Below are 72,089 nucleotides of genomic sequence, written 5' to 3' on the forward strand. Positions count from 1 at the left end.
ACTCTGCGAGGGAGGGACCTTATGGAAGCAAACCCAGAGGGCATCATGCGAGGTTAGAATTGCACTGTCGCAAACCTGGGAACCTCAGGATCTAAGTGGGAAACCTAGAAATGCTTCCCAGTTTCAAAGGGGCCACAGTATTGCTGATACTTTAAAATCTTTCAGCCATCAGACATTTGAGACAGGTGTATGTATATGCACCACATACGTGCCTGGTACCCATGGAAATGAGAAAGGGATTCAGATCCCCTGAAATTGGAGTTACAGATGTTTGGGAGCCATTGTGTGGGTGGGGGAAATCAAACCAGTGTTGTTTTTAAACTAAATCACAATCTTACGACTTCACAATAAGACTGGGAGTCAAATGGAGAGGCTGAGAAGCAACCAGATGTCCTTTCTTCTTAGCCAGTGTCTCAGAAAGAGATCATCTTTCCAACATCCCAAACCCAAAGAGCCCTTCTTACTATGTCCTGTGCGTTTCTCTATCTGTTCTGCTGACTCCCCCTTACTCTCTATGGCTACTTCCTGTCAACCAGTTGCTGGCTCTGCCTCCTGACCTAAGGTTGACTTTATTTAATTAACCCAATTTTGGGGTTCACAGTGTGGTCAAATATCCTGTAACAAACCAGGGTTCTCTGCAAGAGCGACAAGTACTCCTAACCACTAACCCATCTCTCCAGGCCCAGTAACACATTTCTTTATGGCATCCAGCTTATGATACTTTGTTACAGTGACCCTACAAAACTAATACTTTTATTTATTCGTGTACAAAATATTACTTATTCTATCCAATAAACTTGCCGTTCTTTATATTATTAAGGCAAAGTACATTATAGGATGCACACATTTAACATTCTAAATCTAAACTTGGGGTGAATGATGCTAAGGGAACAAGACAATTACCCCAGCCTTGCTGCAGCTGGGTCCCAGCTCCCACTGTGAACGTGTCCCTGAAGGTACTCACAAGTGTGTGGGTTCCATGCCCTTCTACCCTGTCTCTGCAGCAGAGGATTCATACAATGGTTTTGACATTGCTTAGCTTTTCCTTAGCATAGTCGGTTCTCCTCTATTCTCAGTAATTCTTACACACAGCAGCCAGTGTGGGCCCTGATTCATAACCTATTTCTTGCTTATAAGGAGAGGATCCAAATGAACTAGAATAAATCTATGATGGTTGTTTTCAGATAATTATTAATTAAAATGAAACACACACACACATTCTCTAGGGAAATTCAGATCACCAAGAACACAGGAAAACCCTCCCAAGAATTCTCACGCTTTCCCGGAGAACTAGGCTCCTTCCTTTCTGACGAACCCATGGAACAGAGCTGTGCTCCAGTTGTCCCCATTCTGCTTTGCTTTTCTGGGATACGGTCCATTCCTCTAGCCCCATTTCCCTTCTCAGAGAAGCTGCAAGATGCTGGGATTGCTTTCTCCACGCCAGCTTAGTGCTTCTGGGACACTAAAAATATGACCCATGGAAAAGATTTTAATCCAGTGTTCTCATGATCTAGTGCAAAGTCGTTAAAAAAACAACTCCCGTTAACGAAGCGTGTGAGCTGAGAACAGGCTAGTAAGAGGCCAACAGGAAAGGCTGATTTGCATAAATCGTTACTGGGGGAAAAAATCCGGAAATGTAAATCTAGATGTCTGTGGTCTTACTTCCCAAAATGCTGGAGTAGGAACTGGAAAACCAGCAAACCACTTCTCATGATCTGTAATTTGGGGGAGGGAGAACAGACACACAGTGTTTGGACACCTTTCCTCAATTATGCTACAAGCACATTGTGTTTTCAGATTTCTGGGAAAACTAGCATTTCTCCAAAATAAATTCAAGATGGATTTATGCCCAAAGGTGACTGGATAATAACAAAGAACCTTTATCTAAAGTTTATCATATAAACAAATATCACAGTTGATGAAGCATAATAAATTTATTCCACCAGAGCTTGGGACAAGTAGACTTGGTACACAGTGACCTACCCCTTACTCTACCCCTTTGTATAGCATCACATTTCAGGACAGGATGACAGAGGCAATATCTCCACACTTAGCTGCTTCTCCCAGGCAACTTTAAACAGTTTGTTTGCTTGTTCTGATTTTTTTTGAGACAAAGTCTTAGTAGCCTAGTCTGGCCTATGTTGCTGAGCATGATCTTGGATTCCAAGTTCTCCTGCCTTTACTTTGAAAGTGTTGGGAGATGCTAGCTAGCACATCTGGCCTATCCCAAAGCAGCCTTTAGAATGTTATAGGAAAGTATTGTCTCCCGGTTCTAATGGCAGTGAGCATATGTGTGTGCCGGATTATATCCATGCTATGTTTGTGTACTTTGTGAATTCAAGTGTCTATGGAGCCAGAAGAGAGGGTTGGATCCTCTGGAACAGGAGCCTCCAGATGTGGGCTCTCAGAACCAAACTTAGGTCCTCTGCAAGAGCAGCCATCTCCCTAGGCCCCCAAAGTAACCTCTGAACTCCAGATAATCCACTGACTCTCACAGTCTGGTCTCTCTCCTGCACAGACTAAAGAGTTTGTGGTATTGGGGAAGAAAAGAACATTTGAACCTTGGAAGGCCTACGAGAAACAAGCTATTATATTTTCTTCACTCTATTGTTTTATGTGAGAAACTTGAAAAACTGTTTTGGTTTCTTGGATACCTAAAACTATTTGAAATTGACAATATTGATCATATTTGATATACTTACAAATGGTAGTCTTGTACAACTGATCTAGCATGTACATCACAAAGTACAGGAAGCAGCAGAAAGGCACACAACAGCTTCTCTCTGTGTTAAAGGAAGCCCACGGGGCTCTTGGTGTACACAGTTCCTCAGTGGAATTCCCGAGGAAAGTGCACTAGGATAGAGAGGAAAGGCAGAGCCATACCTTGGGCCTGGTCCAGGATGTATTAGGACGGGTACTCGTGGCCTTGGGCCTGTTCCAGGGTGTATTTAGAATGGCTACTCGTGGCCTTGGGCCTGGTTCAGGGGTTATTTAGGACAGGGTACTCATGATAGTTTTAGTGTGCAGATGCTTTGCTAACGCTAATTCTGCAGAACAAAACTGTGAAAAAATGGAAAGCAATAGGCCCGACTGCCTGAAACAAATTAGAGATATATTTGGGTGTCCTTGACTCTTCTGTTTTCACTCAGCCCTGAGGTGTTGTCTACTGTTGATGCACATCGTCGCAGGATGTGGGGACTCTCTTGTTTGCTATCATGATGGAATACGCTAGCCCAAGACAGCAAGACTGCGGCTGTTTTTCAGACTTGTAATGAGCAGCATCTATCAATATGTTGCTCCCACATTCAGCCTCCTGTAAACGATCTGTCACTGATTAAGGACTCTCTCTAAGTGTGGCTTTTCAAATTGGTGACTTTCCTATCTAGGAGCTGGCTGGATCCCTGTGGCTTTGTCTAGAGAGAAGACCGAGCCGATCTTTGACAGTAATTGGGTCACGATGCTGCAACTTCAGTTCAGGAGTGGTTTATTTACGACTCCAGAGCTGGACTAGAATAGAAACAGATAGGTTTAGTAGTTGCTCTGGGTTGTTATTCTGTGGGCTTACAAATCCAACAGGCCAGGCCCTGCAGTAGTTTGGAGAACCAGGGTAGCTCTTCCAGAGCCCCAGAGTTCAGTTCCCATCACCCACAACAAACGCTCACAATCACCCAAAACCCCAGCCTCCAAGGAACCTGGACTCACGTGCACAGGCAATTAAAAATAAATTTAAAAAAAAAATCAAATCATCTGAGTGTGGTTTCTCATCCCTGTCACTCAGCCCTCAGGAGGCTGGGGAAGGAAGATCAAGGTGAGCTACAGGCCAGCTTGGGTTCAAGGGAGAAAAACACCATCCCGGACACAGCTCAGCTCAACAACAGCAACACGGAAGCCTCGGCCTCAGTGGCTGGCGTGAGACATGGGTTCCGGGGACGAGGGCTCAAGACTGGCTTGTAGCTCTGTATTTTGTGCAGGAGTTTTTCTGCAGAGAATGGAGTTTAGGGAAACTTTTTCAAAGTTTAACAAATAAGCAAATCTCACCAGACTTTCTACCAAGCAAGTGTAGACCCACTGAATTGCTCAATGTTTGTGTGGTAAAAGTACATCCTGGGGCAGATGTCAAAAAGGAAAAGCCACAAAGTGGAGGGCATTTCATCCAGTAGTAACGGCACTATTTCCAGTCGGTAGCCTCACAGTGGCTTCCGGGAACATAAAGAAAAATGTTATTTGAAACTACTTTTCTAATGTGACTCAATACTGGCATTCTTAGGTCTTTCAATGGGATTTTGAGAGAGTATGGAGGGGGAAATGCTTGTATCAGTGGGACAGGGCCCTCACAATTTAAAATTTTCCAAGACCCTACAGTGGTGGTGGGAAGAGGTTGAAGTAGGCTTAGCCCTAAAACCAAAGGAGGGGATTGCTGAAAAGGCTGCGGTCTTCTCTAGTCACTCCTTCCCTCACCCCAGTCAACCCGTAGATATATCCTCAGCCCACGGTCAACCCATAGATATATCCTCCTCTCCCTCACCCTATGGTTAACCCATAGATATATCCTCCCCCTCCCTCAGTGAACCCCCAGATCCCAGTGAGACCCTGCCTCAGTGAACCCCCAGATCCCAGTGAGACACTCTTCCTCAGTGAAACCCCAGATCCCAGGGAGAGACCCTGCCTCAGCAAAACAACAAAAGCCAAGGTTGACTTCTAGCCTCCCTAGCACACAACCATCACACAAAAATAAAAGGAACAGGAAAAGTCATTTCGCCGTTATCTATAGATTAGTGTTTGAATTTCTTTTGTCATTGTGGAAAACCCAGGGATGAGTCATACACTCAAAATCATTTCATATTTTCCTTAAAGGTGTGAAGCATCCTCCTCCCTGCCCAAGGACACAGTTCCCAAGCTTATCATGTCTTTTATTTTTTTATTGTCTGAAGTTGAAGCCAGAGAAAATGATTCACATTCCTACATGATACTTTGTACCTTAGAAACTTACCAATTCATAAAGAATGTAAATAGTTTTTAAAAATATCTACATATTCTAAAGCAAATTACCAAAATAGAGGATTAAAATGATTTTGGCAAGACGGCTCAGTTGGTGAAGGTGACTCCCACTAGACGCGATGTCCTGAGTTGACCCCTAGGACCCACAGGATGAGAGAATATGCTCTGGCAAGTTGTCCTCCTGAATTCTCTTTGCATGTGCCCCTTTCCTCACATAAATAAATAGAATTTTACAATCTTTAAAAGGGTGTTATTAAAATAAGATACTGAACTATATGATAATGAAGAAAATATAAAATAAATTATGAAAAACTAAAAATAAAATAATATTGGCAAATTCTTTTGGCAAGATCAAACCCAGGGATTTGCAAATATCAGCCACGAACTTAACCATTTATACATGTCTAGCTTTTAGAACATTTTTTGCCAACAGGGTGTTACTCTATAGCCCTGACTGGCCTAGAACTTGCCTTGTAGACTAGGCTGGATTTGAACTCACAGAGTTCTGCCTGTTCTTCCACCTGAGCACTGGGATTAAAGGTGTGTACCACTATGCTTGGCTAGATCATTTTAAAAGCCTCCATTAAAAAACAAATTGTTTTAGGAGCTTCAACCCTGAGAAAAACCAAATAGGTTTTTGGTGCAGAAGAAGTTAGTGTTCCTGCTATTCCTTTATGCTGTGATAATAAACCAACATGGGTGCAATAAGTTTCAATTAACCTACCCTAACTGAGGCTGTCCGCTTCTCCCTGTAGTTTGTGTTTAGGAGAGAATATTCTGTGTTCAAGCTTCATAAATTTTAGCTCATGAGTAGATGAAGATTTCCTATGCAACATTTCTAATTTTGTTTATAATACTGTCATGTTCCTAACCTATACTATTGTAAACTTCATACATTCCAAAATATATCTCTCTGAGTTATACAAGGTCTGTCATAGGTAATAATAATTACGTGTTGAATCCTTTCCTTTAATATTTTCATTTGCTATTTTACAATTTCTTATTTTTACAAAAAATATTTTAATCATATATATCCAGCATTCTTTCCCCCATCTCCTCCTAATGCCTCCACTGTATCACCCTTTCAACTTCACGTCGTGTGTTTTTTTAATTGTCATTAATAACTCCTGAATCCAGTTAGTGCTGTTGATGTGTGTGGATTTGGGATCATCCACTAGGCATGGACAACCCACCAGCAGTCATGTCTCCACAGGAGAGTGGCCCTCTCTCCCTCAGCAGCCATTAGTTGGCAATAGCTCCCCTGTTAAGGGTGGGCCTGGAGCCCCTCCTAACCATGCTGGAATTGTGACAGGTATGAACTTGCGCAGGCCTTCTGCATGTAACTGTACTGCCGTGAGTTGATGTGTTCAGTCTCCATGCCCTGCCCAGAAGCCAGTATTTCACAATATTCCACTGGTCTACCGGCTCCTACATTCTCTCTGGCTCCTCCTCCATCATGTTTCCTGAGCCTTGGATGTGGGGAGGTCAGTATAGGTGATTTGTCCAGGCTTAGGTCTCACACATTCTTTTTTAAAAATTGATTTTATTAAGCTCAACATTTTTCTCTGCTTCCCTCCCTGCCTCTCCCCTTTCCCTTAAATCCTCTCTCATGGTCCCTATGCTTCCAATTTACTCAGGAGATCTTGTCTTTTGCTACTTCCCAAGTAGCTTAGATCCATGTACGTCTCTCTTAGGGTTCTCGTTGTTGTCTAGGTTCTCTGGGATTGCTCTCACACATTCTTATGTTGACTGAATTTGCATTTTAATACTTGCCATTTCAGATCCCTTGTTATCTGTTATAACGATGTCACTCTTTTTGCTTTCTAGATTATTTCTTAATTTGGTGGAGAGTTAGGATTAGAAGAGGTGCCTTGTGAAGCTCCACGATGCTCCCATGAGTGTTCCTCATCACTTAGGGGAACAGGGCACAGATTGAACATGGATGGGCTCAGCAGGCTGAGCCAGGGAGTTGTCTTTGGCTTTTGACTACTGATTTTTGAGAATGTCCCTTGACCTCATGCTTAAATTTGAGAAACTTTAATGTCTTTCTTGGCATTGTGACAGCCCCTGCCCCAAATCAACTGACTAGTTCCTCTAAGAAGAAAATGAGTAATACTGGAGCTGACTGGTTCAGAAGAGTTGATTTATTCTGGATGAGACAAAGTACCCTGGGGCCAATGAGACACGCTGATAGATGTCTGAGTTTTTAATCCATTATGCAATGCGCTGAAAGCTGAAGTCACAGGCGGTCAGGTGCAGGACTTTCATAACTGTGGAGAGCATCTGTGCTGGAGGAAGCTTGGTCAAAGGCCACTCCTGGCTTGACGTGTTTCATCAGTCCGGATACTTGTATGGAAAGGGATGGATATGCCTAATTATTTATGTTTGCCAACATTTGGAAATTTTGGAAAGAATTTTTGGTTTTGGAAAAAATTAACACATTTGCTAAATGATGTTTTTACAAGGCAAATGGCTCAGTTCCTACATATGGCTTTTATTATCTCATGTAGGGTTGAACTCATGATTGAAAGGGTCCTACTCTCAGGCTGAGTGGGATCACATTGGTAGAAACCAATAATAAAGCTCCTTTGCTCAAATTCTTCTGGGAGAATCCTTCCAAGACCTGTAACCCTCTGTGTTTTGTACATAGATTTATGAATATCTGGGAGGGACTTGCCCAGATTGTTGGCGGCTCTCATGAGGACAGTGGCTTGTCCTCCTCTCAATGAGGAAGAAATGATGCTCTCTTCTTAATTACCTGGCTTCCTCCCATCCTTCCTTTTCATCTTTTTAAGGTTTTGCTTCTCTTCGGCCTCTTTCTACCATTTGGTTTCTCAGAATAGAACTCTCAGGATGGGTCATTCTTCCTTCCTATCTTCCATCAGTATGCAAACCAGGAGCTCCCTGCTACCTAGTCAGTCTGAGGGACAAATCCTCAGAAAACGCAAGCTTACATTCCACTGTGAAGGTCAGTGAGCAGGAGATGGGCCTTTGCTTTTTACCCATAAATACTTACTTGGCACAAACGAACATGTTTTGTCTTTGAACAGAAAATAATGGAAGCAAAGCAGGGGCAAGGAATGACTCATTCATCAACATGTTGACTCTAAGAATGTGTGAAAAGGAAGTTTGCATTGCCTTCCTCCAGAGATGTGTTGGTGGGGACAGGGTTGGTTCCATGGGGAGTTAGACAGACGAGTGGGCAGTAGATGTGAACAATAGACACAGTACACAAGCATGACATTCTCAACGAATAAATACAAAATACATATTTAAAAATAAATTATGTATTTCAGCCCCCCCAACCTCCAATGAAAGTCTGGTAGATGCCACCACCCCCAAGTCAGCAATGAAAACAAAATGTATGTGCCAATGATCTTTCTGTTCTGGAACCTCATTATCTAATGGCTGCTACCTGTCTACTCATGAATGTACCGAGAATAAGAGTCAGTGACTAATGCAGAATTGTTTCTTGCCTCTTCATTGTCATAGTCCTATTTTAGCATATGTCCATTAAACTCTGAAACTTAAGACCTGATGAAATAGCCAAATGCGAGATCCATGCATGGTACCGCAGATTCTAATAATTTTTCAAGAAAACGAAATAGCTAAGTGACAACTGGATATACAAGGACAAAGTTGGCTGTCACATGTAATGTTTCAAGTATGTACAGCGTCACTGGCCACACTGGACAGCAGTCAAAGTGCCGGTCCAGAGGCAGCTTCATGTCTGTGGTTCTGGGGAAACTTCTCAGCATCTTTGTTTGCCAGTGTAGCATGCAGGGGTTTGGCTAGAAGATATCTGCAAGTGCGTTATCCAGAGCACATCCTGTATACATCCAACCAGGTTACCTTTGTTATGAGTGTTCTGACAGAGTAAATCTCCGAGTGGATCTATCTATCTGCTTATGCATGAACAATATATGTATATTATCTTTAAAATTAAAATCTACTAGTAAGTTAATGATTTATTTTTCTGCACAGTAATTTCTGTGAAAATCAATTTTATTTTGTGTGTATGAGTTTTTGCCTGAACACACACACACACACACACACACACACACACACACACACACATATATGTACATCACATGGCTGCTTCATCTGCAGAGGCCAGGAAAGAGCATTAGAAGCTCTATAATTGGAGTCAGAGTTTTATGAGCCATCCGAGGGTTGCTGGAAGCAGACCTGCTTTTTACTAGTGAGCCATCTCTCCAGCCTGGAGAACTGAATTTCAAAGATGGGCTAAAATCAGTTGTCTCTCCATGGAAAACAATTTCCTTGCAAATTTAACCATGCTCGGAAAGAGTGAGTACTGAGTTCACAGCGCTGGCACGAGTAGACTTTCCGGTGCCATCCAGAACAATCTCCACCAGCCTGCCCTTTGCTTAGCCACCCATTTAACACTTTCAGTGCTGTGCTTCATACGTGACAGGGATGTTCTAGTGCTAAGGAGAGAGATGAGAACCACTTTGCACTTACCCCAAAATATGTTCCAAAGATTTCCTGGCAGTGAGTGACATGCTTTAAAGCGATGGAAGCAGTTGCTTTATTTAGTGTACACGGAATTCATTTAACAAAGTGTGGCAGGAAAAATGCTTCAATGACTTTTGTGTTCATGTTTCATTTTTTATTAGGCAAATTAAATAGCTAATATATGAACTCAGTTGTTATTTTTAGTGATGAAATTTATAACGCTGTGTTTCAGAACTCTGCAATCTCTAGAAATGTTTTACTGTAAGATTTATTTATTTTTTGGTGTGTGAATGTATGAGTGTCTCTCTCTCTCTCTCTCTCTCTCTGTGTGTGTGTGTGTGTGTGTGTGTGTGTGTGTGGACACTGGTGTACCTTAGCACCTAGGACAAGGTCAGATGACAACTTGTGGAAGTTGGTTCTCTCCTACCATGTAGGTTCCTGAGTTCCAACTCAGGTTGTCAGGCTACATCTTACTAAGCCCAGGTCGAATCTTTGAGTTTCTTCTTGGTTAACATGAAGTATTGGGTAAACATTAATGTATTAGTTATTGTTAATTATATCTTGCTTTGAACTCGAGTGTAGATAAAGTGGTATTCTAAAATTTTATATTAAATTGAATTTACAATCTTATTTAAAATTATTAGTGCTTTATAATTGTTCTTAGTGTTTCCTTGATTAGAGTGTAGTTTATATATCTTTGCATTTATTATTTGTGTGTGTGTGTGTGTGTGTGTGTGTGTGTGCATAAACACTCGGTGCCACGGCATGTGAAGTCAGAGGACAGCTTGTGGATTTGGTGCTCTCCTTCTACTACATGGATTCCCATTGACTGAGTTTTCTGTCCTGCCTGGTTCCCACAGTCGTTAAGTCCCAAAGAAATCACACAGAGGTCTACATTAACTATAAACTGATTAGCCCATTAGTTCAGGCTTCTTATTTACTCATAACTTATATTAGCCCATTATTCTTGTTTATGTTAGCCATGTGGCTTGGTATCTTTTTCAGCAAGGCAGTTACAACTTCTTTGCTCTGTGGCCGGGTTAGGATTGCAGATCAAACTTTCCTCTTCCCAGAATTCTCCTGTTCTCATTGTCTCACCTCTACTTCCTGTCTGGTTGTCCCACCAATACTACCTGCCTGGCTACTGGCCAATCAGCGTTTTACTAAGATAGAATTGACAGGCTACAAACCATCGTCCCACAGCAGATTCCAGGGATTGAACTAACTTCCTCCTGCTTTGTAGCAACTACTTTTACCCACTGAGACATTTTTCTGGCTCAAGTTCAGATATATTTAAATTAAAAATACCTAGAAAATTACAAAAAGGAAGTATCTCCAAAAAACTCATAGGTTGTCATGGTATAGCTTAGATTTCTGATCCTCTGAGTAAATAACAAGAATAACCCAGATGATATATGTTGAAAATATAACAATAACTTCAATGCTGTGTTTGTTGGCTTACCAGAATGCCTCTGTGGTGGAGTGTGTGGGACAGAGCAGGGAACTGTGGCCAAATCTGCTGCCTAGCACAGACCCACGCTATGTTAGTCAGACTTGTGGCAAACCCTCGAGACAAACAGTTCAATGAGGAAATACTTGGGGCCTCATTTCAGGGCTCACAGTCTATGCTTAGCTGGTTTTGTTGTTTCTGAGCCCATGATGCAGTAGATCATGATGGCAGAAGGGGGAACTAGAACACAAGTGTTTGTGGGGACCAGGAAGTAGAGAGCAATACATGAAAGGGTAGATGCCCTTTGAAAAGCACACTCTTGATGATCTGTTTCCTCCTTCCAAGTTCAGGTCCCACCTCTCCAACAACAGCAGATCATGACTCTATCAATAGATTGATCCACTGCTGAAGTTAGAACTCTACAATGATCCAGTTATCATTCAGTGACTGGATCTACTATCTGGGGACCAAATCTTCAATATATGAGTCTTCAATTTATGAGAAGATATTTCACACCTGTTACAGTTAATCTTCATTGCCAATTTAACTAGATTAAAAGTTACACATTGGAAACACACACCTGGGTGTGTCTATTAGGGTGATTCTGGAAAAGTTTAATTGAGAAGGGAAAATCTGCTCTGAATGTGGATGGCACAATCCCATGGGCTAGGGTCTGAGACAAATAAAAAAGAAAGTGACCTGAGCACTGGAGTCATCACCCTGCTCCCTGGCTGTGGACACAGCATGGCCATCCACCTTGTGCTTCTGCTGCTCCTTCGCACTGTGAAAGACCAGAGTACACCACTGCTTCCTCTAGTTGCCTGTGCAAGGTAATTTGCCACAGCAATGAAAAAAGAAGTTAATATAGTATCCTCACCTCCCCTGCCAGAACACATTACCCAATTAGAAGTCCAGCTTTGGTGCAATGAGGCTCAAACAACTAGAGTTTTCCATCGTGAGTTTTGGAAACAGAAGCAACAATTAAGAAAAGATAGTTTGTTTTTTTGTTTTTTTTTAAGCAATGACTTTCCAACTTGTAATATTTCTACTTCATTGAATAGACTTGGTTATTGTCTGAAAACTTTCTGTTATTTTTTGAGCCATTTATTTATTATAATGGAACATGACATTTGATGGGTCCTTTAGATGCCTGCCTCATGCCAGTAGGTAAAGATCACTGTTCATTCTGATGTTTATAAAGTCTGGACAGATAAGTCTTCAGTTAAGATTCGTATAAACCATTAAACTGGAAAATGGTCAAAACTACAGAGAAAACAACTTGGTCCATTTTTCTTTACATAAGTCCTTAATGCATTGAACTTCCTACCTTCTGTTTCTAAACAGCAATTAAGGCAACAAAATAGAACCATCCAGTATGGTTTTGAGGTTTTGGAGGCTTACACTAATACCCACAGATTGTGTAGTGACACTATAAATAAGATTTGCCCTGACCCAATTCTTTCCCCATGTCTTTGTAAAAAGTGTGTCAGTTTACCAACTGATCATTAAGCCACAGTGAGTGCCCATATTTACAGTAGTTCAGAAAGAGAACATATGGCCATATATTCACATACATGGCTCATTTCATCTTATAGTCTTATTCTTTGTTGATACTTTGACCAAATATTACCCTAGAAGGCAAGCAGTGCCAATGTTAAATATCTATTTATAATCTATTTTTATTGGAAAAACATATCATTATGACTCTGTTCTGGCATAGAAAATCTACTTATCACAACATTTAAAAAATCTTGCTGTACAACTGGATAGTGGTGGCGTATGCCTTTAATCCCAGCACTCAGGAGGCAGAGGCAGGTGAATATCTGTGAGTTCAAGGCCAGCCTGGTCCACAAGAGCTAGTACCAGGACAGGCTCCAAAACTATAGAAAAACCAAACCTACCAAACAAAGAAAAAACAAACAAACAAACAAACAAACAAAAAACTTGCTGTACATTTTTCCCCCTAAGTTGGTAGCATGTGGAACCAGAAAGTGTGTGTGTGTGTGTGTGTGTGTGTGTGCATTGCATAGTGATACTTATGCTTGTCAAATGCTTTCTGCTAATGACTTTGCTAACTTAGTGATTATAGTTGGTCTATCTAGCATTCTTATGTAGTGAGAAGGGGGGCCTGGGCCTGCTTGTTTGGGTTTCTGTCCTGCCTGGTACTCCACAGCCAGCAAGCCCCAAAGAAATAACACAGAGATCTCTATAAGTTATAAAGCTGATTGGCCCATTAGCTCTAGCTTCTCACTGACTAACTTCACATCTTGATTAACCCATTTTTCTGATCTATGTTAGCCATGTGACTCAGGACCTTTTTTTCAGTGGGCCAGATCACATCCTGCTGCTTCGGTGGTCTGGGCAGGAGTGGAAGAAATCAACTTCCTCCTTCCCAGAATTCTCCTGCTCTCATTACATCATTTCCACTTCCTGTCTGGTTTTCCCTCCTATACTTTCTGCCTGGCCAATCAGCATTTTATTTAAAACATGATTGACAGATTACAGACAATTCTCCTGCACCAATGTAAAATTACTAAAGGCTTTGAAACAGCTTAAAGCCTTGGATGAGATCTTACCTTGGTGTCCATTACTGCTGGGGACTCAGCAGTGTTTTTTTCTTTTGAGGCAGAGTCCATATACCCTACTGTCTTCACTGACTGAATTCCAAGGTAACAGGACTTAACCCTGCTTTATTGAGTGCTGGAGATGGACTCTGGAGCTTCTTGCAAACTCTGTCAATTGCACTGCAGCCCCACCATCAGCAATTGTTTTCACAGGGACAAAAAAATAACACTGTCTTGGCTACTGAATATGAACCGGAAGACCAGCGTGCACCTAGTCTCTCCCCTCATTCCTCATCTACTTTTACATGTTATTTTCTTATAACCAGTTATCTTTCCCTGCTAGTGCATTAGTATCACAAAACCAAGATTAAGATGCGTTTGTTCATTATTGTACATCCCCTGTGCCTACAACAATTCCAGCTACATGGTTAGCTCCTGATACCTAGCCATTAGATCAATGAATAAGCAAGAAATTATTCAGGGGTTGGTTAAAATCCCAAGAAGTCTGATTTTTTTAAATTTCTGGGATCCATATGGTAGAATGAGAGAGCTGACTTCCAAAAGTTGTTCTCTGACCTTCATATGTGCTATGTGGCAGGCACATATCCCAAAAGAAGTGGGATTAAAAATCGCTCAGCCTGCTAAATTACAGAGCCTGAAATTGAACCTGGTCTTCATGCTCCTGCATGTTCATTCACTGAGTTAAAAATGGACACATTGATGCTAATTCAGACTTAGTGCTGTTTGCCTCCTAGACTGCAACAAGCTCTCAGGACTCCCCATGGTATAACTTTGGTCATTGCTTTGGGATGAGCTCTAGTTCCCAGATGATTCCTGAAACTACTAGTCTGTTTTTCTGGTATAACAATCATCCATCATGGCTTGACCTTCCCCACCGGACTGCCACCATTCATGAAGAACTCGGTTTGTAGCTTATCTTCAGTGTAGGACTTCATGTCAGAAGGATGAGGTGCAATTGTCTTCCCTCACACTGTGTCGTTTTATCTGGTCTCCATTTGCTATCTGCATGGAAGACCGTCAGCCCAATGTCCCCAGTACAGCCAAGGTACTTTCACTTGGATTTGGAATCCCATCATTCAATACTCCATTTGCTTGTTTCAGTTCTGGGAACAGATCCTTTTGGGTCTTGAAGACTTGTGGTCTTTTTGGTAATCACAAACATTTTCAGGAAGATCAAGGAAAGCTTTGGAATGCCCACAAATGGGCCTCTCTAGCAAGCTTAAAACAATTGAGGTTAAGAAAGGTTCTTAAGGTGAAGGCTATGGGGAGTGATTGGTAGATTACTAAAGCCTGGGAAGTAGGGTTGGAAGACAGCTGGGGGAATAACAAAGAAAGAATGCTGCTCCATGCTAAGGGCATTGGAGCAGAAATTTTGTCTGCTTTGTTACAGATACTCCTTCAAAAACAATGTCTGGAACCAAGAACAGAGGATACATCAATGATCATGATTTATCACCCTTGTAGCACTTAGTATAACTTAGTGAATAGCCTCATTATTAGTAACAACCATAGTCATAAAGGGAGTTTAGCTCTCTATATGTTTCTATTGTTAGAGCCTTTTTATTCTTCTAGTCCACAGAGAAGTTGTTAGGATGTTAAATAAGCTGCTGAAAAGTTAGAGAACTTATAGTATCTCCTCACAATGGGCAAGATCTGGAGGAGTGCCTCCATCCTAGGACCAGACTGAGGTAGATATCTTCTTTGTCAGCTCATGGTCACCACAAAATCTGGACTATAATTTTATGAAATTAACTAACTACAGCGTATTTATGGAAAAAGCAAATATTAAGCTTTTGAGCACAACATTGTTATGTTTTGTAAAGATTTTGAGTTTATTCTCAATTTTCAAGGCTTGAAAAGGAAAAATAAATTATGGATCCTGACAATGCAAATCGACTGAAGATATTGGCTGTGGGATAATGCTTTTGTACACTATAAAGACTTGTTGCTCGTTTTTGGTTTAATAAAAAGCTAATTGGCCAGTAGCTAGGCTGGGCAACCATCCTAAGAGAATTTTGGGAGAAGAAAGAGAGAGAAGCAGTCACCAGCCAGACACAGAGGAAGCAAGATGAGAATGCCTCACTGAGAAAAGGTACTAAGCCACATGGCTGAACATAGACAAGAATTATGGGTTAACTTAAGTTGTAGTAACTAGTTAATAATAAGCTAAACTAATAGGCCAAACAGTTTATAATTAATATGAGCCTTTGTGTGTTTATTTGGGGCTGAATGGCTGTGGGAAGAGGAGAGAAGAGGCAGGGAGGGAAAGGAAGGCAGGGAAGCAGATGGAAAGGGATGGGAGGGAAGGGAAGAGATGGGAAGGGAAGACAGATGAATGAACTACTTTAAAAGTTTCCAGGGTTGAGATGTTGCTCAGGGTAGAGAGCTTATGTAGCCTGCACAGTGCCTTGGTTTCGACCTCAACATGTAAGACACACAAACAGCAAGCAGGTGAAACAAAACAAAAACTTCAAGATTCACCAGAGATGAAATAATGAACATTAAACATTAAAAACTGTCGTTTATGATGTGTGTGTGTGTGTGTGTGTGTGTGTGTGTGTGTGTGTGAGAGAGAGAGAGAGAGAGAGAGAGAGAGAGAGAGAGAGAGAGAGAGAGAGAGAGAGAGAATGTGAGCACAAGTGCTATGGCACATGTATGGAGGTCAGAGGGCAAATCTGTGGAGATGATTCTCTTCTTTTTCCATGGGTTCCAAGGATTGAACTCAAGTTATTAGGTCTGCAGTGCGAGTGCTGCTGAGCCAGCTTGCTGCCTTGGCTAATCTTTTACATCAGAATTTGTTTAAAGTTAGACAACTCTACTCTAGTGAATTAAGGTTGTGTGGTGAGACAAGGTTATTATAAAAATATAATCTTACTTCATTGTTTAATACTAGGGGTTTTAAAAACTATTCTAAGATAACTTGTTGTTAAAACCATTGAGACACTTTTTTATTTTTCTAATTTCTTTTTTTAATTTCCACTATCCACTTCCAGAGGACCTAGATTTTACCTTTTCAATGAAACTGAGTGGGGTTGAGCAAGAGTGTCTGTCTGGTTCACCCTGCTTGCAGAGGACCTATGTAGAAGGAGCAGTGGGCTGTGTTCCTGTCACCCCATTCCTGGCCGCCTGGCTAGCTTATGCCCTGAAATAATTACACGGAAACTGTATTCATTTAAACACTGCTTGGCCCATTAGTTGTAGCCTCTTATTGGCTAATTCTCATATCTTGCTTAACCCATATTTAGTAATCTGTGTAGCACCACGAGGGGTGGCTTACCAAGAGAGATCTTAACCTGCGTTCGTCTTAGAGAGGAGAGGCATGGTGTCTGCTTACTCAGCTTTCATTCTCCCACAATTCTGTTCTGTCTACTCCACCTACCTAATTTTCTGTCCTGTTAATGGGCCGAGGCAGTTTCTTTATTAACCAATGACATTAACACATAGACAGAAGACCCACCTCCATCAGACCTAGATTTTACTTTTCAGTGAAACTGAGCAGGTTGAGCAAGAGCGTCTGTCCAGTTCACCCTGCATTTTCACTAAATTCTCTTTAGTGAGACACAGTAGAAATAAAAATGAGTTGTGAGGTGAGTCCAGGAAACCAAGTGTTTTCTTTAGATGTTTGTCTCAGTAGACGCTAAAAAAGAATTTCCTTTATTTAGTATTGATTCTCCTAATTTTTTTCTGTAAAGGAACTCACTGCAGCATCTGTGAGGAACACAGGCATCAGATGTTACTGAGAATGACCCCTAACCCTGGAAACTGCAGCATCTCAGATGAGTCCTTCTGTGTTTTCCTGCACATCCCATGGATAATCCCATGATTGACTTTGCCCAAGGAGGCTAGGTAGGGGTATTCTTACATCTCATTCTATGGCAAGAACACAGTTGTTTCAGTTCAAATTTAGTTCTGCTCTATTTAGAGCATGTCAAGAGAAGGGGTTTAGCTCAGTTTGTAGCGAGCTTGCCTAGCACACGGGAAGTCCTGAGTTCCATCCCACCACTGTGGCACAAGTTGCAATTCTAGCATTCAGGAGATGGAAGCAGGATAACCAGAAGGCCATCCTCAGATGAGACTAGTCTCAAAAACAAAAAGGCAATCAAACTAGTCAACTATCTGAACACCTGTTTTTATAATCCCACTTCGCGGGGTTATGTGAAAAGAAAATAAAGCAAGAGCAAAGAAATTCTCATTGAGTGTTCTCAAGGGCCAGGGGAAGTCAAGTCACGTGCTTGCTGTAGAACTGAAGCTCTTACTGACATTTTTTAAAAAGGCAGCACATAATTCTAAGTGAAAATCCAACCCTTCATATAAAGAATTCTTGGACTTTTATAATTTTAGTCTAACTCAAGTGACTCTTTGTCCTAATTGGGTTTCTCGCTCTTTGCTAAAGCTGTCTATCAGCTTGTTTTTCTCTGTTTTGGACCTAGGATCTGATGATGACATGTTTGAGAAAAGTCCCATATCGCCTCTGTCTGAATCAGCAGGTGGTACTTGTTCCTAATTTCGTACACTCAGTTTTGTTTTCTCATTCTAAGGGTTTTCAAATTTCCCAGTGATTTCAGCAGGCCTTGTCAGAACCATTTTGAATGCCAACTCAGCTCCCTGTTTTAAAGTGGGTGGTTTGATGAGCAAAGGCCGGGCTTTCAAGTGTGGAGTTAACAGTCTGAGATAAGGACCTGTGTTGACAAGAGTGTGCTAACACATCACGGTGATGACATATCCTGTCAGCTGTCTGCAAACACTTCTCCAGGACAGCATCCTGCCGACTGCTGGGTGGTCTCTTAAGGAATGGTTATTTTAAGCTTCTGATGAGTTTTTTTCTATTTCCATTTAAAATGACAGAACATTTAGTAATGTTTCTTGTGGTTATGTTTTGTGATCTTTATTCCCCTTGAATGAAAGAATAAATCACTAAAACGTGAAGCTATTTGAAAATAAGCATTGAAGTTGAGAAATAGTAGCTAGGCGGTGGTGGCATAGGCCTTTAATCCTAGTATTCAGGAGGCAAGAAGCAGGCAGATCTCTGTGAGTTCGAGGCCAGTTTGGGCCACAAGAGCTAGTTCCAGGACAGGCTCCAAAGCTACATAAAAACCCTATCTCAAAAAACAAAACAAACAAACAAAAAGTGACATTTATTTTTGGTTTTCATTGAAGGATTTCTTCTGGAGAGAGGTTATGTTATAATGATCCAACACAATTCTTCACACCTATAATCACAGTACTAAGGCAGGAGGATTGTCTACACAATCCACTGTAGATTAAACAAACCAGTCCAAAAGATATGTGGCACAGTGGGCTGGGGTAAGCTCAAGGGACTCCTCGCATACATGGTGAATTCTAAGCTTCCTAGGCTACTGTGTAAGACCATGCACATTCTCACAGTATCTACTTAAGTTATTATAGGGATTAAATGAGATAATGCCTTCTAAGTATGGTTGGGAATAATCCCTCACAGCACAATCCTAATTATGCTCATAATTCATAGTCCTAACCATTAGAGCAGCTGTGTTCCAACAGAGGTTAGATACAGATGCCTAGACATGTACAGAATTCACACAGGTCCCCAGAGCCGCGGAAAGGTTATGCCAGGATATTAAATCCCTGGCTTAGCAATGGTAACTGTCTACAGTGCCTCAGAGACTACAGCTTTGTTCTGGTGCATTTCTGATACCCAAGAATGCAGCAAAGATTCTCATTGTTATTGCTCAAGACAGAATGTAGTTGAGAACTCACTAGCCTATAAACGGTTTGCAAACGGGACTTTGTCTTTTTTTACGGGCATAAACTTATCATATGGCATTCTTAGTACCTGAAAAACTTAGAGTAGTTGTTTTTCCTACAAAAGGAAGAAGATACTTTTGCCCAGCAAAGTAAAAAATACTAACCTCTGCTCCTCCCCACCAGATCCACAAATATGCTGAGGCCGTTTATTTTGTCAGATGGGTTTTGGTATCCCCCACTGTCCTCCTTTTCCGTTGCCCTTGAATTCTGCCACAAACCACACTTAGGAAAAAAAAAAGACCATGTAAGCATGTTTACCTTAGACTGACTAGGAAGTTAACACACATCCCCAAGTGGTGACTCATGGTTTGGGTCTATAAAATAGAAGGTGCATGCTCTGGGAAGGCGAGACTCCAGGCACTGCTGGTCACCATGCATTCAGCTGTCCTGGCCACGCTCTTCTTGTTGAACTGGATTCACTGCTGGTCCCTGCCGCTTTTCAATGGCGATGATGATGATGACGTGTCTGAGGAAGACCTCGAGTTTGCAGAGGTACAGTATTCTGCCAATCCCAGCACTGTAGTGTTTCTTAAATCTCCTTTCTTTGAAAAACCATGTTGTTTTGGTCTCTTTTCAGCACTACCTGAAGTCATACTATCATACTGTTCCTCTTGCGGGAATCCTGAAAAAGTCTGCAGCGACCTCCACAGTTGACAGACTCCGAGAAATGCAATCTTTCTTTGGCCTAGAAGTGACTGGCAAACTTGATGATCCCACCTTAGACATCATGAGGAAACCAAGATGTGGAGTCCCTGATGTGGGTGAATACAGTGTGTTCCCTCGATCCCTCAAATGGTCCCACACGAACTTAACTTATAGGTAAGCAGAGGCTCCATCTCCCCCACGTGTGTTAGGCTTTTCTTCCAAGTGTCTGAAGCAGGCCTTCAGTATTTAATGGAAAGTTAAGTTCAGGATTAGCTTTACTACAAAGCTAAGAAGCATAGAAGTAAGCTATATTTAGTATTCAACCATGTTTTTCTACAAAATTAAAAGTTTGTATTACACTTAGTATTTATAAAAGAGGTCTACAAGTCAGTGTTAAACATGAAAACTGAACAAATTCGGTTTATAAACCCTATTGTCTTAACGCTAACCCCAACACTATTCTTCAGTGGATGTCTCTAAATATTTGTTTTAGAAATGAAACCACAATTCAGGAGAGGATTCTAGAAAGTTCAAAGTGTACGACATCAGCCACATTTACGATTTTCTTGAAGACAGTTGCTTCCCCTCCTCCGGTGAATTCAGCAGCACCATCTTGTTTAGCTCTAAATTTTAGCACATAAACAGAGTTATATTTGAATATTTTAAGTTTAAGATGCCAAGTACTCTGTTATTTGACCATGCTTAAATATTTGATTGGATTCTTGAATTTCATTCTTGTAAAGCATCCGTTATGCCCAGTAGAACTTTCAAAGCAGCGTTTCATTTCGAGTTGAAAAGGAATATTCAAAGAAAATATACTTTGAAAAACAGTTCTCATCTCTCAAAGTTTAACTGACACTTTCCATGTTGAATAGAATTGTGAACTATACCCCCGACATGCCCCACTCTGAAGTGGAGAAGGCCTTCAAAAAGGCCTTCAAAGTCTGGTCAGATGTGACACCTCTGAATTTCACCAGAATCCATGATGGCACTGCTGATATCATGATATCTTTTGGAACTAAAGGTAATGATGTGCAATCATTTAAAGCATGTTAACATATTAGTTCCTTCTTGGTCTTATTTTTTTTTAATTCCTTTCACCAGTCATCCATCCCTTTCAAAGCATTTGACAAAACTCTACCAAGCCCCTGAACAAGGCACTAGCTATATGTATACGTATTTGTATAATGTATATGTATAATGGAATTCTACTTCTTGCTTGTGTACATAGAACATGGTGACTTCTACCCATTTGATGGACCTTCTGGTCTTCTGGCACATGCGTTTCCTCCTGGACCAAATTATGGAGGGGATGCCCATTTTGATGATGATGAAACCTGGACAAGTAGTTCCAAAGGTAATTTTCCTTATAAAGACTTAGTTCACATGTTATTGGACATGGATGCACTGCCACACAGACAGAAAGCTTACAAGCAAATTGTATTTAGCTTGGATTACATTTTCTAAAATAAAAAACTATATTTTGCACTAATTAGTTCTCTCATAGATATTTTACAAATCATTAAATATGAAAAATTGAATAAAATCTATGACATCTGTTATTTTGGCTTCAGAGATACACTTTGTGAAGTAGGGTCAAATATTTTCTTAGTTAGGCATGGTTGGTTCTGCTTCTTACTCTGGATTACAGTTTGCCTGTTAAAGAATCTATGCACATATCCAACCTTACTTCCTTAATGTATCTATATATATTATATATGTATACATTTTATATATTATATACATATTTAATGTGTATATATTTTTGTACATACATACATACATGCGTGCATGCATGCACACTATTAGGACTGGATCTGAGGTCCACAACTATGCTGATGGTAACTGAAACAGTTTTTCTTGACTGAAGTATTATTGGCACAGGTTCAGTCACATTTCTTTCCTCATCCGGCACATTAGCTGTCTCAGGCTCTCCTGCAGCATTCACTTACAAATGCTGCTTCAGGAAAGCAAGAGAACATCTCAATCCAAATAGCTAGGGGGCAGAAGAGCTTGGATTAAACAAATTCACTCAAGTATTAAATCTGTACTGCGCTGACTAGGGTGGCTGCCACTCTTGGCCACTTCTTGCCTTTAAAAGCTCAAATTAATTTGGATGTTGATTTAGCAAAAAAGAGTCAGGTTATTCCAACTAGGGTTTAACTTCAGAGCAAAAGAGATGCCTAGTTAGGGCAATGAAAATCAATCTTCCCAGAAGTTGATTTTTATCTTCTACTTTAAAATGGAAGCCACGGTGATGTACACCTTTATTACCAGCACTCAGGAGACTGAAGTTAGATTGGGAATTCTAGCCCAGCCTGAGTTCTATAGGGAGACCCTGCCTCAAAAAATTGAGTAAATTTATAATGAATGAATGAATGAATGAATAAGATCCCTGCCCCTGTGAGAGTAAAACTGGCCCATTTGCAATGAACATGTCCTCTCCAGTGCTTTTACTTTGTCTCTAGAGGGGAAAGAGAGGATTTACACTCATGCTCTGAGTATCTGCTGGGGAGGGTGGCTTACTGAGAAGAGCACCTAGTGCTGTTCAGGAAAGGTCACAGGAAGTCTCAGATCCAGATGCATGTGGGTCACAGGATGGAAATGTTCAGCTGAAGGTCAAAAACAGGAACAAATACTAGTCACGGCAACAAGTGTTGGTCATTTTGACCATGTGACCTTTGATTGCCCTATGACAGGTGAGTAAGTTCAATTTCTTTATATATTGGCTCTGATAACAAAATATATTTAAGGAACAAACCAAAAACTGGCTCGCCCTCTCCTATAGTTCTTGATGTGTCCTTTCTTGTGGTGCTGGAGATTAAGCCCAAGGCCTGTCCCACTCCTCTATCACATACACACACACACACACACACACACACACACACACACACACACAATCTAAAATTACCTTCTAAAAGTCGGTGGAAATAATTATTAGAAGAAAGATGAAAATATACTTACATGTTCATTATTCCTCTGAAGGATGTTCTAAGCAAAGGCTAGAGCTATGCCAGACCTTGTGTGACCTTCATGTGGCTGATTCCAGGTCATTTCTGTCCATCCCCTTAACCTGGCCAGAGAAGACAGAGAGGAAAGTCAGGATTTCTGTGTCTTCATGACCACCTTTACTGACTACTGATCTGAGTGCAATCTATTGACATTGCTGTAGAATTGCTTCTTCATGTATGGACTGGATGAATTGTTCTTCATGCAGGGAGCTATAGTCCTTACACTTGCCAGGATTACTACTTTGAATCAACATGTTGAATCTTCCTTTAAGCTACCGAGAACTAATTTTAAAGACTGGGTAAGATGATGAAGTAGATAGATTAGATGGATAGATGGATAGATTAGGATTTCCTTCAACGCCTCCTCATTGGAGGGTTTTGTTTGCTCATTGTTTCTTGTTTTTCTTACAGGTTACAACTTGTTTATTGTTGCTGCCCATGAACTTGGCCACTCCTTAGGTTTGGACCACTCCAAGGACCCAGGAGCCCTGATGTTTCCCATCTATACCTACACGGGCAACAGTCACTTCATGCTTCCTGATGACGATGTTCAAGGAATCCAGTCTCTCTACGGTACCTCTTAGTTACTAGTCGCAAACCTGACTAATACAGCTACCTTAGCACAATAGATGTACATTTTGTTTTGGGAATAATAACCCATTTATCATGTTTTCAAACATGAGGAAAATAACTCATCTTTCTGAATCAAGCTACTTGCTTGGGTTTGAACTACAGTTCATTTCTAAATGATTTTCAGATCATACTTCCTTGTATTTGTACTCTTATTCTTCACATAACTTATGAAGCCACTGAATTCTGATGAGTTTACAATGTGTGCACACAGCAACAGAGGTGATTGATTATGAAGATGAGACATAAGACAGCTCCTAGAAACTCTGACATTCTTCAGCCACTGCAGTTTACTGCCATAGGAATCTCTCACAGGGCCTTTGGTGGTTTTCAATCAACATCCAGTGAGAAATTTCCTTTTATTTCCTTCCACTTTTCCAATAATATTTATGAAACTTATAAACTTCAGCCCAAACATTTATTTCTAGGTTCTGTGTCATAAAAAGAACCACAGCTCACAGTCATCAGCACAAATGCTCTTGGAGAATTAGTTCAGGAAACTTGTTCAAGCCACTCTAGCCCACAGCTAGGCCTCTGGATTTAAAGACTTTGGTAGTTTGTGTGGTTGAAGGCATAAACTTGAAGATGATGATAGGGGCTTTTCAAATTTATTTTGTGATTGTTGGTTCTACCATGTTGTGACCAAGGGATTGCTGACAGATCTATGTAGGAGGAAAAGAAGCGAGGCGTTACTGCTCGTGAGCTATCAAAAGTTCTGAACACTTCGCAGGTCACAGAAGAACTTCCTGAAGGTCAGTTTGTCACTGAGATGAGCTGAGGTGTGGCAAACTGGTGAAGCAAAATCAACTGACATCTGCAGTTGTTGAAATAGTTAAAATAAGAAGCCAAGATGAGGGATCCATGTGGGCAAGGCACCCGGAGAGCTGGGCAATAGAGCAGTGTGCTTCACTGCGTGGCACAAATGCTCTCGGGGTTTGGGTCACCTCGCATTTCCATCATTACTTTCAAGAAATGTAAATCAATGGATCAGAAGAATTTGTAAAGAAGCTCAGAGCAGGAAAAGCAGGCGTGACCCTGCCAGCCTGTGGTACCCCACAGGAAGAGCAGAGAAAGCAGGCGGGACCCTGCCAGCCTGTGGTACCCCACAGGAAGAGCAGAGAAAGCAGGCGGGACCCTGCCAGCCTGTGGTACCCACAGGAAGAGCAGGGAAAGTAGGCGGGACCTTCCTGGAAGGGGCCCTTTCCTACTCCTCTCAGAAATCAGCCCTCCCTCCTATGACTCAGGACACTTGGAAACCTCTCACATTTTCTTTGCCACGGCAGGTCCAGGAGATGAAGACCCCAATCCTAAACATCCCAAAACACCAGACAAGTGTGACCCAACCTTATCCCTTGATGCCATTACCAGTCTCCGAGGAGAAACCATGATCTTTAAAGACAGGTACTATTAAGATTCCCCAGTTAAGACCCTTAGCAATAGAGTAGAAGGTGCCTCAACTGGCCTTCCCCTGTAATCAGATTGATGACTACCTTAATTGTCATAAAACCTTCATCCAGCAACTGTTGGAGGCATATGCAGAGATCTCCAGCTAAGCACTGGGCCGAGCTCCTGGAGTCCAGTCGAAGAGAGGAAGGAGCGATAATATGAGCAAAGGGCTAAAGACCATGGATGGGGATACCCATAGAAATAGCTAACCTGAGCTAGTGGGAGCTCACTGACTCTGGACTGACATCGAAGGAACCTGCATAGGACCAAACTAGGCCCTCTGAATGTGGGTGGCAGATGTGTGGTTGGTGTTTTCTTTGTGGTCACTGGCAGTGGGACCAGGATTTATCCCTAGTGCTTAAACTGGCTTTTTGGAACCCATTCTTTTTAGAGGGATACCTTGCTCAGTCTAGATATAGGGGGCAGGGCCTTGGTCGTGCCTCAAAGTGATCAAAGTGTCAGACTTTGTTGACTTCCCATGGGAAGACTTACCCTCTCCGAGGAGAGGATGTGGGGGGAGGGAGGGTGGTGGTGGTGGTGAAGTGGGGGGATGGTGGAGGGAGCAGGGTGAGGGGAAGGAGTGGGATTGGAATAGGTATGTAAATGATAAAAGATGAGATTTCTTATCAAATTTGCATGTGATGAACTCTGGTAAAGTTAAGTCTGCAAATTGCCAAAGTATCCTGTCAGACTTCCTAAGGGCAACACAGAAACAGTAGATCAAGTGTGGTTTACTTACATGCTTTGGATCAAATAAGTGGTGGATAAATCTTAATAAGATAAAGGAAAAATAGAAACCCAAGTTATTTAAAAAACATGAAGAATATTGAAAGTAATTGCTACATTAGTAAATTTACTGATAGCCACACTGCTTTCCTGTAAGATGAAAAGAATGATTCCCAATGCCTATGTTGGGCTTTTCAAAGAGGGAGTGATTTACAAATAAAATCTATAGGTAACAAAAATATGAAATATTCACCTCTAATTTGTAGATGGTTGTATCTTGCTTATGTGCTAATCTCTTCATTGATTCACGTCGCCATGTGTGGTCAGGTAGCATGACCACAATCTCTGTTATGACTTTAATTACATGGTCTCTAAAGTGTTTCCTCTTGTATTGGTTTTCAAGGTCTTGAGATCATGGGAAATACATTCCTAGAGCCCAACAGTGCATGGTAAATGTGTTTGCCACTCTGAATATATGCAAAGTTGAATAAAGCATGCTGTCAACCCGTAGGGAACTTAGAGCCTTCGATAAGGCCCTGTGACACTCCAAATAAAAAGACCTCTGGCTAGAACTTGGAAGGGTCCAACTTATAGCTTAAAGGGAAATGGCATTTCTTTTCCAGTTATCGGTACCAGGCATGGTTATAGTACCCGAAAGGCATTGATATGGACAGTGGTCATTAGCAGGATGGAATTATTGCACTTAATGTGATAAACCATGTTTTCCTTTTTGCATTAGATTCTTCTGGCGTCTGCACCCTCAGCAGGTCGAGGCAGAACTGTTTTTGACAAAATCATTTTGGCCAGAACTTCCCAACCATGTGGATGCTGCATATGAACATCCATCCCATGACCTTATGTTCATCTTTAGAGGTAAGGCTGCCACTGGGGAGGCTTTCCAAATGGCCAGCATAGATGGGCGAAGAACTCGATATTGCCAGACACTCAGCAGCACGACCAAAGCAATACCTACGTTAAGAACACAGCACAGGAGAAGTTGAAAGCACCTGTGCCTGTTCCACCAAATGTCCTTAATTTGGTATGTAAAATAATGATGGAGTGCAAACATGGCTCAGTGCTTAGCACATCTGAGAGCCTGGGCTAGACCCCAGCCCTGCAAGGGGAAAGACATGCACGTTCATCACATCCATTCTTTGTTTTATCTGCTCACTTTAGGTTTTCCTTTTAGTTTCTCTTTAAAAAAAAAGAAATTACTCGCTAAAGCAACACAGTGTACATTTAAAATGTGAAAAAAAAATTAAGCAGGATTCTCCCTTCTACTAGTAGTTCATTTCCTGATCCATTTTTCTAGTCCTTCACTGTATTGATACCTACTTGAGGCAGAGTATGGGCATAATTGTATGTTCTGTTTCCTTTATCCCCCAGCTAGGATCCCCCTGGGAGCCCTTAGCATACTTCTGTTGCACCCCTACCCCAAGTGCTTGAGTACTAGGTACCTTGGCTTTTTACATGGGTGCTCTGAATCTGAGCCCAGGTCCTCATGTTCCCACAGCAAACACCCTACACACCAGCCGTCTCTCTGGCCCCTGCTTACCCGTAATATATAAGTGTGGGGTGGGGGTGGATGTAGAAGATGAAAATGCTATTGTCTTAATGACCGTAATTTATTTCCATAACAGTCTACTAATGTCATTTCTATTGTTTGACTCTTATACTTGATAAAGTTGCTTTCTAGAGAAAAAAGTGACTTTTTTTTTAGATGATAAATAAACTCAAATTTTGAGCCTAAATCACTGATCCTAGTTGCTCTTTATTTTGAAATTTTAGTAAATTTTTCATTTAGCTCCAAACTTAATGTTCAAAGGCAATGAATTGACAAATTGGTTGAGCTGTTTGGCTGGCTGTGTTAATAAACAGGAATTCCCAGCCTTGACTGCTGTCTCTTTTGGAAGGGTGCTTCTGTGTCTTTGATTCAGACACGTGGAGATGGCACACACTGACTTCACTGTGTCTTAGGTAGTTTTCCTTTCCAGTACATGCTCGCGTGCCTAAGCCCTGGCACACGCTCCTTGGTAATTAAAACTGTTCTTTCACTTCTAGGTCGAAAATTCTGGGCTCTCAATGGTTATGACATTCTGAGTGGTTATCCCAAAAAGATATCTGACCTGGGATTTCCAAAAGAAGTGAAGAGACTAAGTGCCGCTGTGCACTTAGAGGACATGGGCAAGACTCTCTTCTTCTCTGGGAGGCAGGTGTGGAGGTGAGGCTGCGCGCGCGCGCGCGCACACACACACACACACACACACACACACACACACACACACGCACACCGCCCCCTCCAGTCCTGGGGCAGAGTCCACACCTGCAGCCACTGCTGTTCTCAACTGTTTCTCATACTTGTTTTTAATTACAAGGGTGGTTTTATTGAAATCTCTATATTTTTAAGTTAGCATACAAAGCCCCGGGTTTCACTCATTCTGTGTGTGACTCTGTACTTTGTTCATCCACTCCCTCTCCCATTCCCTATCACATTTTGATTGTACACCAGTCTAACACTCCTTCTTCATGTCAGCTCCTCCAGTGAGACCCGCAGTGCTGTCCTGCACACATCTCACACATGCACACACGTGCACACCCACACCATCCACAGCATTTACACACACACATGCATACCCACACCATCCACAGTATTCACACACATGCACACACATGCACACCCACACCATCCACAGCATTCACACACACGCACACACGTGCACACCCACACCATCCACAGCATTCACACACAAGCACACATGTGCACACCCACACCATCCACAGTATTCACACACACACACATGCACACACATGCACACCCACACCATCCACAGCATTCACACACATGCACACACATGCACACCCACACCATCCACAGCATTCACACACACGCACACACATGCACACCCACACCATCCACAACATTCATTTCTCCCAACCATCCATTCTTTCTTCATACAGCAAAGCCATTTATAAATGTGGGCCACTTTGTTTCTTTTAATCTTTCACCCAGATTCTCGTTCTTGTCATCCTTTCCTATATTTTTGATAAATACAGCTTTCTTTTTTCTGATTAAGCAGATATGATGATGCTAACCAGACTATGGACAAAGACTATCCCCGATTCATAGAAGACGAATTCCCTGGAATTGGTGACAAAGTAGATGCTGTCTATGAGAAGAATGGTAAGTAGTTACATTGCTCTGATTTCCAGAAGGGCTTCTCGGCCCCAGAAAATTTTCACATACAACAGATTTTAATACAGAATTCAGATGAGTTTATATATGCTGGCCACTGATGTATTGATTGTTTCCATGTGATTCTTTAAACAGCAAACAAAATAACCTTCTTAGAGTAAATTACTTCTAAGTCTAAGAATAAGAGATGTTGAATCTGAAGATGAACTTAAGTTATATGTAGAGATGCCAAGAGGCAGGAGGTTATGTCGGAATTCAAATTAGGGCTGGAGTATGGAGTAGTCATAAATATTCATCATTATCATAACTATACAATTATTTTTGCTGTAACTATTAAAATAGCTATTACCCCTAACTTATAACAGCTGATGCATACCAATATTTCTAAAATCAAAATTAGAATTTGTAGCAAGACAATTAATTCTAGCGCATAATTTGTATACTCTTTGAATACTTATGTGTTTTAATAATACCTTTAATTAAAGTATGATTGCATCACTTTCCCTGCTTCCTTTTTCTCCCTCCAACCCCTCCCATGGTCCACCCCCGTCTCTCAAATTGCTGTCCTCATTTCATTTCACAGTTGTTGTCATATATCTTTTAAACTATAAGCAATTCATTAAAGTGGTAGCTTTTTCAGAAATAAACATTGAGAGATATAAAACTTAACAAAGAGACCCTAGCACAGGTGAGGCCCTGGTGGATCTCCAGAACTGCAGTAAGCAACTAGACAGTTGTGACTATCACACATTGGATCTTTAATCTTAACTGTAGAAAATTCTAATTTTCTTAAAGTCTGAGATTTTTCTTGTGTTCTCTTTCTTCTAGGCTACCTCTACTTTTTCAATGGGCCAATACAGTTCGAATACAGTATCTGGAGTAATCGCATTGTGCGAGTCATGCCAACAAATTCCTTACTGTGGTGTTAAGCATGTTTTCAAAATTGTTATTTAACTCCTGGAGAGCATTTTGAATAACCATTTCAGATGTGGGGGCGGGGGTGGGGGACACTAGAAAGCTTTGTTCTGGAAACAGGCTTCAGTAAGACTCCTTGTAGTGTGCAGTATCTGCGTGACTATTTGTGGCTGGAACCACACTGAAGAACTTCAGAGTAATGAAACTGAGAATCCCAAGGATTGCCTGGTTCTTGTGTATGTGAAGAAACAAGACGAATATCTTCCTGGCAAACACGGGATCCATCTGCTGATGAGAGTGAACATAATTACTAATATATTTATAAATATCCTAAAAGGCATAAATAAGTCATATTTATATAACTATAAATTGTTTTTACAAAAAGTATAAACTTACAGAAGTATGGAAATTTTGGGGAGTATATGGCAGTTCCAGATGAACACAGAAGAGGGAAACACTTGAAAACACGTTAGCAGACATTTTTCCAAAGGAGTGATTTGCTCTTTGCAATGTGACTCTTCAGACTTAAGCCTATTTTCATACAATCACTGAGAAAATATCAAAGTCACTAAAGGAAAGGGATAATGGCCACTATGGGGACAGTATAAGCGGCTTTGCATTAGGCTTAATTTTCATTTTGGGTCATCATTCAAGGGTTGTGCATATTCACAGAAGATAAACAGGGATAAACAGGGAACTTCCCTTTTTATTTAAGTATTTCAGGTTTTTAGAAGGCCATAGAGTAAAAAGTTAAAATTGTTATAAAACACCTAAGCGATAGTATAGCTTTCATAAATTATTTGGTTACTTGAGAATAGAACTAGTGTTTCAATCCTATTTATATATGTAATTGTTTTACTTATCCAGTTTTTATACCTAGACTCTTACTCATGGCTTCCACGACAGCAACTAAGGCAGACCCAGTAAGTAGGAGTAGATGTGCTAAGTCAGCCAGAATATAGAGGTGCCAGCTGGATGGTCACCCTTAGGAGGCTCAGTCTGTGCTCTGCCTTTGTTTGTTAGTTCTTCATTGCTTATCTTAGAGTCTAGCACTTGGCACTTACTGAAATGTGATGATCACCAAGAAACTATTGTGCCGAGAGATGGTGTTTATCACACTGGGCAACAGGGAAGAAGTGTGTATTTGCACAATGTGCTTATGCCTTTTCTAATAAAGAAGTGTTTTCAGCAGATATTGCTGTCTGGTGTATTTGATCTTTGGCCATAATTTCAAATTTTCTTAAAGCAAAAAGATTACCTAAATTTCTTATAAAATGTAGTTTCTGCCCTCCTCCTCCACCCCTCCTTCCATCCAGATTTAAATACTGGAACTAATTTCACCTAGCAATGTTGCTATAAAGTCTCCCCGCGTGTGATGAGCCTGAGGCCGATGAGCCTTCCTTTGACTTCCCAGATGGCACCTGTACATTCCTCAGAAGCCTCCCTACCGAGGATGCTTGCTAGGAAAGAAAAGGCTGGAGACAAGGCAATCAATGTCCACTTCTGCTCTGCCTTGAGTTTTGTGTGCGATCTTGTGACATTACATCTGTGTGAATCTTTCTTTACTCATCTGTAAAGGAAAGATTTGGCAGCTTGAGCAAACTGGGGGACTGTGGAAGAGGCAGGAAACAGCAAGAGGAAGGCAAAGGTGCCTGGGATTGATAGGTTATTGAAATCATCTTAGTTCTGTGTATGTGCGTGCACATATGTGCGCGCATGTGTTATGTGTGAGTGTGTGCATATGTTCACACTAAGGTACCTGTGTGGTGGTCAGGGTATAATTTTTGGAAGCCAATTTTCTCCTTCCACTGTCAGTTCCAGGGACTGAACTCAGGGCATCAAACTGTCACAGAAAGCTCTTTACTCACAAAGACATCCCCCAAACCCAAGAATTCCACAGGTTTGGAAAATTTAGGCCCCTTTCACTTTCCAAAGTTTTGCCTGTGCCTAAGTATTTAATAAGTGTCTGTTAAACCTAATCACTAATAAAAGGAACTTGGCTCTTCCTGCTGCAGTGTTTCTCCGACAGGACTGTGAGGTAACATGGAGCTCAGCAGCTGGGTGCTCTCTAGGAGAGCAGCGATGACTGGAATGGAAGGCACTGTTCCTTCCTTCCCCAGGAATTCTGCAGCAATCTTCAGTTTTACTTCTGACAACTCAATTAGATGCCCTATTCCTAAGATTTATCATTAGAATCGAGCACAGCTGGGTGTCTGTCATGTTCTGGAAGCTAAGGTAGAGCTGAGGGAAAAGGAAGGGTAAACCCTCATTGGAGTTCCTGTTCTCTTTGGAGAGGCAGGCAGAGCATACTGCAACTGATTCGCTTCAGGCAACCATGGTGCTTATAGGAGCATTGAGTGATCCAGGGAGATGGATAAAGAAGGCAAACATGGTCAAGGGACCTGAGCTAATGCCCACATGGGCAGATACCTTGGAGGTCAGTGAAGTTAGCAGACTGGAATCATGTGGGGATGGATCTCTGGGAGCCCAAAAGTGCCTTAAAGAGGTGTTTTTTTTATGATGATTTGGGCTGAGAGCAAATTGTTTCCCCTATCCTTGAAGTAAGTCACAATGCCAAATGTAAAACTCTCTCTCCCTCCAGCCCTCCCTGCACCAAAACCAAGGAGAAAGCCAACAATAGGCCATTCAACACAGTAGCATGTGCTGTTTGGCTCTTGATAGTTGAGCGAGTTAATGAACACACTGATTTGGGGGTGGGAGCAGGGGAAGGGGTGGTGAGTAACCATCAGCCATTCCTTTGAAATGTGGAGCACACCTACGTCAGAACACTGAGGAAGTCCTCAAGTGAAGTTGTTTCTCTAATCTGAAGCTCAAAATATTGTCCTGGCATGGTAGGAGGCTACTCCCTGCCTTTGGTTCTGGTCTTAGGAGGATTCTGGAAGGTGGTTTCTGGCTGCCCTCTGAGAAGGAACAGCTACCTCAGAGTCCCACTTCTCAAAGAGTGCTCTGTAGACCAGCACATCCATGCTCCCTGGGCCCTTGTTAGCAACACCCATCCCGTACTGCCCAAGGCGCTGGGGAGGAACTGGGCTTTAGTGAGCCCTGTAAGTCCCTTGGGTCCCATGGTTCCTCAGGAAGGGTCATTGTAGCACCACCACCCACAAGAAGACTGAGTGTGGGTGCGCACATGAGCATCCCTTCCTTTCACCTTTGCTGCCCCCAGGCCCGCAATTTATCCCATGGTGATACTCCTCTTCAGGACAGATCCTCCCATTCAGTTCTCTTGACATTTTTGCCAACTGTTCCGTAAATAATCTCAAAGATATCCTCAGAAGTATGCTTTACTGACTCTTTAGTTATTTCTCAGTCCAGTCAAGTTGAAAAGCAAGATAAATCTTGGGAAATTTTCATATTAAATTAGAAATACTGTCACTGTACCAAGGAGATTGCTCATTGGACAATGTCTGCCATGCAAGTGAAGACCAAAGTCTGGCTCCTCAGAGCCCATGCAAATGTTGGGTGTGGCAGCCTCCTGTGATTCTAACTCAGAAAGTGAAGCTAGGGATCCCTACAGTGAGCTGGCTAACTAGCATAACCGAAGCAAGGAGCCCCACATATCTTTGAGAGATCCTGCCTCAGTGGATAATGCATAAGGTGATAGGGAAGACCCTCCACATCAGTCTGGGGCTTCCACACATACATGGGCACCCACCCCCCCAACAAACACACATGTACACCAGGCACATAAACACACGAGAAAAAATTATCCTAGATCTCATTATCCTTGTTCCAGAATAAAAACACTAAACAAACAGCAGACATTATCAAACATTGTCATCTTAACACACTAAAGCCCTGATCACAGGAAGGAAACTGTTCTTAAAGATCCACCACATGGCTGTTCATGCACAGAACACTAGGTGGCACCACATTCATTAGGTGACACCAGCAAGGCCTTTTAGAAATACTGAACTGTTAGAGTTGTTAAAACCAGTGCTTTGTTGTTTGATGTGAAGATGATGAACTTGGCCCAACGACGACTCTGTAATTTCCAACTTTATGTCATCGACTTTCCATGAGGTTCTTTAGCTCTTATGAGTTGAACAACAGTTTCCTCAGGGTTTCTTAGGACTGAACATGTCTCTGTCACTTATGTAAGACTCAGGATGGCATGTCATACAAAGCCACTAAAACCCTTAGAGCTTAGGCTTGTGAGTCACCACTGGCTCGTAGTTGACACATTCTGATGTGATCTTAAATCAGGAAAGACACAAACATAAATCTAGTACAACAAACTGGGAGCAGGCAAGACCACTCCAGCAGCAAGCAGAGAGGAGAAGCAAGGGCCAGGGCCGATGATGAACCTTGTTTCCAAAGAAAGAAAATGAGTAACTGGGGACAGGAAGAGGATGTTCATAGTTACTAAGTTTTCTTTCTCCTGTGGGTTAGGTTTTCTGATCTGGGGATCTGGTGTTCTAAACTGTATACTTCTGATTTAGAAATACTTATTTGGTTTGAATCACATCTATCAATGACCTCTGAAAAATCAGTTTCCTGCATTTACAGAAGTAGCTATTTTGGTAGTTTTCTTATAATATCTTCCTTACCTGAATCATTAATTTTATTCTTAAAATTAGAATATTTTGCTCATTTGTTTGATTTGGACATGTTCTCATTACATAGACCAGGCTACTTTCTATGTAGACCAAGCTACTCTCAATGTAGACCAGGTTACTTTCTATGTAGATCAGGCTGGTTCTGTGTCTCAAGTGCTGGAATTAAAGGTATGCACCACTATGTCTGGCCAAAATAGATTCTTTAGGAAGTGAAATTTGTTTTCTATGTAGGAGCCTGAAAATGTCAAATTCCATTGCTCAAGTGTTATTTTGAGTATACAGGTACATGCTCAAAAAGTAATTAATTATAGCCCAGTCTAGATTTAATCATTCAATAATGTTGCCACTGGGTAAGGAAATCTACAGTGTTTTACATGTGCAGAGTTAACATCATTTAACTTTTGCCTGTGATGGAATTACCCTCACAGGACATGAATCTTACAGCTCCTTACACATAGACAGATGTCATGGTATTTTCATGGCTTTATGCATGACTGAGCAACATTGACAAAGCATTTTCAGTTGTGACCCTATCTCTTGGCATGCAAAGATCAAAAATTACATTAAAAAAAGCCTTTTCAGTTTATTAGGCACATGTGTGCGTACATGTGTTTTGATTTGTTTGTGTTGGGTATGTGGTGGGTTGGAATTGGTGGTGATGTGGGTATAGTGTACGTGGGATGTGTGTGTCTCTGTGTGTGTGTGTGTGTGCTTGTGGTGTGTTAGATGTGGAGAGTGTGTGTGTGGTCAGTGTAGGATCGTGTATTCATGCTCACTCATACAGAGGCTGGAGAGAGATGCTAAATGGCCTTTTAATGAGGATGTTATGACCGTAGCCTTTCTCAACAGCTAATTTCCTCTTTTGCAGAATTGATGTTAAAGCATGGCTCAGCACAGGCTGCAACAAAGCAGTTCACCTGACTCATCCAATTACACCCGAAAGATTTGGTTTCTCTTGTGAAAGGTTTGTCAGGTTCATCCCTCACCAGACTGGGGTCAGTAGGCGCCCATTGCTGTAGCTCCGGTTTCGTCGTGTGTGTGTGTGTGTGTGTGTGTCCGACAGTGCCAGCTGGAGTTGGATCCGTTTCTGGCAAATTTTGGGTTGGATCATTTTGACGGGAGAAAATGGTTGAGATACAGCGCCAATTATAGCTATAGACATGCTGACCTTTACAAACCCACGTATCAGCCTTGGCTCCTTAATAAATAGAATGTCTCCTGAAGAACTGCATCTCCTGTCTCATAGGAAACAGCTAAATCACTCTGTGGTTTGAATTACAGAAATTGAGACAAATGCTGAGTAAGGAGACACAGCAATAAGGAAGTGGAATAGTAGTAAATATTTCCAGTGGGGGTAATGACATCACTGGGAAACCATGTGGGTTAGACTGGTGCTGGAGCGGAGACACACCTCTCCCCTTACAGGAGTAAGTAATCGTTTGTTCTGGACCTCCCCCCCCGCCCCGAGTAAAACTGGCCTGGGAACACAGATGTAGGTTACCCCAAAGTCCATGTCTCAACATAGAGGCAGCTTCATGAAGCTTTACAGTTTACAGAACAAAGAAGATGCTAAGTCAAAGACAGGTTTAAAAGCCGTTGGTGGAAACATCAGCCCGAGGCTGGAAAGAGCAGGAGCTTTTCTACCAGCCGCAGAAGCTGTCTGATGGATCCTTAGTTTGGGGGTTGGTGGAAACTAGTTGTCTGCTAAGTTGATGGATTTCAAAAGATTTTGATCTATTAGTCACAGGTGTGACAGAGGTGGTCAAGGAATGGGTATCAGGGCACTAAAGCCAGCCTGAGGTGAGGGGATCGGCCTCTGGATCTACGGGTTCCAACCTCCCCGGGGCACTAAACCCAGCCTGAGGTGGGGTGATCGGGCCTCTGGATCTACGGGCTCCAACCTCTCGGCAGCACTGCAGATCTAGGCAGCCACCCAGGCTCTGCAGAGCGCTCCTTTCCAGGAATTTTGTTCACACTGGAATGTGATTTAAGAACTCAAAGTGGGTGAGCAAGTTGACTCAGCAGGTGATGGGACTCGCCACCAAGACTGAGAACCTGAGTACCAATTTTCAGTGGTCACTTGGAAGAAGGAGAGAACGGGTTTCTGCAGGTTGTCCTCTGCCCACCGCATTCCCACCACACTAGTAAGGTCACGGACACACAATATAGTGTAGCGATAATTTTAAGTTTTTCTAAAGTATTTACTAGAATTACATTGTGCACTTTACGTTTTTCTTGAAATATTTTAATGTTGCTGTTACTGTGAAGACATGGCAGTATTGCATGTTCTCTAGTTATGCTATATTAAAAAAATGGAGGTGCAAATTGTATCAACTTATTTAAATTACAAATATACAAATAAGAAGCATAAGAAATATAAGAAATATACAAATAAGAAAAATAAAGCCGCAGCTGGGAAAAGGTATAAGCCCATAATTCTGACACTTAGGAGGTGAGGGCCTGCGGCCCATGATCAGGGCCACCTTGTAAACATGGCGTGATTCAGGCCGGCCTGGACTACATGACAACTGCTCTCCAAAATCAAGTGAAGGGGTGAGCAGGGAGGCACACACCTTTAATCCTAGCACACTTGGGGAGGGGGCAGAAGCAGGAGTCCAGCCTTGTCTGCATAATGAGTTCTAAGCCAGTCAGAGCTTCATAGTGAAACCATGTATCAGAAAAAAAGAAAGAGAGATGAACCAAGGCTGAGAAAGGAGGTGTTCTTCCTAAGATTACTCAATAATAACGAAAACTTTATGATTAAAAATCATCTTACTCTTTCTCTTTCCACATTGCTACCCACTGTTTCCCACAGGACAGGACACTATACTTACATAACTTTTGTTTTTAGGGGGCATGACGCAATTTTAATTCTACCTATATGAAGTTACCACACACGACCCAGGATCAAGAGAAACGAAGTTAGTGAGTCTGTGTTATTTGGGATAAAGGTCAGGCCCCCCCAAATGCTCAGCCCTGGCCAAGCATCTTCTCCCATCTGGACTCCCTTGATCAGACAGGCAGGAGCCTCCACCTCAGGGCATGGCCAGCTCCCCGCATTCTCTCCTAGTTACAGACTGCTTTTGCTTCTTTCATTCCAGAATCTGATCTAGATTTCCTGACTTTATTCCTTTCTTCTTTTTATTACTCTCCTGCCAGTGTGGGCATGACCCCTAAATACCATGTACTGGACACCTACTCCCCAGTACATAGAATTATGTAGCTAATGTTTGAGAGGTGAGGCCTTGGGAGGAACTGTGTCTACCCTTGAGAAAGGACTAACCCATCAATGGATTAGTCAGTTATACTAGGAATGCTACCTGTTTTGATTGATCCCAGGCTCACTTGCTCTACCTGTGATGCCTGTCATCTTGTCATGACACAGCAAGCAGGAAGGTCCTCTTCAGAAGCCTAGTAAATGTTGGCTCTGCACTCTTGGACCTCCCAGCCTCCAGAACTGTGAGCTGAGCAAACCTCTGCTTTTGTAAACTATCTGGTCTCGGGTGCTTTGTTTGAACAGCAGAAATTTGACCGCAGTACAAGCCTATTGAAAGTTTTCTGTTTGTTTTCTCCAAAGGTGGAGTGTTATGGGGTCATCAGAGGGAAATTTAAAGCCTTCAGGAAGCTTGGCTTTGCTTGTTTGATTTCATTTGTTTTGAGGGGACTGGGGACTGAGGTCAGGGCCTCATGCATGCTGAGCCCTGCCTCAAGAGAGCTGAACTGATGCTGCAGAGGCTCCCAGGTGGCTTCAGAGAAGAAGCCCAACCTGAACTATAACACAGACAAGAAGTATGTGTTCGTGCAAGACTGATGTAAAAACATCAAGATTATAAAACCTTGCTAAATACTGCTTAAAAATACAGGTAACAAAGATTTACATTTTTTGCATAGTAGAGCTGCCTGAATTCAGCACACATTAGTTTCCCATAACAACAGTTCTACATTGGTTGCTATCTTATGTATGAAGAAGGAGATGTAGACAGCTTAAGAAACTTGCCCAAGGCCATATAGTAGTGTGCTGAGGTACAGGGATTTGAATCTGGCCCTTCTGTCTCTAAAGCTGTATGGATAACAGAGGTGTTATCCCTTAGTGGAGCCCTGTAAAGATAGTAGTTGTCACTTAATAGTCCTGAGGGTGGCAGTCATCATCTGGGGTGATGACTACAACTGAGAGATACAATGCTCATCCTCACAAGCAGCTGCATGTCTGTAGCTGCAGCAATTAAATACTCCATCTGTTCACACAACCAAGGACAACTTCTCTGCAACTTAGGTAAGTCCCTGTGTTTCTGAGTATGTGGGATTCTATTTTAACACACATAAGAAGGAACCTTCTAGAATGAAGGATAAAAACATGATCATCTGTGTCTTTGTTCTTCTCCAGGTCTTGGTTGTGGAAAAAGAAGACTGATCTCTCTATGGGTCTTGGCATCTAAAGGCCCTCTGCTCTTTGTGAAGACCATCTGTCCAACCGTGGAGCTCTTGGTACATACCAATAATATTGGCACTGTGCACGACAGCTTATTTAATACGTGGAAAAGTGAGCAAGGAGGGATATATTGTTGTTCGTCTATGGACACAGTTGAAGGTTGGTTTGGGCAAATAGTTTTTCTTTAGGAGATGTCTTATTTAGAATAATTTCAAAGAATGTATTTTCTAACATATACATAGCTAAGGAGAAAGACCCAAGAGCTTCCAAGCTGTAGGGAAGATTAGCTTGAGGGAAGGGATAGAGCACTGTCTGACGTATGCAAGGCGTGGGGAGACTAAATAAAATCTTGCTGATGCACATATGGGCATGACACAGCCCTGTTCAGAACCCATCTCTCTCCGTGCTTACAGAACTTGACTGTTCATGTAATGTATGCTGAAGAAGCATAAACTCTTCATTTTTTCCAATTCTATGCCTGACTTAATTTTCACATCAGCAACTGAATCAACTCTGATGATGAGGTAGTAAAAAATACCAAACTGTCTAGATTTTCACCTGTTTTTGTTTTGAAGTCACAGGGAGCTGGCATAATTATTCCACAGGTGGGGTGTGGCCATAGCTACACCCTTAGGAGCATTACTGTATTACAGGTATGTCTCCTGGTTCCCACAAGACAGTCTAACTTCTTCCTAATTCCACTCTCAGTTCCCAAGCCCTTACGTTGGGAAAGGAAGAAGATGCTTCAAGATGCTCCCTTTGAAGCCATTATCATTGATGCTGATTACTTGGTAAAGAATTCAGACTTTGGACCCAGGGGCTAAAAACACACCCTGCGGAAGCAGAGTTTAAACCAGCTGAAATCCTGTTATTGGGCATGAAGTCATAGTCATCAAAGCTGAGTCAAGCTTGAGAAGGCACTGGGTGCATGCCCTTGAGGATTTTTCCAGCGTGGATGCTCTCAGAATGCCACCATTGGTAAGACTGCCGTCCAAGTTTCTTAGAACAACATTTAATTGTATTGAGGTTTTCATTCACAGCTTTCTCATAGCAGAATAGGTGTTTACTGAGGTTGTGGGGGCCAGACTTCAGAGTGGAATCAAGATTTTGGTTTTGATTAAAACTGGGTCAATCAAACCACCCAAGTCAGAAATGAAAAATACCAAGTTGGTTTGTTCTAATCACATGATTGATTACAGGTTAGATTTACAAGATAAAAACATCTTTGGTCTAGGTAATTCTACAAATGAGGACTAAAAATCCACAACAGACAAGAAAAATACAATTACTAATCTCAGGGATATAATTGGTGGCTGAACATAGAGAGGTTTAAAGAATAGCAGGCTCTTAAGTTGGCAGGACCCCTCTTGGCACTCCCAGAGGTTCACAATGTCTTGATGACACACCATACAGCCTTTTTCTGGGTCGTGTAATTTCAATGGAACCCTTGTGGAAAGGCAAGGCCTCATGTTGCCTTTGTGGCACTGAATAGCTTCAAACTTTGCCTACAGATTGTAATGAAGACCAATGAGGTCAAGATGCCCTCCAGGGTGCTGATGCCATGGGCTGCAGGCCCTGTGACCCTGGAAATAGAGGGAAAGCAACTGTGATGATCACTGGCAGGTTAGAACAAGCCGCATGGCCTTAAATGAATCCAACTCTATCTTCCTGGAGAGCAAATACTGCTGACATCTTGAGTTTTTAGTCTTGATGACTCAGAAATTCCGCTGCATTTGAGATGCCACTGACAGGACTAGAGGAGAGGCCTGCAAAGCAGAGGCTAGGAATTGCGTGGGACAAGGAGAAGAAAAGGAAAAGGAGGGCTGTGGACTGAGTAAGGGAGCAGAAAGATATGTCCCTGCTATAAAAGACACTTGGTAAAGCATAATTAATAAAAACTCAGAGACAGAAATTGGGGTTCAAACTGAAGACCCAAAAAGCAAAACCTCAGTCTAAAATGGTGGTACTGCCTCCAAGAATCTTAGAATGAGACTGAGACTGAGAGCTGTCTCCTTCTGTTTTACAATCCTCTCCAGTTCTGGGTATGCACCACTGGGATTAAAGGCGGGCACTACTGCCCGGTTTCTATGGCAACTGGAATTAAAGTGTGGCTACTGGAATTAAAGGTGTGTGTTACCACTGCCTGGTCTGTAAGGCTAACCAGTGGGGCTGTTTTACTCTTTGAACTTCAGGCAAGCTTTATTTATTAAAATACAAATGAAATACCACTACATTTCCCCTTTTCGTCTAACATAAAAAAGAAGGCTATAATTAATATAAGAAAAACTATAGACAATAAGTACAATGACTATGTACAATGTATACGGGCAATAAATATATCAACAATATGTAGTCTATTTGCATTTGACAGATTCAGAGAAAATATTCCATACCTGTCCTATCTTGGTGAGTCCAACCTAATTTACTTTCTATTGTAACCTACTTTCTGGGTCAGGTAAACAAAGAAAACTATACTTCTAACTGTCTAGTCTTCTACTCCCTCAGAGGTCCAAGAAGGAAATAATATTAACTGAATAAGCAGGAAGTGTAAACAAGTGACTGCCAAAAAATATGAGTAATGACAGAAATAGCTGGCTGCCGGGACAGTCACCCAAAGTTCCCCTGCAACACTGGGGCAGCCATCTTCGGCTACAGGTCTAGCATATCCTACAGACTTTTCTGTGAAGCAGGATATTCTAAAGGGCTGTACCTCCTTGTCTTGACAATATTTGGCCGTCACCTTCTTTTGTGTCAGTATACTGTCAGCAGTCGAGGCAGGAACATTTTCTTGCCCAGTGGCTTATTTTTGCCACAAAGAAAGTAACCTCTATGTAGAGTTTCTTCGATACCCATTATCTTCTCTGAAGTACATTGGTGCTGCCAGGGGCAGACATGTCTCATTGCCATAAAAAAGCCTATATTATTAAAACAACTTAAAATGCCATATTCTGTATATCTCTGAAGTGTTTGAAGATAACCTATCTATCTAAAACATACCTTTGCTTGATGTTGAAAATATATATAAACTACAAGTTTGATTATAATAGGTGACTAGTTACTAACCTGCATTTCCTTATTATCCTAAATGGTTGGTAATAATAACTTTCAAAGACTAGAAATTTGCATTATACTGTTAAATGAACTTTATAGGTACAATACCTTGAACAAGATTAGAAATGTATATATACTACATTCTAACCAAATTAATCTCAAATTTGAATCAATATATAAAATTTGTATATAATATACAAAAATATAATCCAACCTAAAACTAGTAGTTGCTTTTTAAAAAGCAGATTCCATAATTTATCTTTTTATCTTATCATACCTATATCTTTCCTTTTTTATTTTCAGAGTAGATCAATTATCTAACCTATTATCCTATTATATCTATATCCCTTTTTTCTTTTCAAAATAAGAACACTGAATCTAATTTCCTTTGTTTAGCTTTTATCCTGATCATTATCTAATGCAACTTATAACCAACAGTCTAAACAAAGACATCAATAATCCAGTTTTTGAGAATATGGGCATAGTTTTCTAGGCTACTTCCTGCTGACTAGGGGTGGTGTGTAATGAGGGCCTGCTTGTTTGTCTTAGCTGCCCAGAATGGAAATAATCACACAGAAACTGTACTAATTACTGCTTGGCCCATTAGCTCTAGCTTCTTATTGGCTAATCTCTTATATGTTAATTGAACCCATTTCTGTTAATCTGTGTATCACCACGAGGTCGTGGCCTACCAGGAAAGTTTCAGCATGTCTATCTCTGGTGCAGCTCCATAGTGTCTCTCTGACTCTGCCTTCATCCTCCCAGCATTCTGTTTAGTTTTCCCCACCTAGCTCTGTTCCCCTACAGCTCTGCTATAGGCTCAAAGCAGTTCCTTTATTCATTAACCAATAAAAACAACACATAGACAGAAGGACCTCCCACACCAGTGGTGACCCAAAGAAAATTTAAGATATGGTCAAGTCTTGACTGGAATTTTCTGTGAGACTGGATCATCATAGCCAGCAGCTTTTTTCTTTTTTTCTTTCTCTCTTTCTTTTATTCTTTCTTTTTTAAGTTTTTTGAACTCTGTGTAACAATCTGGGCTGTCCTGGAACTTGCTCTGCAGACTAGGCTGAACTCACAGAGATCCACCTGCCTCTGCTTCCAGAGTGCTGTGATTAAAGGGGTGAGCTACCACTGCCTGGCAGCCAGCAATCTTGAAGCTGTTCTAGATGTAGAACTCAGAGGAAACTGCAACAGAGATGCTCTAAAATGTTGGATCATCTGAGCTATTTACTCCTTATGAGATTTTCTGGGGGTGGGAGTCCTTCCTTGATCAAACCTTATTTTTCTTCTTTCTTTCTTTCTTTCTTTCTTTCTTTCTTTCTTTCTTTCTTTCTTTCTTCCTTCCTTCCTTCCTTCCTTCCTTCCTTCCTTCCTTCCTTCCTTTCTTTCTTTCTTTCTTTCTTTCTTTCTTTCTTTCTTTCTTTCTTTCTTTGACACAAGGTTTCTGTGTATCTTTGGAGACTATCTGAAACTAGCTCTTGTAGATCAGGCTGGCCTCGAACTCACAGAGATTCGCCTGCCTCTGCCTCCTGAGTGCTGGGATTAAAGGCGTGCATCACCAATGCCTGGCCAAGCCTTATTTTTCTTAACCAAGAATGAGTTCACAGACTCTCATTTCCTGTGGAAACAAAAGCAAAACTTCTCCAAAGTAACATATCTTTTGACTTAAATTTTGAAGTCAAGGCATTTTCAAAATATATAGGTTGGATTAATCCAGCAGCATTTATAATCAAATGTCTTTTAGCAGCTGTTGCTCCTTCCTCAGCAGTCAAACAATTCAAAGACAACACAATAACATACAGTATCTAGATTCTCTGTGTATTTTCTGTCTTTACAAGGGAGTTAAGCCAAAGCAGATGGGAGCTGGAAGTGTTAGTTTTTCTACTCAACCCAGGTGGTAGGTTTGGGTCCAGTTCTGGCCTGTGCTGGTGGCTAAAAAGCCTCAGGCAAATGACTTTTTCATATATTTGTACCCCAAAAGTTGGGTGCCAAATGAAGCACAATTAATAAAAATTCAGAGACAGAAATTGGGGTTCAACCTGAAGATCTGAAAAGCAAAGAAGCCAGCCACTGGCTTTTACCTTGACCTCAGTCCGAAATGGCAATCGTGCCTTCAGAAATATCAGAATGAGATTGTGACTGAGGGCTGTCTTTTCCAGTTTTATAATCCTATCTAGGGCCAAGATTAAAGGTGTGCACCACTGGGATTAAAGACATGCACCACCTGGTTTCTGTGGCAACTAGTGTGGCTACTGGGATTAAAGGTGTGTGTTACCACGGCCTGGTCTGTAAGGCTGACCAGTGGGGCTGTTCTATTCTCTGATCTTCAAGTAAGCTTTATTTATTAAATACAAATGAAATGCCACTCCAAGTTGGAAAACACAGCTATCTAAAAGGGCAGGGTGGGTGAAATATGTTGTCTGGTGTTTGTGTGTGTGCATGTGTCCATAGGTATACATTTCTATGTGTGCCTATGTGAATCTCTGAGACTCTCTATGGGTCTGTGTGTGTCCCCACTAAAATAGTGCAGTGCACATGACTGGCTCTGAAGCAACAGTTGAACCAGACCTGAGACAGTAGCAAAGCCTCTGCAGACTCTAACATACACTTGAAATTCTTCCGTGGAGACATATAGAATCTGTTCGGATATTTTGATCTTGGCAGCTCAACAATAGATTGCAAGGGTATGGTCTTTAGAAGCTCGAGTTTGAATTAGAGGTCCAGCACTTACAGGATTGACCCTCTACTCCGGTGTGCTTTGTTCTACCTTTCTCTGTACTGAGATGAGAAAAGGAATTTTCTTGCTCAGTTCAAGCAGTGTAGTCAATGTTTGTAAATGGTAAAGCAATATTGCAAATGAACATTGTTAGGTGTTTGTAGATCTCAGAACACTCTCTTTCTTGAATTCATTCCTCCCATCTTTCCTGAAAATCTCCCTACAATCATCTCACATCTCTAAGGGCTTAGCCCTGTGCAAAGATGACTTTGGCTTCCATCATTGAAATGATTATTTAATAAATCCTCTCTCTCTCTCTCTCTCTCTCTCTCTCTCTCTCTCTCTCTCTCTCTGTGTGTGTGTGTGTGTGTGTGTGTGTGTGGGTGTGTCTGTCTGTCTGTCTGTCTCTGTGTGTTTGTGTATGTGTATGCATGTACATGTGTGTGCATATGTGCATGTTTGTATGTGTGTGTATGTGTAGATCAGAGATTAATGCAGAACATCTTTTTTGGTCAACACTGGGTGTCTTTCTCAGTTTCTCTCCACCTAATTTTGTGAGACAGGATCTCTTGCTGAAGCTGGAGTTCACTGAGGCATCTAGACTGGCTGGCCAGCAGTTCCCAGGGATGTTACTGTTCCCACCACTTCCTCCCGGGTGCTGGATGCAGGAGTGCATCACCACACCTGGTTTATCTGGTGCTGGGGACTGAACCCGGGTTTCATGCAAGCTAGGCAAGCACACTATAAACTGAGTTGAATCCCAGCTCTGTTGAAATCATCATAAAGTGAGGAATTTAGCCTGTGTGCCATCATATTTAACACAAGACACAGCACAAACACTGACTGCAGCTAGAGCTGGTCTGCCTGCTTCATCATTCAGGAAAGATTTGGGTCTTCAGAGTGACAGAAATGTTATCCTTCCCTTTAGTTTTTAGTTAGTTCTTTAAACCGTATGGCTTTAAAATCTGCTGGTTTTGAACTGGGTTGTTTTAATTGTTGTACCAAAAGATCTGGGGAAATCATTCTGTCTTGATTACGTCATAGAAAAGTCAGCACCAGCTTGTCAGAAAACACCTGGAACTGAGCTGGATCTTGTGCTTCTTTTGTGGCTTTTAGGTGACTAATTTGTGGGAAAACAAAAAGCCTAAATTATAAACACATTACAAAGAACTATAAACAGAGATGTGCTTAATTAATATCCCAGAGGTTGCTTCACTCTGACAAGAAATTCATGGAATTCATGGAATTTCTTGTCATATGCTAGTCTGTGTAGTTTCTTCACTACCCTGGAAGGTTCCTCTGACCATAAAATTCAGTTCCAAGAAATATAATAATTCAGAAGAAGATGATAGGAGATTTATGCCCTAAGTCTAAAGTCCCTCCTATTTCATTTCATTGAGCAAACACTTGAGTGCTCCCCAGTTGATTCTCAAGCATAACTGAATGAAGAAGGGAGGTGGTGAATCCTCTACCTTGTTAGTGACTGTGAAGTTGAACTCCATTGTGTTTGTTCTATTCAAGAAGTAGGCTAAGGAGAAAGAGCTTCACTTCACCCTCTGCCCCTCTAAATACACGCCCCCAGTCTCATCCCAGCTCTGCAGCAAACCTTTCCCCACCTTCAGTGGACTCCACAGATCCTTCTCCTTCTAACCTCCCTCCCCCACGCATTGCTTTATCCAACTTTAGCAGGCAGTTCCTGGGAACCCACAGGCCACTCTGACCCGGGAAACAGGCAAGGCAGCTGCTGGTCATCACCTCTCCTGCTCCTCCAAATCAAGTCCCCAGCTTCATTCCAGCTCTCTAACAGAACTTCTGCTGTGATCTCCACACTCTCTGCCCCCATTCTGGTGGAATAGCTTCTTTCCTCCATCCCATGGAGGCCCTCAGTACCCCCTTTGAGGGATTCCTAAAGTGTCTGTCCCCAAAACCTAAAACCACATGTTACCTGGAACCCTTAAGTAAACCTATCAGGATAAAGGAATTTCCTACTGGGCAACACAGAACCAGAGAGGGCAACAGAAGTCAAGGGACAAAACGCCCACCCACCAAAAACAAGACCAGACATTAGCACCTAGAATTAAAATCTTTCCAAACCCAGATACCAGTACCATATAACCAATAACAGTCAAAGTAATATGTCTCTCCTACAGGCTAGCTATCACAGCAGGCCCTGAATATTGTAACATAGCTGAAGCATAAGAAATAGGCCTTAAAATATGAGTAAGTTAGAGATCCTTAGAGAGGAAAAAGCAAACTCAAACTGAGGGAAATCTGGAAATGAAAAATTTAGGAACTCAAAGAAGAGCCTCAGAGGCAAGCCTCACCAACAGAACACAAGAGATGGGAGAGAGGATCTCAGTCACTGAAAATGTCATAGAAGAAAATGTTAAATCTAAAAACTCCTGGCACAAAATACTCAGGAAATCTAGGAAGCTATAAAGACCAAATCCAAAACAATTGAGAGAATAAGAGAAGAAACACAGGTCAAAGATGCAGAAAATATTTTCAACAAAATCATATAAAATTTCCCCCACCTAAGTAAGGGAATGCCTATAAAAGTACAAGAAGCATATAGAACACCAAAAAGACTGGACCAGAAAAGGAAGTACCCTCAGCATATAATAATCAAAACACTAAGTGTACAGAACCAAAAAAGAATATTAAAAGTTGCAAGGGAAAAAGACAAAGTAACATACAAAGGTAGACTTATTACAATAACACCTGACTTCTCAGTGGAGACTTTATAACCCAGAAGGGCCTAGAAGATGTGCTACAGACTCTAAGAGACCAAAGATGCCAGCCCAGACTAGTATACCCAGCAAAATTTTCAATCACAATAATAAAGAAAATAAGACATTACATGATAAACATCGGGGGTCAAGTCCCAACATAAATTATTTTTTGAGCCAAAGTGGAGGTGTGGGAATAAGGACACAACTTATATGACTTTATTGGGGGGGAGTTTTTAGGGAATTTTATGAAGTCTTGAATTTACATTTTGAAAATTACCCATGTTTATTATTTAAACAGCTTTTATATTAAAAGACAAACTAAAGGGGGAGTTTATTAGTATTTTACTTTTTGAGTAGTGGGATTTAGGTTAGTTAGCAACTATGGCTGCTCTGTTATATAGACTGAATTAACACCTCTTTTTTTAGATGATTTTTTAAATTATAAATAGGAGCAGAGTGACATTAGCATATCTTGACCCTTTGTTTAGGATGGTTTCAGTTTGTTTTAAAAAACTTGGTGATCACCTTTTGTGTGACAGGTGTAAATTGTGTCCTGAAAATCTGTCTGTCATATAATATAGAAATATGGGCCTATATAATATGGCCAATATAATATACTTTTTTTAAAACTAAATTTTAATAAACCTGTGCATTTGTAAGAGGACAGATTATTATGCTTGTCTTAGGCCAAGACTTTTTTATATACCCAAATTTATTTGTCTTTGGAAATAGGCATCTTTTATGGGAGCTCCTGGCTTAGGCATTTGGAGAGAAGAAACTTTAAACCCATCTCTGACTGGTGAGCTTGTGAACAAAAGAGATTAAGGGAGAGAAATACCTTTGGACTTTGTGTCTTGGAGCCATAATTTTTAGTTAGGAGAGATTATAATGTTTTATAAATAATTGTGTTTTTGAAGACTATAGTATCCTATTTAAAGAAGAGAAGGGTTGTTTGAATTGAAAATGTTTTTTAGTTGGTTGAGAGTACCTCTTAAATTTTTTATATTGTATTAAAATTTAAAAATTTTAACATAAAAGACCTCTAAATGGGTCACAATGTTGGATAAATATACATAGGCTTGGGAGAGAGAAGAAAAAAAATATAGAGAATAAAGTTAATGCCTTAAAAAAAGGGTAAAGTCTTTAAAGAGACAGAGTACAGATAGTTAAAGATGAAAAGAAATAAAGAAAAATAAGCCACATAAAAATGGAAAATTCACAGAGAGTTTGGATTCTGTATATTGTGTTTTCTTTGAATTTTTTTGACTGTAAAGGAGCTAAGTACAGAGGCACATCTCACTGTGTGGGCTGCTAAAATAAACCAGAATGGATATTATAAAGCTATCTTGACTTCAAAATTTGGATCTATGAACATGATGCTTTAAAAAGGGGTTCTTCTTTTGTTTTCACAGAGGATGAGACCCTGTGGATTGCTTCTATTCCAATATGGTATGATAAACCATGCCCTCCTGAAAGGTTGCTGTGAACACCCTAAAAAAATTACTTACACTCAACTGCTGACTAAGAAAAACCTAGCACCCAGGATATACAATAAATGACCTGATTAACAATGCCCCATACTACAAAAAAAGTTTTAAAAAACTAACTACACCCATATTCCCAAATATTGTTTATAAATGTTCTTTTCCATTTAAAGGGGGATATGATATAGATATGAATAATTTACATTGGTATAAATTTTGTTATATGTATATGTATTTCTGATCTTGATTAAGGTATTGTGATTGTGTAGTTTATTTTTAAAATGTAATGTATAATTAGGAAATATAGGTTGTTAATGGATAATCATTAATAACAGTCAAGCTTATAGTCAAGCTTGTAGTCATGTTAGATTTTCTAGCTATGTAGGTATATATTTTAGTTAGATAGACATTCTTCATATATTTCAAAGACTACAGAATATGGCATTTAATGTTTTAATAACTTAGGGCTTTTCATGACAATGAGACACATCTGCTCCTGGCAGCACCAATCTACTTCAAGAGAAAGATGAGCATCGAAGAGGCTCCTTATGGAGTTGGTTAGCCATTTGGGCAAGAAACTGCTCTTGCCTGGACTGTTGCGTAAACTGGACACAAAGATCCTGCAGAGAGAGGACTGCTAAACTTGTCTAAAAGTGAGATGATCCTTCTGGGTTCCTGACTAATAAAAGAGTATGCGAGACATTCTACAGGACACAATACAAAGTGAATAAACTGTCTTTAAAATTTTCTGCTTCATGAAAATGTCTGCTGGATACTATGGTCCTGTAGGCCAAAGATGGATGCCCCAATGGTACAGAGGAACTTTGGGTGACTGTCCAGGCAATGAGATGTCTCTGTCATTTCTAGAGTTTGGAAGTTGCTTATTTCTTGTTTACTTAAGTAATATTATATCCTTCTGGAGTCTTTGATGGAGTTGAGAAATGGTTAGTTATAGTTATAGTTTTACTTGTTATGATTAAAGATAAAATAGATATAAATATTTAATTGTAATTCTTGCTTGATAACTGTTTTGCTATTTGTAATTTTACTATGTTAGAGTTAAAGCCTTTCGTTTTTGTTTAAACAGAAAAAGGGGAAATGATGTAGGAGGGTCTTCTATCTATCTGTTGCTTTCATTGGCTAGTTAATAAAGAAAACTGCTTGGCCTGATAGGTCAGAACATAGGTAGGCAGAGTAGATGAAACAGAATGCTGGGAGAAAGAAGCAGAGTCAGGCAGATGCCATGCTTCTCCTACCCAAGAACGATGGTGGTTAGACTCATGCCGGTAATCCACAGCCAAGTGGCGATACACATTAATAGAAATAGGTTAAGAAAGATGTGAGAGTTAGCCAGTAAGAGACTAGAGCTAATGGGCTAGGCAGTGTTTAAATGAATACAGTTCGTGTATTGTTATTTCAGGTGTAAACTAGCCAGGTGGGTGGGATGGAGGCCGCAACACCCTATTACAACAGACACCTAATTTTTTTTTTAATAAATAAGCCAGAAATACACACTGGAGAAAAGACAACATCTTCAATGAACTGTGCTGGTCAAACTGGATGGCTACATGTAGAAGAATCCTAATGGATCCATACTTATCATTCTGCACCAACCTCAACTCCAAACAGATCAAAGACCTCAACATGAAACCAGATACAGTGAATACGAGAGAAGAAAAAGTGGGGAATAGCCTTGAGCTCATTTGGCACATGAAGAAACTTTCTGAAAAGAACACAATTATCCACAACATTAAGACCAACAATTAATGAAAGGGATCTCATGAAACTGAAAAGCTTCTTCATGGCAAAAGTCACCATTATTAGGACAAAGTGGCAGATTAGAGACTGGGAAAAGATTTTTACCAACTACACATCTGATATATCCAAAATATATAAATAGCTAAAACAAAAACCCAGATATAAAGAAAACAAATAGCCCAATTAAAAACTGATGTGCAGATCTAAATAGAGAATTCTCAAAAGATTAAGCACAAATGGGTGAGAAATAGTTAAAGAAATGTTCAATATTCTTAGCTATCAGGAAAATGCAAATCAAAACTTGTTGAAGGAATGGCGGGGCTGCTTCCTGCCACCCGGCTAGCTTTACCCAAAATAATTACACGGAAACTGTATTCTTTTAAAACACTGCCTGGCCCATAGTTTCAGCCTCTTATTGGCTAATTCTCACATCTTCCTTTAACCCATATTTAGTAATCTGTGTAGCACCACGAGGTGTGGCTTACCAGGAGAGATCTTAACCTGCATCCATCTCGGAGAGGAGAAGCATGGAGACTCACTATGGCGACTGCCTGAAGCGTCTCCCCAACTCTTTCCCAGAATTCTGTTCTGTCTACTCCGCCTACCTAATTTTCTGTTCTCTTAAAGGGCCATGGCAGTATCTTTATTAATAATGAAATTAACACATAGACACTCCTCCATCAAAAACTACTTTGAAATTTCAACTTACACCTGTTAGAATGTTTAAGATCAATGAAACAAGTAACAGCTCATGCTGGTGAGGCTGTGGAATAAGGGGAACACTCCTCTATTGCTGGTGGGAGTGCAAACTTGTGCAGTTGCCATAGAAATCAATATGATGGTTCCTCAGAAAGTTGAGAATTTGCCGGGTGGTGGTGGCACATGCCTTTAATCCCAGCACTCAGGAGGCAGAGGCAGGCAGATCTCTGAGTTCGAGGCCAGCCTTGTCTACAAGAGCTAGTTCTAGCACAGGCTCTAGAAACTACAGGAAAACCCTGTCTCGAAAAACCAAAAAAAAAAAAAAAAAAAAGAAAGAAAGTTGAGAATTTGTCTATCTCAAGACCTAACTAAGCCTGAACATACACCCAAAGGGCATTCCATCTAACCACATGGACACTTGGTCAACCATATTCATTGCTGCTCTATTCATACTAGCCAGAAAATGGAAACAACCTATATTTATGTTCCTCAACAGAAGAATGGATAAAGTGGTACATTAAGACAACGAAGTAATACTCAGCTGTTAGAAACAATAACATCATGAAATTTGCGGTAATGAATGGATCTAGAAAAGAAAATTCATCCTGAGTGATGTATCCCAGACCCAGAAGGGCAATTACGGTATGTATTCACTTATATGTGGTGCACTGGATGGCTTTATCTCAATTTGACACAAACTAAAGTCATCTGAGAGGAGGGGACCTCAATTTAAAAAATGCCTTCATGAGGATGCCCCACACCTCTCCTGGGCAAAGTAGGAGATCTGGCCCTGGTGGTGTGGGTGCAGGAGAGCAGGTAAGCTACTAACTCAGCTACAACCCAGTCTCAGATCCAGGGTTTGAAACTGGTTCACCCCAACATCTACACCATCCATGAACTGCTGAAGTGCATAAAGGGGCTAGGCCTGTGGAACCAAAGCTGCATATCTCATGACACAGGGCAACAGCAAGATATCCAAAAGGAGGCCCAGTGAGGTTCCAGTATTGATAATATAGCAGAAACCAGAGGCCTCAAACCAGTCCAGCAACTCATTGCAATGAACATTTGCAAGCAAAGCTGTTTGGACAAAAGGGTAGACTATGTCACACCAGAGCTTCCATGGTGAGGTATTCTTTGTTGTTGTTATTTTGTTTTATTGTTGTTGTCATTTTATTTTTTGGGAGCAGGAAGTTACAAGGACAGAGGGTGAATATGGAGGAACAAGGAGATAAGAGGGATTTGGGTGCATAATGTAAAATTCACAAAGAATCAATGAAAAGTAAAAAAAAAATACCTCTATAATATTAAGTTATAGGCAAGCCTGTAAGGCATTTTCTTAATTAGTGATTGATGAGGAAGGGTCCAGTTAACTGTGGGACCATCCCTGAGCTTGTGATCACAGTTTCTATAAGAAAGCAAGCTGAGCAGGCGTGAGGAGTAGGCCAGTAAGCCTTGCCACTCCATGGCCTTTGCATCAGCTCCTGCAACCATGTTCCAACCCTGTCTGAATTATTGTCCCAACTTCTTCTGATGATGAACATGTAAGTATAAACCAAATAAATCATTTCCTCCCCAATTTTCTTCTTGGTCATGGTGTTTCACTAATAAAAACTCTAACTAAAACATGTGAATATTAGCTGTTAAGTCAATGGTAACCAAGCTATAACCCAAAGAACTACAGAGGTTAGATATAGAATAAGACCATAGGGTATAGATAGATCTCCCTATGAAAGGAAACAGAATAGATAGAATGGATGAGGGAGCTACAATGGGAGGACAAAGTTAGGATGGAGAGGGAGAGGAGAATGAGGCAGGAAATATAGTGAGAAATGCCAAAATTAAGGATTAATTGAGGGGTATCTAACACAGTTGAAAGAATTCTGGTTTTTTATTTATTTATTATTTGGCTTCTCTATGAAGCAGTTCTGTCTGCACTTGAATTCACTCTGTAGACCAGGCTGGCCTTAAACTCAGAGAGATATGCCTACCTCTGCCTCCCAAGTGCTGGAATTAAAGGCATGTGCCATCACTGCCTGGCATATATGAAGGACTTCTAAATAAAACCACTAAATAATTTGGGAGACAGATCCCCAAGTGGCCATCTCTTGTCACCAAGTGAAGCTTTCAGTACTAATACTTGGTTTTATCCAACTGACTTGAGGCCAAGGGATATCATAGGAACACCCAAATAATCCAGGCTATTGCCAAGACCATAGGATTGTGTAGTGTGGAGCCGCGGGCCGCATTCCCGCCACCCCGCTCCTGGCTGCCTGGCTAGCTTATGCCCCAAAATAACAACACACAAATTGTATTCTTTTAAACACTGCCTGGCCCATTAGTTCCAGCCTCTTATTGTCTAATTCTCACATCTTGATTAACCCATTTTTAATAATCTGTGTAGCACCACAAAGTGGTGTCTTACCGGGAAAGATTCAGCATGTCTGACCTGGTGGCTGGCTTCATGGTGACTGTCTCAGAGAAGAGAGGCATGGCGATTGCCCATGGTGACTGCCTGAAGCGTCTGCCTTACTTCCCTCTTCCCAGCATTCTGTTCTGTCTACTCTGCCCACCTATGTTCTAACCTATCAGGCCAAGCAGTTTCTTTATTAATTAACCAATGAAATCATCAGATAGATAGAAGACACACTTACATCAGGATTGTTCTCCACAAACTGACAAGGCCCCATTGCTGAAGATAATACCTACACATCTCATTAAACATGGAGAAATCTAGCTAGTGCCTACATGGAGCCTTCACCTTTGTGTTCTAGAGTCTTTTATATAGGAAGTCTGCATGTTACCGAAAAGTGTATAAACACCAAACCAGCTACAATGTGTCCTGGATGCAAGAAATTCTAGGTTAATAAGGGCACAAAGCTCATGGGAGTAACCAATCAATATCTGATTTGACTTAAGGCCCACTTCACCAGATGTAACCTATACTTGACATAACCCAGGAATCTGGGATAAAACCGAAACTACTTGTAACAGGCCCCAGATCTTAGCACAACTGACTCCATGATGGAAGTGCAATTTAGGCTGTAAAACTCAGCATGTAGACTGCACCACCAGTCAAAAATCTATGGTTATGAGAAAGTCTCTAAATGTATTAACCTTGCTTTTTGACTTCTGTAGTTTCACTTCTAGCTAGCTGTTCTTGTTAACTTAAATGTGTCAACCCAGAATAACATTTTTATTCCTAAAATCTCATCCTGGAAAGACTTAGTGCTATGCTGGGATTCCAAGCACCCAGTGTAATTGATGCCTGGCTATTAAAGACGCTCTATTGGCCTAAATCCATATCTGAGAAGTCTTTGATGAATACCCCACAATGATACTGTTAAAACAAAAAATGTCTAGAGATGAAAGACTCCTAATAACATTTCGCCATTTTAAAAATCAGTGCTTTCTTGTTTAGACATCATCAGAGAAGCTTCCTTCTGTAGCAGATGGAAACAGATATCGAAATCCACAGTCAGACATTACAGAGAGGGGGGGAGAGTCAGAGTCCTTGGAGCATACAACTGTAAGTGGGATGTTTATATCAAATCCCTTTCCTCAGAGTCCAGAGAACCCTGTGTAAGAGGAGACAGAAAGATTGTAAGAGCCGGAGGGGATGGAAGGCACCAGGAGAACAAGACCCTCTAAATCAACATGAGCAAAACACAAATGAACTCACAGAGGCTGAGGCAGAATTCACTGTGCTTGCATGAATCTGCACATATGTACTATGGCTTCCTGTTTAGTTTTTGTGGGACTCTTGGGTGTGCCTATGAATAAGTCTCCAATTCTTGTGCCTTCTCTTGGGCTCTTGCCTCTGTTTTCTTTCTTTCAGAGAACCTTGACAACAATGAGGACCCTAAGAGAGACATACATGGATCTAATCTACATGGGAAGTAGAAAAAGACTAGATCTCCTGAGTAAATTGGGAGCATGGGTACCATGGGAGAGGGTAGAAAGAGAGAGGAGAGAAAGGGAGGGGAGCAGAAAAGTATATAACTCAATAAAATCAATTAAAATATATTTTTAAAAAATATCATATGTCTTTGAGATCAAAACATGAATCATTTCTATATTTTATACTCCATGAAGGTAGATCTCACATGTTCATGACACTTACCTAAAGTAGACCAAAAACTCTTCCTTTATTTCCACCCAGCCTTTTGACTGGGAATTAATTCCTTCCAGGCAGAAATAAGCAGCCAGATAATAAACATTTAGCCAGTGGCTAAGATTTACCCATCTTCAATCCCAGTACTGAAGACGGAGAAAGAGGAAAATAGCTTTAAGTTCCAGGACATCTTGGTCTACATAGCAAGTTGTAAACAGCCTAGTCTACGTAATAAGACTGTCTCAAAAATTTATGTACATAAAAATGTGTGCTGTTTTCTAGTTTGAAACTAGTAGGTAACCAAATCACACTGGAAATAAAAACAGTATAGAATCTTAAAATCTTCTTTTGTAGGAGACTTGTTTACTTGTTTACTAACCAATTGATTGATCTGGGGTCTTATGTAGTGTAGGCTGATGACCTTGAATTCTTGTTCTTCCTTTGTTCTTCCTGAGTACTGAGGTTACAGGCATTCACCATCATACTACATGGCATCATGCCTTCTTGCCAAGTATTCTACCAGCTGATCGACCTCCTAGCCCTATGAAAGCTATCTATAATTACATCATTTTACTTAGAACATTATGAAATGTTAAAATATTGCTTCATTTTTATCTGTATAATAGACAAATCTATGGTTCTTTTATATTAATAGTTTACTAAAAAATTCAAATTAGTCATGAGTGCAAATAAACATAGAGATGAGAGTAAAGACAGCCAGCAAGCATCCTAGGTACTGTTCAGAAGCAGCTGCGAGGCCCGAAACTCCCTACTTAGTTAACAGTTATGTCATTGCCTTGCTCAAAACCTCTCAAAAGGTCCAGTTGTCTTGTGGGATGTGATTCATACTCAGTGAGGATCAGAAACTTCCACCCAGCCTGAACCCTAACCCTTGCATACACTTTCAGTGTGGCCAGCTACCTCATCCCCCTATAATGCTACCCTAATATTCAGTCACCCCTTTTCAGTGTCCCCAACAGTCAAACTCTGTTGTTTCTGCAGTTTGTATAGACCATCATGGCCACCTCTGACAACTCATCTTCAAATGTAATTTCATCTCAGAAGCCTTCCTGAGCTTCTAGGTTTATATGAGGTGCATGACTTCCTACTTATATTTTAACTGCTTATGTTCACCAGTACTGTAAACTTAGTGTATAGTAGAGAGAAAGAGAGTTTACATATGCACATATACACATATGTACACACCAAACACCTTATTCGTGTGTGTGTGAGAGAGAGTTTACACATGCACATATACACATACATACAAACCAAGAATCTTATTCGTGTGTGTGTATGTGTGTGTGTGTGTGTGTGTGTGTGTGTGTGTGTGTATGAGGGAGAGAGAGTTTATATATACACATGCATGCACACTTATACACACCAAATAAGAGAAGACTGCAAAGACCTGTCTTCCTTCTCATGTGCTGCTGTCCTGAACTTTGATGCTCTTAAGTATTAGGCCCAGAAAAAACCCCAAGTGAAACTCACGTTGAGGGCACCCGTAGACACAAGGAATCTTCAGTCACACTGGACAAGAAGCACTTCCAAATTGTCCCTTTCGTTCTAGTGAATGGTATGATAAAACCACTGGGCTGTAGGAACTTTTCAATTTCATACATTTTCTGATACACGCTACCTAGCAGAGAGAATGACATTTTTGGAGAAGAATGCACAAGCTCAGTAGGCCCCTCAGCACCACCGAGGCAGAGTACAGCAGTGTCTGTGGAGGTGGTGGGAGGTTAGATGAGAAAGGGGTTGCCTTTGGATTAACGGTTCTCCTTAAACATAGTGAGGACCCTTATGTAGATGTCTCCCCACAGGTCTTTACTCCCTTGTTCTCTTGGGGTCATATGGTCTGAGAAGTCCCTAGGTCTACCTCAGGATATTTGGGTTTTGTTTCATTATATCTTTATTGGAGTGGTAGTAGCTTTCCTGAGGGCCGTGCATATGGAACCTTAGCAGTTAGAAATGTTCGGTCAGAGATGGGAGGCCCTAATGGAGAGGCTTACTTCAAGGTGCTTGAACTTAAAAGTGCCCCTTCAAGGTATGGATACATCTCATCATGCCATGTCCTGGCCAGAGCCCAGGCCCCAGGCTGCCCAAACAAATTTGACAAGTCCACATGAAAACTCAGTGTTACAGCCTCCAGGCCTGATGGGTGGGGCTGAAGGAAGGTGCTTCGAGAATGGAGAGCACAGGGTTGGGAGAAGATGGGAGGTGACACAGCGTTGCCTCCAGCCCTCTGAGGGCCACATCTAAGCAATGAGCTTCAGGTTGCTGGGCAGGACTGGGTGTGTAACTTCTAAAGGCTTCAATATACACATGTGACCCCTGGGACCCTCATCTCTTACACTGAAGTTTATATTCGTGTAGTTCAGTACCTAGCTTGACTTTAAAGGATCATGTCCTAACTGGCTTGTAATGGGCATCACCAATGCCTACTTTAACTTGTTCTTCAAGGACCAATAACAGATAACAATTTTTTCCATAATCAAGTATATTAAACAAACAAGGATTATCTATATTTAAGATATACAACTTGATTTGATTTGACTGATTGATTGCCTAATTGATTGATATAGGAGACTGAGCCCAGAATCATAAGCATACTATATACACACTCTACCCCTACATATTCAGCACCTTAATACTTTGGTATATGTGTATATTGAGAAATGATCAACACAAATAAGTTAATTAGTCTTTCTTCCTTGCTTCCTTTTTTCCTTCCTTCCTTCCTTCCTTCCTTCCTTCCTTCCTTCTTTCCTTCTTTCCTTCCTTCCTTCCTTCTTTCCTTCCTTCCTTCCTTCCTTTCTCCCTTCCTACATAGATATTATGAGACAGGGTTTCTCTGTGTAATGGCCCTGGCTGTCCTGGAACTTGCTTTGTAGAACATGCTGGCCTCGAACTCACAAAGACCTGCCAGCCTCTGCCTCCCAAGTGCTGGGATTAAAGGCATGTGCCAGTACCTCCCAGCCTTCCTTTCTTTTTTTAATGAGAACATGTAAGACCTCTCAGAAAAATTTAAATGGACTATTAAGTACAGTCACCATGCTCTAATCAGAGTTCTAGAACTCATTTCTCTTGCAAACTGACACTCCTTGCTCCTCGACCAGCAAGTGCTCATTTCCCATCCTGTTCTTAGTTCTAACAGCTACCATTCTTCCTTCTGCTTCTGTGACTCAACACTCCTAGAACCCATATATCATTTCTTTGGGAGGGATATCAAAGCTTTGGCTTCTCAGGGCACTTCTGGGTGTCTGCCTTTATTGGCTTACCTATGCACATTCCAATCTCCTCTGGTAGAGGACACAGCTGCTGAGTCAGCACGGGGCCCCTGTGGTGGGTTGATGAAGGGTTTTTCACTTCCTTGTTCCAGAGACTGTTTGCTAACCCATGAGTGCCTTGGGTGAGGCTTTACTCTCAGAAATGAACATCTATGGTCATGATGGCAAGTCACCTGTCCATATTAGTCCGGTGACTTCTGCTATGGAAGCCACTTTGGGTGCTGAGGACTGAGCAGAAGAGACAGTGCAAGCTTCACACCCACCAAGTGGCTCTTTGGCTTCTCTTACTCAACCCTCCAGGCTGCGGATGCTGCCTCTGGGTTGGTTTTTAAGAGACCAATTAAGCAGTTGTTCTCACTCCCACCTGAAATACAGCAACTAAGAAAATCTGTGAGAATATAAATGAAATCATTCTGAGTCTTCTGCAAAAGAGGAAGAGAAAATAAGAAGTCTAATAACCTCAGAGCATGACTTAGACCTTTTCAGATCATTTGGGAAGGTGTGGGCAGCTTATTCTCTGTAAATTTACTATGGTTTAAGCAATATCTACTGTGTCTGGGAATGGTTTCATTTCCTTTTTGATGGTCAGTAATAGTCACATTAAAGTCAAGACAGTGAAAAAAGTAATCTATCTGCAGACAACAAATCAACTCTTAATTGCACACTAACATGAGACTAATTTAATGACTAGTTTTGATTAACTAACACAAAAATTGTATTTTTCATTGTCCTCAAATATGGGATTGGTCTCTCTCTCTCTCTCTCTCTCTCTCTCTCTCTCTCTCTCTCTCTCTCTGTCTCCCTGTTCTTCTCACAGTGGCAGTATCATACCATTATATTGTCTGTCAATCAGGTGCTTGAGATACAGTCCATTTGTAGGATACTTGCTAAGATTTGTGAGGCCCAAGTTCTATGCACAATTGGCCACCAAAAGCAAAGGCAAGAAAATCAGCAAAGTCGACTCCACTGATTTCCAACACTGGATCATGGGCTATCCCAGAATCCTTTGAGATATGGGTCCCAATTCCCTGCACCTCATCTAATAAAATGTGACCTGAGTTTCTTCTGGCCTTGAAGAAAAAAGGCAGCTGCTCTGGGAAGAAGTGTAGAAAACTTCTATTTATTCAATGGCTGGTACTCAGATGGGGTCAGATGAGATGGGCAAAATTTCTTTCTGATGAAAAATAGGAATTGGGCTCTTTCTTAAGAACACCCCTTTAACTTATACCCAGAAAGACAAACACAGTATGTAGTCACTCATAAGTGGATATTAGATATAAAGCAAAGAATAACCAGCCTACTGTCTGTTGCGGGAGCTCCTTCTACTCCTTCAGCCAATAACCGCTGAGATACCAGCCCACTGGGGCATGGTCTCTCTCTTTAAAAATGTGGCCACTTCCCTCCACTCGCTCTCTTGTCATTCTTATGGTGCTAAGGGACTTTAAAGAACCTCTTAATATAGTTACAGATTCACAATATGCAGAAAGAGTTATCTTGCATATTGAAACTGCTGAATTTATTCCAGATGACACAGAATTGACTTCATTGTTTATCCAGGTGGAGTTGTTGTTATGGGGCCCCATCTTCTTCCTAGAAACTTCAAATGTCACTGCAGGAAAAACTCATTGTTCATTGTGAAAAATTTAAACATTAATCATCTATACATATATAGACATACACATATTCAATGAAAGGCATGATAGATATATTCAATGAAATGTATGATAGATATGAAGAAAAGCAAAGATGTTTTCTAAACTCATATTTCTTTCTGTCCCATATCATGGCTCTTGACATGAGACAGAAACTCCAGAAACTCTGGGTTTTTCTCTTAACAACAGGCTTGGAATTAGAAAGGGGGCTGGAGAGTGAGTGGAGGGAAGTGGCCACATTTTTAAAGAGAGAGACCACACTCCAATGGGCTGGTATCTCAGCGGCTATTGGCTGAAGGAGCAGAAGGAGCTTCCACAACAACTGTCCACAACTCTAGAGAAGCTGGGTAACAAATAGGACCTTAAGAGAGATATACATGGATCCCCTGGGAAGGGGAAATAGACAAGGTCTCCTGAGTAAATTGGGAATGGCAGGGTGAAGGAGATGGAAGGGAAAGGGATGGGGAGAAGAGAAGGAGGAGGAGAACATGAGGGATCGTGATGGTTGCATTTTGGGAAGGACAGAGAGGAAGAGAAAGGAAAGAAATATCTTGATTGTGGGAGTCATTGTGAGGTGAGTGAGAAACCTGGCACTTGGGAAATTCCCAGGAATTCACAAGGATGACCCCAGCTAATACCCTAAGCAATAGAGGAGAAGATGCCTGAACTGTCCTTTCCCCATAATAAGATTGGTGACTACCTTAATTGTCATCATAAAACCAGTAAATGTTGAAAACAGATGCAGAGATCCACACCTAAGCATTGAGTCTAGTTCTTGGAGTCCAGTCAAAGAGAGTGAGGAGTGATAATATGAGCAAAGGGGTCAAGACACTGACAGAAACAGCTGACCCAAGCTAGTGGGAGTTCACTAACTCTGGAATGACAGCTTGGGAACCTGCACAGGACCAAACCAGACCTCTGAATGTGGGTGACAGTTGTGTGGCTTGAACAGTTTGTGGCACCACTGGCAGTGGAATCAGTATTTATTCCTAGTGTATGAACTGGTGTTTTAGAGCCCATTCCCTATGGAGGGATACCTTACTCAGCCTAGACATAGGGGGAGGGCCTCTGCTTCAATGGTCCTGCCTCAGCGTGATGTGACAGACCTCACCCTCTCTGAGGAGAGGACAGGGAGTGGGGTGAAGGGAAGGTGGAGGAGTGGAAGAAAGGGAGGGAGAGTGAACTGGGATTGGTATATAAAATTTAAAAAGATTGTTTCAAAAAAACAAAAAAGAGACACCTCTTAATTTTAAAATCCCATTAATAACCTATTGGAGGAAGCCGCTTGTTGGTCCCAGCTGCCCAGAACTGAATACAGAAACTGTATTAATTAAATCACTGTTTGGCCCTATTAGTTCTAGTTTCTTGTTGGCTAACTCTTACATGTTAATTTAACCCATTTCTATTAATCTGTATATCACCATGAGGTCATGGCCTACCAGCAATGTTTCAGCATGTCTATCTCTGGCGGTGGATCCATGGTGTCTCTCTGACTCTGCCCTTCTTTCTCTCAGCATTCAGTCCAGTCCTCTCTGCCTACCTAAGTTCTGCCCTATCAACAGGCCAAGGAAGTTTCTTTATTTATTAATAAACAGCACACAGAGGGGACTCCCACATCACCTCCCCTTTTCTGTTTAAATAAAAATGAAGGTTTTAACTTTAGCATAGTAAAATTACATATAACAGGTATCAAACAAGAATTACAGTTACAATATTTATATATATGTTATCTTTTATCATAACTAAGGAAAACTACAACTATAACTATAAATTCTTCAATTCCAGAAGGATATAATATTACCTAAGTAAACAGGAAGTACATTGTAAGCAACTTCCAAAACTCTAGAATTGACAGAGATATCTTATTGCCTGGACAGTCACCCAAAGTTCTTCTACAAAGTTGGGACATCCATCTTTAGCATACAGGCCCATAGTATCCAGCGGACTTTTCCATAAATCAGGAAATTTCCAAGACAATTTTGCCTATATTGGTAGTTTGTCAGTCATTTTCTTCTGTGTCCAGCAGGATGTCTGGCAGACTCTTTCATGAAACAGGAACCCTGAAGGAGGGTCTCACCTTTAGCCAAGTTTGACAGTCATTTCTCTGCGGGTCCTCATGTCCAGTTCAGCAGTTCAGGTAAGAGCAGTTTCTTGTCCAAATGGCTAAAAAACTCCATAAAGAGCCTCTTTGATGCCCATCTTCCTCTTGAAGTAGATTGGTGCTTCCAGGAGCACCTAAGTTATTAAAACATTTAAATGCCATATTCTGAAGGTCTCTGAAAGATTTGAATAATACTTATCTAACTGAATTATATCTCTATACATCTAGAAAAATCTAACATGACTACAAGCTTGACTATTATAGATGATTATCCATTAACTTATATTTTTAATTGTACAATACATTTTTAAAATAAACTACACAATCACAAATACCTTAATCAAGAGCAGAAATATACATATAACAAAATTAACCTTAAATTTGTATCAATAAACCAAGATTCATACCAAATGAAAATCTATATAGCATATCCCCCTTTAAATATAAACAAAAATATAAACAATATTTGGGAATATGGGTATAGTTCTGTCTATACTACTTGCTGCTCTTTGGGGGTGCTGTTAATCAGGTCTTTCATGGTGTATCCTGTGTGCTAGGTTCCTCTCAGTCAGCAGTTGGGTGAAGTAATTTTTTGGGGGGTGTTCTTGGCAACCTTTCAGGGGGTCTTGGTCTATCAAGCCACATTGGTCTGGAAGGATTCCACAGGTTCTCATCCTCTGTGGAAACAAAAGAGAAACCTCTTTTCCAAAGCAACATATCTTTAGACCCAAATTCTAAAGTCAAGATACCTTTATAATATACATGCTGGTTTAGCTTAGCCCATACAATGAAATGTCTCTCTGTACTTAGATTCTTCACAGTAAAAAAAAATTCAGATATAACACAATAATATACATAATCCAGACTCTGTGTATAGTCCATCTTTACATGGCTTTTTTTTTTACTCTATTGCTTTTTAATAATTATTTTATTATCTTTACTCCATTAATCTATGACTGTCTGTACTCTTTCTCTTTAAAGATTTTACCTTTTTTTAAAGCACTAACTTTATTTTATGACACTACACTCTTTTTCTTCTTTCTTTCAAACCTACATACATTTATCCAACACTATTATTCATCTGGATTTGTCTTTATTGCATATCTGTAATTATTTTCTGACCAGAATCACTCCTTAAAATGCTAAGCACTTAAGAATCTAAGCTATGACATTACTAGGTCAAATATGGTACTTCCTACTTGTCCTGCCCAGTTCAGGATGCTGGAGCTGCTTTCCCCTCGGAGCTGCACACACCACCCCACTTTCAGACACAAGTTGGCATCAAGCAAGTCACAGCAATCTTCTCACAAAGCCAATCCAAATACTTGGTCTCCAGAAGGAGCCAGAGGTCATGCTGGCTCAGAAAGCTTGCATTTCAAAACAGCATGGCTTTTTTCTGCAGCTGCTGCTGAGTCAAGAAAAGCTTTCTTAATGAAGCTGCAACACACTGCCAGAAAACAGCAAGAAGCTGTGTTAAACTCTGTATTTTTGTGTCTAGAATTCTTTTTCAAACTCTTTCAGGTCTTAAGTGGATTTAGTTGGCCATGTGGGCACTAATTTGTTGGAGGAAGCTGCTTGTTCATCCCAGCTGCCCAGAATAGAAATAATCATACAGAAACTGTATTAATTAAATCACTGTCCCATTAGCTCTAGCTTCTTATTGGCTAACTCTTACATCTTAATTAAACCACTTCTATTAATCTGTGTATCACCATGCGGTCATGGCCTACCAGCAATGTTTCAGCATGTCTATCTCCAGCGGTGGATCCATGATGTCTCTCTGACTCTGCCCTTCTTTCTCTCAGCATTCAGTCCAGTCTTCTCTGCCTACCCAAGTTCTGCCCTATCAACAGGCCAAGAAAGTTTCTTTATTTATTAATGGTAATCACATCACATAGAAAGGACTCCCACATCAATAACTAATGGTTAGGAAAGCACAGAAACTTTTAAATGTCTCTCAATAAAATCACTAATTAAATAAAATGGATTGTTTATGGTTACATGGGCATATTCACTTTTGAGACTCTATTGAGATGAGTACCGTGATTTGCACATATTTCAGTCTGTATATGATATATCAAAATTTTTTTACCTAAAAGCAGTTTAGTTCCTTCACCAGCTGGTTGGCTCATGAAGTTCTAGTATTCTCTGAGCTTCAAGTTCCTCTTGTGCAAAATGGAGAGATATTCTCAACACTTTAGCATCATTAAGATGAAACAAAATGTGTTCAGAAGTGTCCATCCCATTGCTTTCCCCTCAGGAGGCTTCTGCACAGTCAAGTCAGATGCTACCTCTCTGTCTCTGTTTCACATCTCTATGGCCTTTGCTAGGCTTGAGTTTTTCAGAGTCAAGGAATGAAAAGTCATCTGTGCCATTGTGAGGAGCCAAAGCCAGTCAGGCCCTGATGATTTTGGGGAACAGCGAGAATATGAAGAATCCCTGTCATAACCGAAAACAGCCAAGTATGCACCTGGGGTGCCAATGATAATAAAAGGGCCTGCTGCTGAAGTCACGGATTTTGTTCACCATGAAGGTTCTTCCCATAGGAAAACAGAGAGCCAAGTCAAACCACCAGTAATATGAAATATCAAAACAGTGGGATTCCCCATGGATGATCAGAGTAGGGAATTCAAGTTGCCTTTTCAGTACTAGTCCTTACAGGAATGTTTGCTTGGCTCATTAAAATCAAATCAATGACTCCTTTCACATGTTACATTTCCCAATTTTGGAAAATGGACATGTTCCGAGGTGAGCAGCAAGTAGCACTGGATTGCCCTTCCCAAATTACTTTCTGTGGAGTTTCCTTTTCTCCGCGGCTGGGTAGTTAAGGAAATCTGGCCAGAGTTTAGGAAAGATTATTTGCATCATCAATAGCTCTGAAGCTGTACCAAGTTTTCCCTCTTGATGGTCTTGGTCATCCTTGCTTTTCAGCGCCGTCTTCACTCTCAATCGGCCCTGGCAGGAGGCTGCACTTGGGTTGCTTACTTGACTACCAATCCTTTGGTATCATGTACAGCCGGTTCAGGGTTCCCCCAAGTACTGAACTGCACTGGGCAGGATGTGGTTTCTATTGGATTGCACCATCTTACGCCTCTGAGGACTGTATTCTATTCTTTTGGGGATTTTTAACACGCAAAGTAGCAATCCTATCAACCTGTCCCTTGAAGAAGAAGAGAGCATTTATCATTTAAAGGGATGTATTGCTTCACCTCAAAAGATTCTTGCTTCAAATGTGAAACTGTCATATGAGGTTAAGGTCCCAGGATGGTTCAGTAGGGAATCTGGCTGTAACTGCCCTGATGCCTTGGGGTCTGGAACCAGCGTCGAGCTTCCCGGGTAGAGTAGAAAGGGAAGTAGATGCAGGAGAGACTGCCCTCCTGCCTCAGTAGCTTGAGTTTGTTTGTTTAGAGTTGCTACAAAGCAGTGACTGTTCTCAGCTGTCAGAGTGGTGATCTAGTATGTTTGTGCTTGTCTGCTTATTTTGAGACAGGATCTCTTGCAGTTTGTTCTTGCCTTGTACTTCTTATCTTCCTACCTCCGTTTCCCGAGTGATAGAGTTAGAGGCATATGATATCAAATCCTGTAGAATGCTCTTTCTACCGCATGGAAGTGGGGTCAGGAGCATGGAGGCTGCCCTTAGCTACACTTTGGACTTGATTTCTGCCTTTCCATCTATTATTGGCCTAGCAAACAAGTCTTGCAAAGAGAGAGGGCCCACTTGTTTTTCCCAGCTGCCCGGCTAGCTTACACCCAAAACAATCACACAGAAACTATATACATTTAAACACTGCCTGACCCATTAGCTCTAACTTCTTATTGGCTAATTTTTACATCTTAATTTAACTCATTTCTATTAATCTGTGTATCGCCACGTGACTGTGGCTTACCGGCAAGATTTTAACCAGTGTCCATCTCAGGCAGGAGATCCATGGCATCTCTCACTCTGCCCTTCTTTCTCCCAGAATTCAGTTCTGTCTCCTCTGCCTACCTAAGTTCCACCCTATCAACTAGGCCAAGGCAGTTTCTTTATTCATTATCCGATGAAAGCAACACACAAACAGAAGGAACTCCTACACCAAACAAGTGTAAAATTTGTAGAGAAGAAATCAGAGAAATTTATGTAAAATAATTTTGTTCTACAGAACAAAGCATGAGGGACCTCCTTCCCCATTATATATGTATGTGTGTACACACAATTGCATGACTATATGTGTAAGCACAGGATAAGCAAGGAGGGAAGTTCTGAGGAGCCAGAGAGCAGAAGATAATGGGTTATTCAATGAAAGGACAGAAGGAGAAAGGGGATGTATACAGAACTATGCAAACAGAAGAAGCACCTACTCCACTGAAAATGGGCGTTTTTTGTAAGAATCACACATGATGTGAATTGTGCCTCTGAAAGAACAGCATGTGCATATGTGCATAAAGGAAGTCATAGGACATGAGTGCAAGGGTGGTCTCGCTCTTCAACAACAACTGCGTTTGATTCTTCTCCTTTTTGTAGCACAAATATTATGTGGCTGGCATATGTTATTTAAGTAATCAGACAAAATATTTAAAATCTTATAATGAGAAAAAGACCTATAGTAAGATATAAAAAACCTTCAACTTTAATTTCAAATTCTCCATACATAATTCTAATTTCCTCAGAAAAGAGGCATGGGAAACATATCTGCTGAAGCTTTGGTCATCTGTCCTGGCTGGATGTGATCTTGCCAGGTGGGAGCTGAGAGGAATGACTCCATGGAGTTGTGTGAACAAAAGTCAGAAAGCCAGCTTGCTGCTTACGTCACAGGTGCTAATGAGACTGCCAGCTGCTCTGATGGGCCTTGAAGACAAGGAGGAGGTCATGAGACGAGGTCACACAGGATGAGCACGGGAATTGGAGCACAGGCTGGACTGGGCGGAAGGAAGGAAGATAGAATCACTCTTTCCAGAAGCAGAGAAGAGGGTGACTAGGGTCACATTTCCCGTGAATTTCCTAGAATTATGCATGCCTAGGATAATTTGTAGGATTTCATCTAGGATTTTTCTAAGACACCTAGATAAATCTCAGACTTGCCACCCTCCTGAGATAGTTTACAGTTATAGATTGACTCAGGGCCCTCTGAAGAGCTTGTTAATCACCTCACTGGCTCGCAGTTAAGAAGGAAGTTCCTGACTCTTAGAGTCTTCTAGAGCTGACTTGGGTTGGAAAATCCCAAAAGTTTTGTTGTTCCTCATGAAACCAAGATATGAAACATGAGCTCATGAAAAGGCTAAAGCTCTTTACGACGAAGAAGTATTATGTCTATGTCACCAAGCAGCCTTAAATGCTTGGAATAGGATACAAGATCCAGCGAAAAGGGTCGAATCATATACAAGGATTAGGCAGGGACAGAGAGAACCCTTTATTGACTTTTTGCAAAGATTAATTAAGGCTCTGGACATAGGGGTAACAGACCCAGAAGCTAGACGAATACTTCTTGAATCTCTAGCTTTTGAAAATGCAAATGTAGATTGCAAAAAGATAATTGGGCCTTTAAAGTCTAGATCAGCATATACTCCTACACCAAGAATTTGATCTTGGGAAACCTTCACACCTTTTGCTCTTCCTTGCTGTTCCATATGTTTGGATTCTTCTCTGAAATAAATTCCAAACATCAAGGAAGGTCCATCATCTAAAACTGCAGACACTAACTGAGAGAAATCATGGGGGGTAGCTCTGACATTAGAGGCCCAAGTCTTTATCATTTCCTTAACAAATGCAAAGTGCAAGCCATAATTAACAACAGCCTGCTTAATTTCTTTTAGATCATTCAGTTCTATTGGCTTCCATCTAGCATCTTTGACTCCCTTTGAGCCTTTGGAAGTTGATGCTTTGTCAGAATTAATTACAGGGTATGTCGCTAAAACCCTGGGTAAGCCAGTTCTAATAGCTGGTGGTGGCATTGTAGCCTGTCCTTGTGCCTCCTTACTCTGTTCACCAGCTCCAATAAGTTCTTCAATCTTTTCAAATCTTTTTATCATCATCTCTCTTAAATCCTGAATCTCCTGACCTGTATGTGTTTCTAGTGATTTCACTAAGGTATCAAATTTTTGGTCTCTATTCTGTACTTGTGTTTCCAAAGTTTTAATTTTTTCCTTCAAAGATAATATGTCCTCTTTAAACTTTTCTTGTATATCATGTAGATTCCCATCTTGGAGGTACATTCTGTCTGTTACCTTATCAAAACTTTGTGATAACGTCTGAACATCAAATTCAACAGCCTGAACCCTTTCAGGTAACTTCCTAGTACCCTTGGATATGGAGTCAATTTTGTCTATCATAGTATCCACTTGTTCAGATAACCTCTGATTTTCAATAATTTTAATCCTTTCTACTAGTTGTTCATTATTAGTCCGTAGAGATTGTATGGTTCTTACGAGTGCCTTATTCTTCCTTAATGATAGAATATGGAAAATAAAACTGCAACCTAGTAACAAGCAAATTAAGGTATCCCCATAATCATATAAACCTTGCATGATATAGTCCAATGTATTAATAAACAAAACAGTAAAATTTGCGTTGGAAACGAAAACTGCCATATTACCTATTAGCTAGCCGGGTGGCGGGACACAGCCCGCCGCTTCACACTACAGAAGAGCCTTTCTCTTTGTTTTATCTGAAGTGAGTGAGGTAACCAATGGGGGCAGAGAGAACTCCCTTCTGTGGTAGCTTAGTGCCAAAGCTTTCATTATCTTTCCCTGTTTGTGTTTCCTTTCTTTATTTCCGCCCTGCTTGTTGAATCCATGCTCCCCCTTCCTCCACACAGTCTGTGTGTTTCCTCTTCTGTGGGACCTGAATGGCCAGTCTAGTTGGGACAGTAGCAAAGACAGGCAGACTGAGACAACAGACAGCTTCCCGTGAAGAACACTCATTCAAAAGCTGTTTCTTCCTCAGCTGTCCACAGTGTGCCTAGATATTCCATTAGAGTTTGAGAGTCTCCAGTCTTCAGTAGAAGGCGGCACCTTGGCACAAGAAAGCTCTGACTGTGACTGTGTTCACAGCCCACACAACTCAGGGAACCATTGGATAATACCTCGAAGGAAGATGTGTTCAAGGTCAGCTGAGGGCAGCAGAAGTCCCTGAAAGTCCAGGTTTCCTTGGGAAGTAATGTCTCAAGGTTTGGGCTAAACAGTGAACATTTTATAGTTTTACATTAAGTCTCTCATGTACACAGTTTGAATATGTGCATGGGAAAAAAAGACTCCATGGTCCAGATGCCTATGCCAGTTCATTGATGTCACATCTATGGGTTTTTTGCTCTGTTTCTTTTCCAGTTCATTTAAAGTCAACCATGCATTTATTAGCTATCTAATGGTACTATTCATACGTGTCTTTGAAGGCTACAACCACATACACTGAAGAAAATATATTTTCTTAAAGGAAGATGAGACTCAGTCACTGGGAGTTTCGCCTCTTCCTGTTGCTCCACCAATCTGCACTGCTTTTCCGCTTCCGTAATTGCTCCTTCCTGGGCGTGCTCTGCTTTAAGAATGCTGGCTGCAATGGAAGCCAGGACCTCACTGTCTTGCTGCCTCCTGTGGCCATGGGGAGGAGCTTCCTCAATTCTTCAGGTGCCAGAACTCACAGTCTCTCCCACCGCTTTCAGTATTGCTTAGTTTAGGAGGAGTCCCTGCCTCTCTCCCTTTTTCTTGTTTTTTCTTCTCTCCCTCCCGTCTTGTGTGTCTGTCTCTCTCCCCTTTGCCTCTTTTTCTTCTTTCATAATTTCTTCCTTGCCACACTGGTAGTTGAACCCAGGGCCTTGTCCTCTGCCACTGAGTCATACCCCCAGTTCCTAATAGTCACCTTTTCTCTTATAATGTAGTTTGAACATCATTAAATTTAGAGTCCTGGAAAGAAATCAGATTGTGTTTGCAGTCACAACGCTAAAGTAAGACATAAAAAGCCTACTAACTGCTTGCGTTGGAGTTTGAAAGAAAAGAGAAATATTTGGAAAAATGATTTATTAATTTAAACCTACTTTGACTCATTGTTATGGAGAACTGTGCAGACTACCTCCGACTCGCTTTCTTTTCTCTAGTCATTGGTTTGTTATCTTCTGAGGCCAACTGACTGCTGGTTACAGTAGTCCTCCTAAGAAGAGTGATATTCTTTATGGCATAAGACAGATCTCCCAGCATCATAAATGTTGTCTCAAAAATTTTATTATACCCTAGAGAGATTCCACTTAAAACAAGTGGCTTTCTCTTCTCAGTAGTGTAGAGTACAGGCATTCTCAAGAGGACAATGTCGTCTTCAATTAGGTAAAGCCTGGTTATTGGAGGCAAAACAATTTAGCTCATTCTTCATAAAGGAGAGATATATACACGCAATAAACAAAAGCACAGAGCATCTCTGGTTCTAACTGGTATGGAGCAATAACGACAATGTTTAAAGTGCCATTTATGAGAAGTCTTAATAATGTTGAGAAACACTTGGCCAGGTGTGACGGGAGGAAGGAACGGGTTAGACACAGTGCTGACTAGTGTCTTTTATTCTCTTGTCTAATCCTCACAGTAGTAGTGTGTAGACAGGGAACCTGGCCTGAGAAAACCACACAGTTTGTAGGTGACCTAGCTGGGCTTTGAGGCCAGGTCTGTCTCCATTACACCTGGCTTCAGAGTCAAAGTCAGGCCACACATATGAGTCACAACTCATGCCCTTGTGCACACACATGCGTGCACACACACACACTCAGGCAGTCACACTTATCTTTATGATTCTAGAATTAATGTGGTTCAATGAGGGCATAACGAGCACTCTCTCACCGAGTTACAACCCCAGTCCTAGAACTGGAAAAAAAGTTCTCCAACAGCAGACACACAAGAACCACATCTCTGTTCTTATGATCACTACTTCCAGCTGTATTTTGCCTCTTAGCTTGCATTTGTTTGCAAGGGAGCCTTTGTTAGAGCAAAGGACACGTGGTGTTCTCTGCGTCTCTACTCTCCTTCTCTGGGCTACACCATTGTGACAGCCATTCCTCAGCTCCACACGTTCTGGGTTTTGCCAACACTGTCACTGCCTACGTGGGAAGACTGTCTTTGTGCTAGAGAGCTCTCTGGCACAGCCCTGGGAGGAGCTCTGGTGCAGAAGGCAGCCGACTGTGCCTGGGAAGTCCCAGTTGCGCTCATGGTCTCATTTTGTCAGGAGTTGCACCCAGTACCCCAGCCAGTGTCTCCAGGAGGGTGCAGCTTCTTGTCGCTAGTAATTGTGCTGATGAGACTGAGGCCAACAGAGGAACTCAGCACGAGTTGATTTTAAGGAATGTTTAAAATCTGTATTTAGAATTGTATTTAACTTGTTATTTTGATGAACCTCTTTCCATTGAAGGAAAATAAAAATGGATAAAAAAGGATGGAGTAGCAAGAAGCAGGACACTGTGAGGAGACCTCAGAATGCCTCAGGAGCAACTCACTTCCTTTCCAAGGCTCCTATCTTCTCATCCATTAAAGCAGGAAATTTAAGCAACGGAAATTTTCTTCCTGCATGAACAAGCCATCAGCATGTAAAAGGTCAGGGAAGTCTCTGTGTTTTGGGAGCATAGTTCCTTCCTGGTCCTTTCCAGAAACCATGCTTCAGTTTGCCTCTGAATTCCT

The 72,089-nt window shown here is 41.2% G+C and overlaps 1 protein-coding gene across 1 annotated transcript; it reads left to right on the top strand.

Annotated features, from left to right (window-relative positions):
- Positions 1–19,665: 19,665 nt before the first annotated feature.
- Positions 19,666–29,873, top strand: Mmp13 (matrix metallopeptidase 13). The gene is made up of 10 exons (XM_038323774.1): positions 19,666–19,785; positions 19,871–20,112; positions 20,814–20,962; positions 21,170–21,295; positions 23,361–23,522; positions 24,863–24,980; positions 26,491–26,624; positions 27,813–27,972; positions 28,829–28,932; positions 29,773–29,873. The coding sequence occupies exons 1-10, from the start codon at positions 19,666–19,668 to the stop codon at positions 29,871–29,873; spliced, it is 1,416 nt and encodes a 471-aa protein (XP_038179702.1).
- Positions 29,874–72,089: the final 42,216 nt, after the last annotated feature.

The sequence above is a fragment of the Arvicola amphibius genome, chromosome 3 (genome assembly GCF_903992535.2).
Source record: "Arvicola amphibius chromosome 3, mArvAmp1.2, whole genome shotgun sequence".
Taxonomy (NCBI): domain Eukaryota; kingdom Metazoa; phylum Chordata; class Mammalia; order Rodentia; family Cricetidae; genus Arvicola; species Arvicola amphibius.

Coding starts and splice junctions, on each gene's coding strand:
- Mmp13 (XM_038323774.1), top strand. CDS start 19,666: ATGCATTCAGCTGTCCTGGCCACGCTCTTCTTGTTGAACTGGATTCAC. Junction 24,981..26,490: donor ACCATGATCTTTAAAGACAG/GTACTATTAAGA, acceptor TTTTTGCATTAG/ATTCTTCTGGCGTCTGCACC. Junction 28,933..29,772: donor TGCTGTCTATGAGAAGAATG/GTAAGTAGTTAC, acceptor TCTTTCTTCTAG/GCTACCTCTACTTTTTCAAT.